Source organism: Globicephala melas, chromosome 16 (genome assembly GCF_963455315.2).
Source record: "Globicephala melas chromosome 16, mGloMel1.2, whole genome shotgun sequence".
Classification (NCBI taxonomy): domain Eukaryota; kingdom Metazoa; phylum Chordata; class Mammalia; order Artiodactyla; family Delphinidae; genus Globicephala; species Globicephala melas.
In genome coordinates, this window is record NC_083329.1 from 27009698 (window position 1) to 27074945 (window position 65248).

The window sequence follows — 65248 nt, forward strand, 5'->3', positions numbered from 1 at the left end:
CACCAGTTGTCCAGAGTACCTGGGAGACCTCGCCCTTGCTGGCCCAGCCTAGGGTGGCAGAGGTCACAGCCGCCTAGTGGCCCACTAAGACTGTCAGGGTGCTCTTCTCATCAAAACCCAACAACCCAGGGATGTCCTAACTTTCCCCTGCCCTCACAGCTGCCCGCCTGCCTGATGTTTGCAGTGCTTCCCACTCACCTCTCTTGCTTATGAGTCAACTTTTATCCCAATCTAGTTCTGAGGTGCTGGCCTCCCCACAACTAGAGTTTTTGAGTCCACTTTAACCTCAGCCTTTGTTTCCCGCTAGGATAGCTGCTGAGAGGCCAGGGTTACTCTCTCAGTCCCATCTCTGCCTAGGAAGATGAGACAAAAGGGTGAGGATTCATTGGGCTCTGCCCCCTCACCTCCCCGGAAGCAGTGTTACCTGAGCACAGTGCTGCAGGTTGGGAAGTTTTCTGAAATGGGGGAGGAGACTCACACAGAGCTTATAGTCAGTGCAGCTTCCGTGGAGGTGTTTCCACAGCGCTTTTTCATGCTTTGCAGAGTAGCCCTGTTAGGAAAGAGGCGGGGCGGGAAAGAAAGCAGGACCCACAAAGCACAAGTGATGTCCTAGGCACCTTCAGTCACAGGAATTATCTCATTTCATCTTCCAATAATCCTGTGATGTGGCTTTCGTTATCACCATTTTACAGATGAGAAAACTGACTCACGGAAACCCGGAAACGGACAGAAACTGGCTCAAATGCTGCTTTTCCGACTCCACTCATTACAAGCTGCTTCCTCAACACCAAACTTGGCAGTCGTGGTTCTTGCCTTGCAGGAGTATCCTGCGCACATCTAGGTGAGTTTGAGCCCTGAGGCCACCTGGTAACACCATCCCAACCCCAACGCCATCCCAGCCCCCTCCCCTTGCCTGCAGGATAAAGAAGTACCTCCAATTAAAAGGGGAGCAGCTGGGGCTGAGGCTGGGGCAGGGGGAAGAGAAAAGGGAGGGCTCAGCCACAGGGGGAGGCCTCTTTGGATCCCACCCGGCTCCCTCTCCGCTCTGGGAGAGACCCCTGGGCCAGGGGTTGTCCTTTAGCTTAGGGGTGTTTGTGGTAACTTAATTACTTTTTGTTTGTGGGACTGTGCCTCCATGAGGGGAAAGCTGCATGTGAAAGTGCATGACAGTGAGGGTAGCTGTGCAGACATACCGGGCATGTCTTTGAGGACTGATTTTGTTAATTTACCCAACAAGTATGTATTAAGTGTCTATGATGTATCATCAGTGTTAGACTGTTGGGATAGTACTGTGTTAGGCTATTGGGATATAACTGCAAGCAAAACACATGTCAGTAAGGGTGCTGGGAGAGAGGAAGGGAGTCTCGGTCATTTTTACAAACTGGATTTGTCTGCGTGAGGACGTATGTCAGTGAGAATGCAAGTGAATGTGTGTTTTCCGTAAGAGGATAAGAGTGTTTCTGTAACTGTTCCTCTGTAATGGGCACATACTATAGGGCGAGAGAATCCTTCAGCTACTGTGTGACGGTGTGAGTGTAATAATGATGTGTGCTGCTGATGGTTTGTGTGCATCTGTGGGAGGAGCTTCTTATTTTCTAGGGTAATTGTCGGGGAAATAGCCATGTGTGGACCTGTGGGTGCGGGCAGCGGGAGACAGGGTATGCCCTAAAGGCATTTTGAAGGGAAAGGATGGAACAGGCTGAGAAATATGTAAGGGGACATGTAACACAAAGCAGAGCAGGAGGGCCATTGGGGTCTGGATTCCCAGTACCAAAGGTACCCCTTCTGCCTTGCTTACCTGCCTCAGGAAAGGGGCAGAAAAATGTCCCCGTCCATGGAGGAGGCAGGTGAAGCTGGTGACTCAGGGACTTAGAAACCCAGTAAAGGGCACTTTACCTCTGAGGAACCTGGGGGTGAGGTGGTGGGAGAGATGACATTGTCTCTGGGAACCTAGGATGGAGGAGGAGGGAGTGAGCAGGTCAGGCTGAGTCCAGCCACACAATTCAGTGATCCTTCAGGGCAGGCAGTGGGGGTTGTCCAGGGCCAGCGCCAGGATGGCGCTTACAGAGCAAGGCTTGAGGATCTCTCCAACGTGGAAGGACAGGCACACATTTTCCCATCAGTGGAAGGACCACAAATGGGTCAAAGACAGAGGGACAGGGGACAGACCTTCCCTGATGTAGGGCACATCTCAGCTGTCACCTGACTTAGGGGCCAGCACCTTTCTCCTCCTCCTACCCCCACAACCCAAAGCCTGCTTGAGCAATGGGGTCCTTATGTGCAGGCGCTCCCTTCTAGGCCTCCCCCTCAGCTTCTGACCCAAAGGAAGCTCTTGGCCCCATCACCTCTGGGCACTGAGCTAGGGCCTCAGCTCTCTCTGACCAACTCCTTCCCTCAGATCTCATCATCCAGCGCTGGTGCCCTTGACTGGGTGTGTCTTCCATGTTAGGTCTCCTCTCAGGAGCAAAGGGTGGAGTGGAGTAGGGTGGCGTAAGGCGGACAGGGGTGAGGTGGGGCGGGGGGTGAGCTGAGAGAAAGTTCAGGGCAAGATAGATCTTTATGGCCCTGCCATCCCCCGACAGGGGGGCTCCACAGGCACAGCCCAGGAGGGCTTCCCACTAGTGGGTCCCAGTAACTAGGACCCAGGGCCCCAGGAACATGCCAGCCTCCCCCACCCTTGTCCTCTACCCTTGGCCGTATTCAACGACCAGGTGTCCTGCTGGATCTGCGGAATTTCCTGTGGCGGAGGGCACCCCCTTAGCCAGGCCCTCAGCCGAGGTGCCTGGGAGGGAGCGGGAGCAGAGAGAGCACTAGCCTGATGCAGGTCAGCCCTCTGAGGACCGCCACCGCCTTCTAGGAACCTCCTCCCTGCGGCATGGGGCTGGCAGGCTCCCTTGGGGATCCACGGGTGCGCCGGTCTCTCGCTCCGTCTCCGCAGGGAATCGGAGAATGAGGCCAGCTTTCCTGCTGGGCCACGAAGCTGCTGCAGCAGCCAGATCTACCCAGACTTCTCGCCTCAATTCCTCGCCCCTCCAGGAGCAGAGATTTGGCCTCAGAGGAAGGGCGGATGGAGACCTCCAAGCCCAGGAAACCCAGACTCCCAGGGGGCTCAATCCCAGGCTGTGGCCGGGAAGCCAGGTTGAAGGTCTCGCGGTCGCCCCTAGGAGCTCAGGCTGCCTTCGCATGGACAGGTCTGGTAATTTTGAGAGCGCTCAGGGCACGTAGGAAGCTGCAGGCGTCCGCGGAGCCGCAACGGCGATGTTCCTGGCGAAGGAAAACCTAGCCGGCTCAAACCCCGCCGCCAATGAGAGGGTCTGGCCGCCCTGCCACAGTCTCTGCGCCAGCCTGGTGGGTTCGGGAAGTTTCCTCCGAATAAATGAGTTGAGCTGGAGTTCCGGTTTGAAATTAACTCGCCAAGCTCCTCCTCCATCAGAAAAACAAGGGGCGGGGTGAGGGGCCTTGAATTCGGCCTGGGAGCAGCTAGGGTTAGCTGCTGCTGCTCGCGGTGGTCGTGGTGCTGGCGGGGGTAATGCGTTTCACACTGTCCTGCCTGCACCCGGACCCCTGCATATACACCAGTGGTCACCTACAGACACCGAACGCCCGAGGCTTTCCAGATACAGCCTTGGAGTAGATACAACACCCTCTGACGCCCAGACTCACAGACCCACACTCACTCTTGCACACAAAACGCAGACACTCCTATGTGCAATCCCCACAGATGCTCGCAAAGCCTCCTTTGCGCATTCGTACACAGGTGCCCACAGACACACTCAACCACACTCAGACATCCTCCACACAGATTCAAAGCCAAACCAAACCTCTCCCTTCGCACACACTCAGGTTTGCACAGAGGCTACAACCCTACAGGTACACTCTCTTCCTCGCAGACCCTCCTGCTCAGGTAAAACCCACCTCGCTCCCTTCACGCACCGCTGCTGACGGCCACTTTGGGCCCACCAGCAGCCAACTGTTTCCCAACTTTTCTGGGGAGGCCGAGGTCTCCTTCTCTCAGGGCGGGCGGGGTACGGAGCCGCAGGTGCCAGAAAGGGGGGGGGTGTCAAAGGCGGAGGGACTGTATCCATATGCATGGGCTCCAAGCACAAAGAGCAGCTGCCCGAAGCTGAGCCCCAGCCGGCCCAGAGTTGCGGGGAGGGGGCGGCGACCCAGCTAATTGAATTAGGCCGGCCACGCCCTGCCACCCGCGCCACCCGTGTCCGCTCTGTCACCCGCCCCGGCCGCCGCAGGCGCTGGTTGGGTGCCGAGGGACGGATTGAGGAAAGGAGGCACTGCCGCCTGAGCCCCTGCCCGAGGCAGCCTCTCCCCCCGGAAATAATCCCATTGTCCCGCGGGCTATGTGGGGCACTGGGCGCCGGAGATCCCCAACTGGACTGTGAAGCTCTGATTAATGGGATAGCGGCGAGGGAGCTGACACAGGGAGGGGCCGCGGCCCTCCTCTGCCCACCCTTCTCCCTGGTTCTCAGCTGCCTTCCGTTCGGTGCCCCTTCGGCCCTGAAGTGAGGGCAGGAGGGGGAGGGAGGTGAACCTGCCACTGGAAATGAGACCCGTTGGATGTCTTAGTGAGAGAGGTGTGTGTAGTCTGTGAGTGTGGGGTGAGTGAGTGTGCAAGAGCAGGGAGAGCTGTGAGCCACCCACAGTGAGTGCAGTGCTGGCCATGTGTGTGTGAACGTGGTTGAAGGGTAGAGTGTGGGGCTGTGTGAGAGTGAGGTGTGAATGGGGTTTGTAAGGACACCCAGTTCCCACTTCCGGGGGCCACACTGACCCCAAGGCCAGCAGCTGGAAGCGCCTGCCTAGGGACCTGCCTTCCTCTCATCCTGGATTTCCACAGCAGCCTCACCGGGGGTCAGACACCGCCACTGGAATCCTCACCACCAGCAATTGACAGTGTGGTTCCTGAACCTGCCCTTCTGCTCCCCTCCCCATCCCCCGTCTTTCTGGACAATGGTTTCCAAGCACAGGCATCTTTTCGTTCTGTTCTTCTCCTACCCTGACATGCTCTGCATCTCGGCCGATCCAGTGCTCACACACTGCTTTTTGAGGTCCGACTCACAGCGCCCTGACCACAAGAAGCTCCCCCGAGGTGTAGCTGGGAAATGACTCCTCTGCCCTAGGCCTGGGACTCCCACGGCCAGGCCCAAAGCACAGCTCTGTGTCTCCTGCATGTGCAGGAGGTGGGGGGTGGGAGGGGGTGGCCCACCAGAGTCCCAGCTCACCCCTCAGCACACATACACACCCACCAGCTGGTGCTCCAGCACACCAGCAAGACTTCCTTGTCTTGTGAGCTCCACCCAAGAGCTGTGGGGACTGGGTGTTTAGGGGTGGGGGGCACACAGCCATGCTTCTGAGTGCCTCCTCCACCCAGAAACAGAAGGCCTGGGACTGGTTGGGGGGCGGGTGTCCTAGGGACTGAGCCATGGGGATCCTAGGAGAGCAGAAGAGAGCCACCACCCTGGGAACCTAGGGCTGCAGCCCTTGTTGGGTATCATCCGGTGGCCAGCACTGCCACGGAGACCCTGCCCCAGCCAGGACCCCTGCTCCAGCCAGGACTCCCACCTGCTGCTGCCTTCCACTGCTGCCTGCTGAGCTTTGACAGATCACCCAGCTTATGCAACAAAGGTAAGGTCCCTGGATATCCAGCTACAGGTGGGAGTGAGCCAAATCTGGGAGCCTTGCGCCCAGCAGAAGGGCTCAGTGCATCCGGCAGGGCAGTAACCAGGACCTTCTGGAGGAGTATGGTAAGGGGAGCAGTGGCTGCCTGAGGCCAGGGAGAGATGGTGGGGGTGGGAGGCTCCGCGCTGGGGGCAGGCTTGGTGGGCCACCCCGAGAGACCTAGGCACCCATGCTGCCCACTCCCACAAGCCCGGGCCAGGCCTCGGCCGCCCGCACCATACATCCCAGGACTTTTACTGCGGCACCAAGATGAGCAGTGACATCCCCTTCTCCCCTTTCATAAATATTGCATCTTCCCAATGCAATTACAGGAGACGGAGCGGCATGAGCACTTACTAAATAAGATTATGGGGTAATGCTAATGCAGTTTATGTCTGCGCTCTGACACCAGACAAACTCCCTATTAATAACCTCTCAATGAGGCTTGAGGCTCAGAACGCGGGGGCTGCCAGCCGCGCTCGGCAAGAGTGGCCACAGCATGGCCGCCTTGTGCTTGGGGGCTCTGCCAGCCTGTGCCCTCTTCCCGGGATATGAGGACCACCCTCCTCTCCAGGCTTCCTGGCTTGGAGCTCTTCTTCTCTGGAGGCAGCCTCGCATCCACCCCCAAGCCAGGAGCCTCATCGGACACCCTCATTTCTTCCACTTAATTTCTTTAGCAGCAACAGTTTGATCCCAGCTGCCGCCCCACTCCTCTCCTCTGAATCCATACTGTTGGCGGGGCCAGTTCTCATCCCCTAAAGAGTGTCCAGGGCATGTTCTTCTCTGGCTTAGAAACCTCTTGCTGTTGTCCATGGGAAAATCAAAACCGCTCATCCCACCATTCAAGGCCCTTAACTTACTTTCCACTTCATCTGTGGTACCCTCCCCCAGTTGCTGGCTACCATTAACCATTTTAATAAATATTAAGAGAGATAAATACTCTTTCACCTTCCCATTTGCACCCAACTGGTGGGTGCAATGCTCTGACAACACCCATCCCCCCACCGCAAAAAATAATAATAATAAAAGGAACAGAAATTCCCACTCCTACTTCAAAACCCAGCTCAAAGTTCTGCCCCCGCCCCCGACATTCTCCAGGCATAATTTATGAGGCCCTCAAGGGGCCAACAGCACACACATTTTAAAAATTACCTTTTTTGTTGGTGGTTGATTTGGAGTCACAGAGACATGGATTGGAGTCCCACCCACACTGCTTTATAAATGCGATTTGGAACAGATTCATGAACTTCTTTGGCCCATGCTTTTTTTTGTTTATAAAACAGGCACAGTGGACTCTGCCTTCTATTTCATCAAGCTATTGTCAGAACCCATATAAAGGTGAAACAGTGTAAGTTTCCTAATTCATCAGGTGCATCTCTGCTTTACCATCTTTCTTACTGCAGTGATATTTATGAGCAATGTTTGTCATCCCTGCGGGTCTGGGAGTCATTGAAACTGAATGTTGTCCAGCCCTCAGTTTCCCAGATCCAGTAGGTGAGCTCCTCAGACATACTAGATGCTTTCTCCTTGCCGCCCTAACTTCTCTCCTCTTGAGGCCTCTTCAGGGTCCAACTGAGAGGACAGGACTAAGGCAGTAGAGACAAGTTCTGAAAAAACAGGACATCAGTACAGCCGAAAAGTGCCAACAGGATTTCAAGGTAAAGAGAGGCAGCCTCCTGTTTCAGGCCTTGCCCTGGTGCAGGCTGGTCATTAACACAGCCCTGGGTTCTTCTTGGCCTTCAGTTAAAAAGACATTTCATGCCCAAGGACCTCAGTAATGAGGAACCAGGGAGGGGCTGGGTAGCCTGCAGGCTCAGCAGAAGTTTCCCCTCTCAGAGGCCTCCCCTCCTTTCTCCCTCCTCCTCCATCCCTCTGAAGTCAGCGAAACCTTTGAGCGGTTTCTGGAAGAGGGAGCCTCCTTGGCCTTTGGAGGAGGCACAGGGGTCAAAGGCACTGGCAAGGCCTCCTTCTAGGCCTCCTGGAGCCTCTCTCCTCTACCCCCACCTCTCTACCAAGGCCAAACTGTCTTCACCTCAGAGAGGCCATTGGGTCTGTGGGCCCAGGGCGTGAAGGATGGAGGAGGGAGGCCATGCTTTACTGTATTATCCAGTCCCTTGTCCCTTAAAACTGGGGTTACACCTGGTCAGGCCAGCATACCTACCACCAACTCTGACCTGCCATTCCTGCCCTGGGCTACAGGTGACTTTGCTGAATTCTGCAAACCTGTCTGAATCTGTCTGGGGCACTTCGGACTTACCACAGCATCCTTTCACTTGTTTACGAAGCATTAGACTCGACTGTCTTTCCTCTTTTCCCTTTCTCTCCACCCTGCCTCTCCTGTCCAGTCTCCCTGCTATGTCTTTTCTTAGTGTTCTTGGTACAGGAAATCTTTCCCACCAGCCCTTTTACCCCATTTGTACATGTGTGCACACAAACACACACACAAATTCAGGGGTACATGTAGACCCTCACTCTCAAAACACAAACCTTTGGGCATAACACATCAGGCTGTCATTGAAGCCCTGGGTTCACCTATGCAGACGTGCATCTCTGCTATCTTCCACCAAAAAGCACACACACAGAGAAGTAGGCTCTAAAGGGGCATGGACTTCAAAACAGGACAGGAAGGAGCTACTGGGACCTCTAAGTTCCAAAAAGCACAAGGCAAAAGTGGCACTTTTCTTGGGAGTGGCTACTTGGGCCCTGATGAAGCCAGGCCTGACTGTGGCCAGGAAGAGCAGCACAGCTACACCAAAAGGGTTGGTTTCCATCGCAGTGTATTTCAAGAACATCAATCATGGCAAAAAGAAATGGACTAGGGTAAAAGGTGGGGCTTTGAGGAGCCAAGTATAATGCAAAGATGAAAGGCATTGATTCAAATTCTCCTTCTGCCACTCTAGTAGCTGTGTGGCCTTGGGCAACATACTTAACCTCTCTGATCCTTAGTTTCCTCCTCTATTAAATAAAGGTATGCTACCTTTCTTGTGTGACTGTAGTGAGAATTAAAAGAAATGAAAAGACCTAAAATGCTTAGCCCAATGGCTGGCGCATGGCAGGATCCAATAGATGGTGGCCGTACATGAGAAGGAAGTAATTAGAAGGTCAGTGTAAGAAGGCCTGAAACCCAGACAGGAAGATTTAGGGTCTTCCTTTCCTGCAGGGCCCAGAAAAAGAAGGGCAGCTATAAGCTGAAGTGCCTGTTCCTGGTCAAGGGTGCAGTGCACAGTGGTTAAGAATCTGATGCCAGATTGCCTGAGTTCAAATCCTACTATGTGACCTAAAAGCAAATTTCTCTGTGACTTGGTTTCCTCCTCTGTAAAATAGACATGATAATAATATTGAATATGATCTGTCTCATGAGCTTATTATGAGAAGTAAATGAGTTAATATTTGTAACGTGTTTAGAGTACTACCTGACATATGCTAAGTAAATAAAGATAAGCCAGACTCATATGCTGATGGGGAATCTGGGTCTGAGAAGGATTCAGAGACAGCAGGACAGCTACGGGCCGGGGTAGCCTGCTTCTTTAGCTGTAGGATCAGCTCCCTTCAGTATCCTGTGCTCTCAGACTCCCTCTTTTGTCCTCCAGTAGCTGTGGTTTGTTTACCTTAGTAACAAGTTACCCTTTTAAGTGTTCAAGCTGCTCAAGGTTTTGTTAAGGGAAAAGCAGGCATTTCTTCATATGTTGCTGGTGGCTCTGTAAATTGGTCCCATCCTTCCTGGGTTATGTAACAAAAACCACGATACTTCTCATATCCTTTGATCAGATAATCCCACTTTTGGGATCATATCCCAAGGAAATAAAAAAGCAATTTGTACAAAGATGTTTATAGCAGCACTATTCATAGTAGCTCAACCTTGGAAGCAATCCAAATACCCAACACTAGGGAAATGGTTAAGCCAGCTAGGGAACATCAGCTCAAAGGGATAGTACACAGCCATTCAAACTGCTAACTATGACACAGGCAAGCAGTAGAACATGTCACATTCCTAGATGAAGATACTAAGCAGTGTAAAACTATCAATATTCCCCAAGAAAAATTTACAGTGATGCGCTACTAATCAAAATCACACTTAAACTCAGAAAAATGTCTTGAACTCAGAAAAAAATGATTCCAAGTTTCACATGAAAGAGTAAATAGGTGAATATATCAAATAATTTTCTAAACAAGAGCAAGTCTGACCAGATGTTAAAACATTTTGTTATAGGGCAACTAGATGGAAACAGCGTGGTGTGGGACCAAAATCAGTGGGACAGAAGAGAGCCCAGAAATAGACCCAATCACACCTAAGAATTTAATATAAATGTTAGAAAACAAGGGAGAAAGGAACATAACTCAATAAATGGGGTTGAGAAAAGGTTTTCCACTTGAAAAATTAGTTTATTTTACATCATAAAATTAAACATGAGACGGATTAAATAATTTAAATGATGAGTAAGACGATGCAGGGAAATATAGGTACAATGCAATGTTAAACTTTAAAAGTTCACAAAAGATTGTACGTTCTTACTGACTACAGCTTCGAAAAAGGACAGGTCTTAACCTTGATAAGGATCAAGGGATGACACTTACAGTTGCCATAAATATTTGGTGTTTCAAACTGATGGAGTCTTTAGTTGTTGAGAAGGTAGGAGTTCCGTAAAATAGGGAAAGAAAAGGGTGTAAGTCATCCCGCCTTTCCATCAACACAGAGGAGAAGTTGGTGCTGCTTGTAGAAGGGCTAGGACTACATCTGCCCTAGGTCAGATGGGGGGACTCTGGCAGCAGAGATCTAGGACAGCTAACAGGATACTCACTACCTTCTGGTTTGACTCTTGAATGTGGCCCTGAACCTGGGCTTCCCTGTCCCCAAGCCAGCTCCTACAAGCTGGTTATACTCACCAGCTCCTTAGAGGCTAGACTGCGTGGGTTCCAATTTCAGTCATCCATCTAAAAACCGGGTGACCTTAGACCAGTAACTTAACCTCTCTGGATCTCAATTTTGTCATCTATAAAATGGGGATAATAATAACATCTATTCCTAGAATTATTGTGAAGATGAAATCAGTTAATTCATGTAAATCCACATAATAGCGTGTGGCCCAGAGTAACTTCTCAGTAAAAGTCGGTCGTGATTTGAGGGAATTTGAGGTTGAGGGAATTCTAAGGGAAGAGGCAGAAAGCAGTGTTTGATTTCTGTGATACCTATTTCTTCTGGATCTCTGGCTGGTTTTGGAGCTGAGCCCACCTGGCTCTCTCCCTCATATCAGCTGACGAGGCCAGAGAGACTTGGCCAAGAGGGGCCCTCTGGTGCAGACCAAGAATCCAGCGCTGACACACAGGGCTCAGCTGCCTCAGATTCCTCCTCCCCGCCATGGGGTTCAGCCTCCCCTCCCCCGCAGGGACAAAGACCAAGCCAAGTTGCCATCAGGAATTTGGGGGAAAATAGGCTTTGTGCCTGAGGTATAAAGAGGGGCCAGGTCCTGGGCACTTGGCTGCGGGCCATGTCTCACTGGACAGAGGCAGCTTCCCCAGCCAAGGACTGGCCTCCCAGGCGAGCTCTGTCCTGCTTGGAGTGTTCTTGTCTGGCTTCCTCCAATGATCCCTCCCTCCAGTTCAACTCCAGCCACAAGTCTCCAGGTTTACAGGAAAATGGAGAAGCTTTTCTTGTTCTGTCTTCCCCTATTCCTCTTGCTAAGTCAGACACAGATGGGATGGCAGGGGTGGAGGTGTAATGGTCTGTTTCCTATCATCTTTCCCTATATGTCCCTCACACATAAACCTGGGAGTATCCTTATCTTTCGATGAAAACTTCTGTGTTATTGCTATATGTCATTGTTATTATCACTCTCATTATAACTAGCCAAGGCAGGACTTCCCAGGACCTACTTAGTGTCTCCCAGAAGGGGCAAAGGGAGTGGACTACTGGGTCCATGCATGGACTACTGGGTCCATGCAGGATGGAGAGACCTGCAGGGCAGGGCTCTTTGAGAGCCAGATTGCAAAGCACTTTCTTCTCCTGGGGACCGGAACCGGGGGAACCTCTAGGAGCCAAGGTGGCTACAGAATAAAGTGAACGTCAACCCTGGGAAGAGGGGGTGTCCAGAGGGTCGGCTGCAGAGAGAAGAGAAGGAGGAGGTCTGGAAAGGGCTGAGGGTCCTTCCTGACTCCACAGTGAGGCCATCCCCACATATGTGTTGGAAGACTTCTTTTTTTTTTTTTTTGCGGTACGCGGGCCTCTCACTATTGTGGCCTCTCACTATTGTGTTGCGGAGCACAGGCTCCGGACACGCAGGCTCAGCAGCCATGGCTCACGGGCCCAGCCGCTCCGCGGCACGTGGGATCCTTCCGGAGTGGGGCACAAACCCGTGTCCCCTGCATCAGCAGGCGGACCCTCAACCACTGCGCCACCAGGGAAGCCCTGTTGGAAGACTTTTGAACCCAGACCCATGGAATGAAACCTTCTTTCGTTCATACACCCATTCATTTATTCACTTATTTATCCCTGCAGCCAACTCTGTGCTCTGTGCAGACAAACACATATAAGGACAGCAAGCTGGGATGACGACCGTTTCAACGCCACTGCCCCAGACAGAGTTTTCTTCAAACCAGGGACTGTGCCTGCTGGGGGCTGAGCTGGACAGACCTCCTGGGAGGGAGTTCAGCAGGGGCTCACGGTCGGGGCGGGGGCAGGTCCAGCAACACTCTCATTTCTGTCAAAGCCGGAATCAGCCACTTCTCAACCTTTTTGGAATTCCTGGTGACTTTGTAGTTTGCCTGTGTTTGTTATTTTTGCTAACCCCTGTTTGCCTGTAGTTCCTGGTGATTAGAAATACAAGCAAAGCAAGCCTTAAACATGAGAAGGGAGACATATGCTTGTTTCGGAGCCCAGGAGCAGAAGAGACCTGGGGAGGTGCAGAGACAGAGAGAGAGTCAGAAGCCAGAGCCCTCCTTCCTGTCTCCACCCCTCCCCCATGAATGTCCCCAACCTCCTCCCCCTACTCCCTTTCAATGTCCCCTAGCATCATACAGCGTCTAAGGTCCCCACCCCATCCCCCTCCCCCTGGGAGTCTGGCCTTGAGCCTGGGGTGCTGGAGAACTTGGGCTGGGCCTGAGCACCCCCCTCCCTAATGAGCATTCGTTCTGTGGTGAGCCCTGCCCTCCAGGGGTCAAAGGTGGCAGCTTTATTTACTCACAGCCGTGCTCTCACTGCTCTGGTCCTTTCATCATTTTTTATAATAGAAACAGCCCAATGGCCACAGGCGCCCTGGGAGACCACCCCACCACCTCTCTTCTCCCCGCAGCCTCCAGACACACAGACACTTGTATCCCTCCAATAAGGGCTCAGATTTCTCAACAAAGTACAGCTTTGCTCTCAGGACAGTTTTCAGCTGTCGATTTGATCACATTCCTCTGTCTGTTTAGAGCCTGAGCCAAAGAGGCTGGGGGTTGGCCTCAGCGTGTGAGAGTGGGCACGGGTGTGTGAGAAACGGGCACTGCACACGAGCCGGATGGGGCATGGTGTGAGGGTGTGCATTTGTGTGGGAAAACCAACGTGAGTATAGCACACCTGTCTTGAGAACGTGTTTGTGTGTGTGAGAACCCACGTGAGTGTGTATAACCATGAGCATCTGGGTGGGAATATTTATATATACATATATATGTGTGCATGATAGTCACACGTGTGAGCGTAATGAGAATGTGCACACGTGCATGAGAACTTGGGTGTGCGCTTGTGCTTGTGTGTGAGTTTATGTGCATACTTATGGCAGAACCCTATACGCATGACCCTGCCTGTGTGTGAGCTCTTATAAGTGTGTGTGCATCTCCAGGTACGGAGAGTGTTTAAGGCTGTGTCAGCACAACAGCCCGGAAAGATCTCAGAACTGTAATGTTAAAGGGAAGCAAGTTAACATGCTCTGCGGTTCCATTTACATGAAGGATAAAAATAGGTAAAACTAATCTATGGTATGAGAAGTCAGGATAGGGTATTGTGCCTGGAAAGGGGGCATGAGGGGGTCCCTGGGATACTGATAATATTCTACTTTTTGATCAGATACTGTCTACATGGGTGTGTCTATCTTGTGGAAATTCATTGAGCTCTACACTCATATAGAGTAATAAACCATAAAGTGCACAATTTATGTATTGTCCGAATGTATGTTATAATTCAATAAAAGTATTTACCTCCAAAAATGAACATGAAGACGGTCTCCTGAAGCGGCCCCCCATTGTCACCTCCACCAGCTTGCCCTGCATTCTCTTCCTCCCTCCCACTCCTCATGCTCCCTGAAGGTGAGGGTGTCTGGGTGTGTAAGAGGCTTATGTATCAGGGTTGCTGAGTCTGGGGTTCTCCCCAGCCCCACGGCCCTCCTGCCCACCTCCATCTCACCTTCCTTGGCCTCCCCTTGAAATTCGGCGACCCCATCTAAGGCAGTTCTCCTGCACGCAGAACTCAGATGGGGGAAGGTTTGGCGCCCCCCTCCAGGAGCCCTCAAGCCCAAGTTCTGGACTGGGCCCAACCTCAGGTGTGTACGCTGATGCGACAGTGCTAGAAGGACAGCCACCCTACAGAGGGACAAAATGCACATGGGAAGGAGTGGGTGCTACAGGGCATTGGTTAAGGGTGGCTTTTTAGGAGAGAAAAATCTCAAGAGGGTCTCTCTTTGGAAACCCCCAAAGGCAGACCTTGACCACACTATTTAAACTCCCGGTACCTGGTTTCTTAATCTTACGGTGAGAGAAAGCATTCCGGGTTCCTGTGCTGTCCCTGTGATTATCTGTGTATCTGTGTCTATGTGATTGCATACACGTGCCCGCGGGTAATGTGTGACCTTGCGTGTGCTTGTGCCTGTATGTTGGGACGTACACATGAGCCCCTACGTGTGATTCCAGGGGTATGAGTGCTCGTGCTACGTGGGAGAGGTAGAATAAGTACATCTCATTCCAAATTACTTTGCCCTGTGATTCCCACAAACACTTGCCTACCACATGTCCCAGTTGGGGGTTCAGAACCTCAGATTTCTGTAGGTCTCCAGGACATAGGGTCTACACTGGGAAAGGGGCTGTGTCTCCAGGGCAGGAAGGGCCAGCCTGGCTCAGCTCTTCCATCCTCCTCCAAGCGGGCTCATTCACGCCCCTCCTGCCCTGGCACCATGAGGAACCCGGCTCTGTCAGCTCCATCCCAGGTCCCGGTAACTCCCCGAATCAGGGTCCCTCCCACCATCTCCCAAACCTGCTCAACCGGCTTGGCAGCCCAGCATCTCCCAGAGGTGCCTCCTGCACCCCTCTTCAAGGGAACAGGCATCACACCAGAACCAGGAGAGCAAGAGCTGGGAGTGGGGTAGGTGGGAAGGCAGGCTGACCCCTTCAGAAGGGGTGGGGAGATTAGGCTTGCCACTGCCAGAAGCTGCTCTGATTCTTTTCTCAGAGCTTAGCTTATAGCCCCCCCTCCCCTATTGCCCGGGTCTCTCTTTCCAGCCAGCAGGAGCTCTGAACTGGGACAGCGACCTCCTTCTTCCCACCCCTACCCTCAGTGGCTCATTCCACCCTGTGGGCTCAGCTGACATTATATCTGAGTGACCCAGAGGAGCAACTGGGGCTTACCACCCCCAGGAATGTCCTGGAAGCCTGGAAGGGATGAGAGATAGCTGTGAGTCACCATACCCCTCCCCAGGGCTCCCTTTGAGGATGGGGCCCTGGCTCTGGACTCTTGGAAAAAGGGTGACCCTAGTGTCCTCAAGCACCTTAGGCCCCCTCAGTAGGCATCCACAAAGGACAGACAGACCCACCCAGCCATCTCCCCCTCCTCGATGGAAGACGGGCAGAGACGATGTTCCTCCTTTTAAGGGGATGAGAAATACTAACTTGTGTACACAGATACACAGAATAAAGAACATTTCTTGAATGCTTACTATGTGCCAGGGGCTGTTCTAAGAGTTTTATATAACTTAGCTCATTTAACTTCACAGCAATCCTATGACGAAGGTATATTCATTATCCCCATTTTATTTATTTTTTAATATCTTTATTGGAGTATAATTGTTTTACAATGTTGTGTTAGTTTCTGCTGTACAACAAAGTGAATCAGCTATATGTATACATTATCCCCATTTTAAAGATAGGAAGACTGAGGCACAGAAAGGTTAAGTAACTTTGTCAAGATCATATCTCCAGTAAATAGGGGGCTCAGGATTCAAACCCAAGCAACACAACCTTTGCTCTTAACCACCATCCTATGACATTTGCATAATTACCCTTAAGGATACACACACCTACTCAAGCCATCTCACATACATAGCATAGAAACACATCCTTACCCAGATGTTAATCATGCCTAACACTCATACAGCAATTTATTTACGAATCACTTTCACGCCTAGACACAACGTCCACTGAAGGAGGGATTGTTACTGTTACCCTGTAAACAGACAGCAATTAAGGCTGCCATTTACTGACTCAACTGAGGCTCAACTATTTCCTGGAAGTGGTTCATCTTCTCTTTCCTTCCTGTCTTTAAATAAAGGTAAAGTATGCTTAGCAGTAGAATTAAAACAGTACAAATGAGAATAAAGTGAAAAGTAGAAGTCCCCCTCCTTCCTCCTGTTATTCCCACTTCCAGAGGTGACCACTGCTACCCTTCCAGAAATTGTCAATGCACACAGAAAAAAACAGTATTAGAGATTATATGTGCCTTCTAATCCTTGTATCAAAATCCTTGCAAAGAAGCTCTGGTTCTCTTTTTTACAGATGAAAACACTCTTAAACCTGGGGCAGCTCTCCAATGTCACTCAGATGTGAAGTGGGGGAAGTCTGGTTGCTAACCTAAGTCTACCTGACCTGGAAACTGTGCTCTCACTCCCGCTGCCCCTGGGCCCATTGCCTCCTCCATTACTTGCTGGCACTGTGACAACCCAGCAGAGGTGAGAGGCTCCACCACCCCCATAAGCCGGCCACACCCCTGCTGATCCATGCTCTTAGAGCAGTGTGAGGGGCTGTGCTGGAGAAGGCCATCCCCTCCGGCAACTCAATCCATCATCGGATGAATGGATAAAGAAGATGTGGCACATATATACAATGGAATATTACTCAGCCATAAAAAGAAATGAAATTGAGCTATTTGTAATGAGGTGGATAGACCTAGAGTCTGTCATACAGAGTGAAGTAAGTCAGAAAGGGAAAGACAAATACTGTATGCTAACACATATATATGGAATTTAAGAAAAAAAATGTCATGAAGAACCTAGGGGTAAGACAGGAATAAAGACACAGACCTACTGGAGAATGGACTTGAGGATATGGGGAGGGGGAAGGGTGAGCTGTGACAGGGCGAGGGAGAGGCATGGACATATATACACTAACAAACGTAAGGTAGATAGCTAGTGCGAAGCAGCCGCATGGCACAGGGATATGGGCTCGGTGCTTTGTGACCGCCTGGAGGGGTGGGATAGGGAGGGTGAGAGGGAGGGAGGGAGACGCAAGAGGGAAGAGATATGGGAACATATGTATATGTATAACTGATTCACTTTGTTATAAAGCAGAAACTAACACACCATTGTAAAACAATTATACCCCAATAAAGATGTTAAAAAAATCCAGGGGAGAAGTTGCCGGGGCTGATCCCTGATAAGGAAAGGGCAGGGAGCAGGCCTGGGATCCTGACCGAGATCACTGCAGGGTCCACGTCACCCGATGGATGTGTCCAAGGATGCCCCTCTCGAGTCTGCATCAGGTTCCACTGAGGCCTTAGGGTTAGGGAGAGCTGCAGGCAGACAGGACTCAGTCTTCACAGTACCTCCCAGGCAGGGACACAGGATCAGGGAGGGGGTGTGAGTCTGGGGCTCACAGGAAGAAGAGGGGCCTTTAATTAAGAATTCCAGCCCTCCACTTCTGCCTCTGGGAGGGGCTGAGCAGGGATAAGGCAAGTACTACTCCTAGCTCCTGGGGGCGAGTGGAGACTCTGGAAGGCCTCCAGGTAAGCTTTCTGTGACTACTCCTGGGTAAACTTTCAGAAGGACCCTCCCACCCCTGCCCCCAGACCTGTCCTCAACCTCTCTTCCTACAGAGTCTGCAGGGGTGGGACCTGGGGAGGTGTGAGTTGCCAAGGTTCAGCCGCACCCCAGCTGCTGAGGGTTCCGAGACTCCCAAATGGCTGGACGCAGTGGGTGTTCTGACCCAGGTGGCCTGTGCTGTCCCTGCTGGGTCCTGCGTGTCTCAGGCCTGCAACCCAGTGCCTACATTTCCTATCCTCATACAGAATTTAGAGAATGGGCCAGGGCCAGGATAGCCTTTCCCCAGTCCTCAGGAGAGACTCTTTGGCACAGAACCCTCAACAAGATGCCCCCTTCCTATCTGAACAAGAGGGAGTTTCCATCAGGAATCCCTGAGGTCAGTACTCATTGGAGGAAGAGAAAGTCAAGGCGAGGCTTGAGAGGACTGAGGAGGAACTGAGGCTTTACCCATTTCTCAATAATTTCTGGGCCAAGCTGACTCCATGGGACAAGGTAGACCTCCTCAAGAGCTCACCCTCTCCCTTCTTTGCACATAGCAGAGCCTCCCCAGGTCCCCGTCACCTCCAGGATCATGTCCACACATCTTAATGTGAACTTACTACTTTTGAAACCTCACAGCTCTGTTGAGTACAGGGTGGGCGTTTGTGGGACACCCCATTTCTATCTGTTGATAGCAATAGCACGAGACTGGGAGTCCAAGGACACGGGTCTCTTTCCAGCTTGGCTTTTAATCAACTGAAGGATCTTGGACTAGTAACTTCCCCACTCTGAGCCTCAATTTGCCCATGGGTAAAATATAAGAGTTGGACTGAATTTGGAATAATGGGAATCTGGGAATGAGCTGGGTGAGTGAGGCTGGAATGGCTGTTCTGCTTGTTGAACTGAGCAGGATCTCTCTCTAGAGGAATACTGTGGAAGGTAGGGACCCCTGAAAAGATATTATTGGCCAAGAAGAAAAGGATGCATGTGTGTTTGTTATGAGTGTATATGTGACATGTACATACGTACGGGGGGCATGGAAACATGTGTAGGGCACGCGTGCGTGTGTGTGTGTGTGTGTGTGTGTGTGTGTGTGTGTAGCAGCTAATTGATCCCTCCCTCCCAGTTGGGGTGGGGGAAGGGGCCAAGAAGGCAGTCACTCATTAGGAGGCAGCTAATGGGCCCAAATGGCCGTGTCAGCAAAGGCTGAGCTCAGATGAGCTTCCTCCCAGAGCGGGGAGGGGGAGAGATCTAAACTAGGAAGATATGGGGGAAAGAGAGCAAAAAAGAGCGGGAGGAAGAAGGGGAAAGAATGGCTTTCCCAGGAGAAACTAGAAGATTTGCCATGTCTTGATCTCCATTAATAAACCTTCCCACCCACGAGGTGAAAAAGCTCCCTGACCAGAGAAGTAGAGGTGGAAAAACCTGTGGCGGAGGGAAGAGAGGCACACGTGGGCTTCTGCCACAGACATGGGTAGACCAGCCTGCACTCACAGGCCATAGGGACTCGAGGACACACACTGCAGTCTCAACCTGTATCCATGCACATAGGGGGCCACGTGCTCACCCAGGGACACGCCCCTAGGGCACCTGTGAGCAGGAGAATGTATGTGTGTATTCACCCTAGGATGCCAGCTCTGTGGCAGGTGCAGGGGAGATAAAAATGAAGAGTCCCTGCCCCTGGGGGTTGACATTTTAGTGCGGACGGTGCTAAGGAAACAGACCATTCATGTGGTATAACACGTGCTGTACCCATAGACTCGCCTGTCAGGACCATCAGGGGATCACCTACAGTTCTCTTTGCCTGGAGCCATGTTCATACTGAAGGGGGGAAAGGGAGAGCCAAGGCCAGGATCCTATACTTATCTTCACCCAGCTGAGCCCTGTGAGGGGACCTCTCACATCCCACCCACCTCCAGGCCCACCCTACCTTCCCCACACCAGATACCTGCCATTGCTTACAAGGTCTCTCACTTCCAAACTGTGAAAACACTAACGGGCAAGCCTTGATATTAGCAAGTCAGATTCCTAGTCCAGGTACCTGGTGATGGTGGCGGAGGTCTCCAAACTTTACAAAACGATTACGATATTTCTATCTTGCACCACTCACAAAGTAGATTCCAGAGGAAATAAATGACCCTAAAGATGTTAGAAGACAAGTTAAAATTAAATAATTTTGGATTAAAGAAGGCTGTTTAAAATAAGACACAAACTATAAGAGCCATAAAGAAAAATATTGACAAATATACTACATCTAAATTTAAAACTGATGTGTGATAAAAGGTCAGAAATGACATAGAAAGACAAGCAACCAAAGCATAACAAATATTAACATCCAGAGTAAAGAATTCTAACACACTGAGAAAGAGATTTTAAAAAACACATTTGGTGAGAATTCCCTGGTGGTCTAGTGGTTAGGATTTGGTGCTTTAACTGCCGTGGCCCAGGTTAAATCCCTGGTCAGGGAACTGAGGTAAGGCACATGGTGTAGCCAAAAAAAAAAAAAAAAAAAAAAAGCATTAAAAAATGGGCAAAGCAACAAACACATGAAAGAATGCTCAACATCACTAATCATTAGAGAAATGCAAATCAAAACTACAATGAGATATCATCTCACACCGGTCAGAATGGCTATCATCAAAAAATCTAGAAACAATAAATGCTGGAGAGGGTGTGGAGAAAAAGGAACCCTCTTACACTGTTGGTGGGAATGTAAATTGATACAGCCACTGTGGAGAACAGTATGGAGGTTCCTTAAAAAACTACAAATAGAACTACCATATGACCCAGCAATCCCACTACTGGGCATATACCCTGAGAAAACCATAATTCAAAAAGAGTCAGGTACCAAAATGTTCATTGCAGCACTGTTTACAATAGCCAGGAGGTGGAAACAACCTAAGTGTCCATCATCGGATGAATGGATAAAGAAGATGTGGCACATATATACAATGGAATATTACTCAGCCATAAAAAGAAACGAAATTGAGCTATTTGTAATGAGGTGGATAGACCTAGAGTCTGTCATACAGAGTGAAGTAAGTCAGAAAGAGAGAGACAAACACCGTATGCTAACACATATATATGGAATTTAAGAAAAAAAAATGTCATGAAGAACCTAGGGGTGAAACAGGAATAAAGACACAGACTTACTAGAGAATGGACTTGAGGATATGGGGAGGGGGAAGGGTAAACTGTGACAGGGCGAGAGAGAGGCATGGACATATATACACTAACAAACGTAAGGTAGATAGCTAGTGGGAAGCAGCCGCATAGCACAGGGAGATCAGCTCAGTGCTTTGTGACCGCCTGGAGGGAGGGTGGGAAGGAGGGAGACGCAAGCGGGAAGAGATTTGGGAACATAATGTATATATATAACTGATTCATTTTGTTGTGAAGCTGAAACTAATATACCATTGTAAAGCAATTATACTCCAATAAAGATGTTAAAATGAAAAAAAAATGGGCAAAGTATAGGAACAGGCAATTTATAGAAACAGAAATACAAAATGTCCAATAAACTTAAGAAAATATGCTCAGCATTAGAGAAGTGCGATTCCTAATTATAGAAGTGCAAATTAAAACAAACATAAGATTCCTTTTTGCTTCATCCAATAGATTAGCAAAAATTCAGAAAACTGATAGTATCCAACATTGGAGAGAGTATGTAAGTGGGTTGCCTCATCAGTAATTGGAAATGCTGTAAATTGATCCAGTCTTCTTGGAGAGTACTTTGGCAGTCTATTAAAATTAACACTGTGCATCTTTGTCTTAGCAACTCCATTTCTAGATATCCATTATCCTAACGAAATATTCACATCTGCTCACAGAACCACATACCAGAGAGTTTACTAAGCATTGTTTATAACGATGAAATATTAGAAGCAACTTAACAGTCCACTGTGGGGGGTGATACCCCATGTTACGGAATATTTAATATGTAGCAGTTAAAAATAATGAGGTAAATCTCTATGTATTGATTCAGGAAAATCTCCAAGCCATATTTTTTTAAATTAATTAATTAATTAATTTTGGCTGCATTAGGTCTTCATTGCTGCGCACCAGCTTTCTCTAGTTGTGGTGAGCTGGGGCTACTCTTCATTGCGGTACACGGGCTTCTCATTGTGGTGGCTTCTCTTGTTGTGGAGCACAGGCTCAGTAGTTGTGGCGCACGGGCTTAGTCGCTCCGCAGCATGTGGGATCTTCCCAGACCAGGGCTCGAACCCGTGTCCCCTGCATTGGCAGGCGAATTCTCAACCACTGCACCACCAGGGAAGCCCTTGGGGTTTTTTTTAAAAAAAAAAATGTAATGTACTATCAAGCATGAGCTCTCAAGCCATGAAAAGACATGGAGGAAACGTAAGTGCGTATTCCAGGCTGCTTCTGTTGCCTCTCCTCACCCTAGTCCCACAGGAGCCTAAGGCCAAACAGTTACCAGATCCTGGGGCAGCAGGTGTGGAAGGAAGTGTCCTAACCCAGCCGAGGTAGGGCTCACCCCTCTTCACTAGTTGCCAAGTCAGCAGCCAACGCAGGGGCCACTCTTAAGCCTCCTTTACCCTCCACCTCACCCCACATCCAACTGATCACTAAGCCCTCCCCAAGATTACTAAGTTCTCTCTCCCTCCTCCCCACCTCCTTAGCCTAGGCCAACAACTTCCACCTGGACCAAGATTACAACTTCCTGACGGGCGTCTAATTCTCTGACCCATCCCCCACGTGGCCACAAGAATAATCTTTCTAAAATATGTATCTGAACAAGCTACTCCTCTGTTAAAAACCCTCTGTGGTTCCTCATTGCCTTGGAGGTCAAATTCAAGTTCAAGATCTTTGTCAGGTTTTGCAAGGTCCCTGCTTTCTCTTTGGTCTCATCTCTTATCGTTTACCATCTCATAGTTTATGCTGTGGCTGGACAAAACTACTTAGAGTTCCTCAGGCTCTGTTCTCAGAACTTCTGAACCAGAATCTGCATTTTAACAAGACTCCTAGATGAGTCTTATGCACATTAAAGTTTGAGAAGCACAGCTCTAGGCTAGTTCTCCAAAATTCCCTGATAATTAGAATCGTCTGGGATATTTATTAAAATGCTCATTCCTGGGCCCCATCCTAGCTCCACCAAATCAGAATTTCCAGGGGAGGGGCCTGGGAAGCTGTGTATTTACCAAGCAGCTCAAGTGATTCTTTTCACCAGGGAAGTTTGGGAATCATTATCAGTGGTTTTCAATTTTGGCTGCACATTAGAATCACCTGGGGGAGCTTTAAAACTATTTTCATGATTAGAGAAGCTGGTCCGGGGTACAGCCTGGCATCAGGATTGTTCAAATCATCCCCGGGTGATTCCTGTGTGATGTGTAGCTAGGGTTGAGAACCACCACACTCAGTAGATGGTTTCCAAATGCAGGTGCATGGACCAATAGCACCAGAATCACCTGAGAAGCTCAGTGAAGGCTGGACAAGGGCTGCCACAAGCCTAGGACCCTGGGACCTTAGTGGGGAATGGTCTGCAGAAAGTCAGAAGGGCGACATGGAGAGAGAGCCTCTACCCGGGGGCCTTCACCTCCATAGAGGAAGGCGGCAGTAGTCTCCAGAATGTGGTAGGTTGTGGTGAGATGGAGGGGGGTCCCCTGGAGTGGAGCAGAGCAGAGCAGTGGGGTGCGGATGGGAGCCTGAGTCCAGCATGCGGAGCCAATGTGGCAGCTATGCCTGCTCACTCTCCCACCTCTAACCAGCCCTCCTGAGCCTGGGCCCCAGAGCCTCACTGGGTGGGCTGCAGCTCTGGCATGCCATCCCACCCCAGATTGGAACTTGGCATGAGCATGTCTTGGAGGTGGGAGTCGAGGGAGGAAGGCAGAAGATGGAGAGATCTCACTGACTTCCCAAGAACCTACAGTTGACAGATCACAAAACGCTCTCAGCCCCATAACTGCATTTGGTCCTCATGGTTACCCTGTGAGAGGCTTTCTCCACATTTGCAGGTGTGGAGACTTAGAGAAGTAACATGCCCAAGCCACAGAGCTGGTCAATAGCAGAGCAGAGATTGAACTCTGGATCTCCTGGGATTTTTCCTCTAAGATACACCAACAGGAGCTCTCCTTTCCACTCGTGTTTGTGCTCCCACACCCCTGCACCATCATTTACACTCAGTAGCACCCATACCCCACATGGTTACATGCTCACATACCTAGTCACACTTGCTCCTTCAAAGACCCACACGTTCACACTCTCACGCTGGTGAACACACAGCCTCACAGGCACACAACTGAATGCAGTCAGAGACACATACACTCTCAGTGTTCTGCATACAACACACAGGCACAAGTGCACCCACACTCACCCTCATTAAGCCCCTGGTGGCTCTCCCTCCTTCCCAGAGGCCAAGGGTCTAATCTTAACCTTGACCCCACTCTAAGTGTGTGTTGGGGAGGAAGGTGAGTCCAGGCCTCTGAGGAGTGGCTGGGAAGCAAGGTGTCTGGCTGCAACAGCACACCTCTCATCCCTCCACCTGCCACATTGTGGCTCCAGCCCCGGGGCAGAGGCTGCCTCTGTTCGTGCAGCGGTGAGGGTTGAATGAGCAAGAGAGGCCAGAACAGAGATCAGAAATGGAAACCCACCGTCATCTGGGCCCTCCTCAGGCCACTCTGAGCCTGGTACAAAAACCCTGGGCTCAGAAATCAGACTTAATTGGGTTTGAACCCAGTTTTCCCACTTCCTAGTGATGCGGTTTTGGACAATTTACTTAACCTCTCTAAGTCTCCATTTCCTCATCTGTAGAGCGGGGCTGCTATATCTGCCTGCCTGGCAGGACTGATATGAAGATTAAATTGCAAAAACATCTGGCACAACACATGGAACATGTTCAGTAAATGGGCGTTGGTTTTTGTTACCCTTGCTATTACGACAGTTATTTTAAAATGCTCGCAGGTGTGGCCCATTGTAGAGATCGGCCAATGAGCAGATGGGCCGAGGTGGCCTTTCCTGGGCATAGCAGAAGGGCAAGGGTGGGGGTAAAAGCAGGCATTGGGGTGAGAAGTCAGAGAGCGCAGCAGTGAGTGAGGGGCTCCTCCCAGCTGGGGGCTGGCAGAGCTTGGGGCAGGCACAGCTGGACGGCGGTGCTGAGCATGGCCTCTGCCCTGTCCCCTGGTTTGGAGGGCAGTTCCTGTCCTGTCACAGAGGCAGATGGGAACCGGGGGCCTATCCCTAGTGTTGGCTACCTCGCATCCCATCCCTCTGAAGCTCTAGATAGAAATCAGGGCCCACCCATCAGCAGTGCCCAAGATTGTCCTCTTTATCTCTGGCCCCAGTGCCCCAGCAGGCACGGCTTCCTGCTCACCACTACTCTTCGAGAAGCTTCACTGCATTCTCCGGGCACCCCAGGGAGGCTTGGAGGATCAGGAAAAGTCTCACTCATGGACAGTCAGACTGGGAAACATTTCCTGCTAACTGACCCTGAGATAGGAAAATGAGGTACAGGATCGCAGCCCAAGTCAGAGAATGAGTCCAGCAGAGCTGGGGCTAGAATCCCGACTGTTACCTCCAACCCCAGACACTGAGCACCAGGTCTGAGACGGGCTGGCCTGGGCTGAGGAGTCAAGATCTGCGTCTTCTGGAGGTGAGGCCAGTTTTAGCCAGTGGCTGGGGAGAGACAAGACTTTTCCAAGGCACTCCCAGGCCTCTATTAGATGAGAATGAAGGGAAGCTGGAGGTGGGAGGGCGGGGCACGTAGACCAAGACTGCCCCTTCTCTGGCCTGGGCCTTGCCATGAGCTCCTGCTCCCCAGGGCCCCATTACTAGGAGCAGCTCTCATCACCTCCAAGCCCAAGTGGATCCCCCTTTATCAACCCCCCTGGCACCAGCCTGTCTGAGCCTCCCCCATCTCTGTCGCCTAAGACGTTTGTTTTGGTATCTGTGGTGACTGTGGTCAGAGCATAATTGGGGTTGAAATACCCACTCGGACCCTCTGAAGGATAAACAAGCTGGGCTGGGGCAGCCCTGGAACCAATGCGAAGACAGACATGAAGACAGCGGTTCCGGGGAAGCTGGGCAAGCTGGGCGCGGAGGGCTGGCTGGGAAGGGAGGGGGACCGTGAGGAGGCCGGCAGTGTGCCTGCTTCCAGGGCAGCTGCGGCAGGAAAGTCAGCCCTTGAGGCCAACTAGGAAGACCTCCCCACCCACCTGCCCTGGTCTGTGGCTGCCTTCAGGAAGCTTCAGTTCTAATAGGGCTTTCCTCTGGCTCCAGGGAAGTCTCTTGTGCAGACTTTAGGAAGCTTGGTGACAGTTCCATTCCCTGGACCCCATCCTCACAGCCTGCTCAATAGGCCCAGGAGTCACACATGGAGAAACACATCTTCATTGATGGGGACGTCTTGACCTTGCCTCCAAGTAGCCTAAGAGCAGGAGACAGGGCCCTGCCTGGGGCTGGAAGTTCCCATTAGGACACAAAGCCCTGGTGGGAGCCAGGAGGGGCACCCTGGGATCCCAGATAACACCTGCTGAGAGCCGGGCTTAGGGGTTTACAGCACAGACACCTAGACAAGAACTGCCAAGGAGATGGATGTTCCAGTTGTTTTCCTAGAACTCCAGTTGAGGCAGCTGGGCCTAAAGGAGGCCTGGCTGTCCTTTAGAGCCTGGTTCTGCCAGCTCCACCCTCAGGGCTCAGGATATTTAAAGGGCCAGAGCCCAGCATCTCCGGTGGAGGCATTTCATTGGCTAGGTAGTCATGCAACGCCACACACGCTATGCCCACACCGTGGTCCACACACACCATCATGCTACAGTGTCTGCCCAGCCCCAGTAGATGGCATACGACCATACCCCCAAGGCACATGTGGAGGCTGATGGGTTTGGAGAAGGGTTACGCTGGGGATCTCTGGAAAGCCCAGTGTTGAAGCCACAAGTCTCCTGAATCTTAGGACCCATTTGTGTCTCTGAGCAGCTTACCACTCTACTTGGAGAAGGGAGGAAAGTGTGGGTCTGTGGGGGGAGAGAGGTCCTTGAGTGGAATGGATCCAAGCAACTCACAGGCCTGTGGGTGTGAATGATCAGTCTGCAGGCTCAGTGGGTGCCCCAGATGCTGAGAGCTGGGCTTTGCTGGACCCCCACTGACCATATTACACCAGTAGATCCTGTTTTGGCTGCTTCCAAGGGTCTCCCAGCCAAGAGAGAAGGAGCAGGAACCGATGGACTTGAGCCTGGGAAGGAGAGCCTTGACAGGCGGGTTGCATTTCAGGGGAGTTGGACCAGGGCCAGTGACGTCAGGACTAGCTGCACCCTTCCCCGCAGGGGTCGCACTGCCTACACACACACACACACACACACACACACACACACACACACACACACGTCCTGGGCTCCCAGCTCCTCCTGAGATGACCTCATTGGAAGATGGCACCATGTGTGGTTTGGATGTGTGAGACGGGCCCTGTCCTTTGGTTCCACTGAGGCTAAGGGCTCTTTCCCTCAGAAGACTCTACCTTCTCCACTTATTCTCCATCACTCTCCTCAGGGGCTACCTACCTTTCCAAAGGCACTTCCTCACACAAGTGCTGTTTCCCGCCTCCTGGAGCTGCTGTCCTGGTTTTTAGGTCTGCCATCTGGTGGACATTGCTATAACTACTGCCACCACCTTCTGAGGCCATGGCCAGAGAGCAGCACAGACCCCAGGGTAGGAAGGAGCGGTGGGGGAGGCAGGTCTCCAAGTCCTGTGGACATGCCCACATCCTGCTTTCTGGGACCGGGAACTCCCAAGAGCTGGGCTTGATTGGCAGTGGAAACTCAGGTGTTGATCAGGAACCTCCACGTAAAGTCTCACACTGCTCTACCCAGCCCAGTCTCAGAAGCCCAGGGGCCACCAACAGGCCCCGTTCTAAACGCCGCTTCTTCTGTCCAAAACTGCAGAGGTGCCCGAGGGCTTAGCTCTATTTCCTGGAGCTGAAAACTTCCCATGTGTGCTCTTGGGTGGGACAGATGCTCGTGAATGGGGCCCCCTCTCCCTACCATCTCCCTCAATCCCCTTGCCTGGGGCTCCATGTCTGGACCAAACTAGTGAATTGCACAGCTGCCATGCGGACCCAGAGGTCTGAAGATCCACCTCAGAGAAGGAAGGATGGAAGCCCTCATTACAGGATTCCTCCACACGGGCCCCGCAATGGTGAATAATTTATGTACAAGGCGGAGAAGACAATAAATCAGCTGCAATGATTAACATGAGCTATTTTATGTGTGAGAAAGATCTATGGCAGGAGGCTGCCAGGTTGCTGGTGATTAATGCTGCTGTTTGCATTGGCTTCTGGGCCTTTATATTCAATTATGGTCCTGGAGTATGTGGGGGGTCCTAGGGATGGCATGGGGCAGACAGGGAGCCCAGGGAGGGAACGGGTGATGCCTAGGACCAAGGTGAGGTGACAACAGGTGGCAGCCTAGCCCTGTGGGCACCTGACTGATGAGAAGTTTAAGTTAGTGGGATGGAGTAGTGGCTATTTGTGTAATGGAAGTCACACTGCCTCTGGGGTGACCTCTAAATACTAGTCAAGGGGGTGCCTTGGGAAGGGGGCACAGACGGAAGGAGGCATGCTTGGGAAAATCTGACTCTTCCACTGTCGAATGCTGGGTTTCTGAGCCCCCTACCTGCCCCCCCTCCACAATCCCTGCTGCCACTGCCACCATGCTAGGAGTGGAGCCAGCCAGCTAGCCCGGGGCGGGATAGTGGTTAATGCTGGAAAAAGTTCCCTGTCATCAGCACCAGAGCTCGGGAGCCAGGTCCTGTCTCCACATCCTACACAGCAATGGTGGCAGCCAGGCAGGCTGCGGAAGAAGGCTCTGGTGCCCTCCTCCCAGCTGACCCAGGAAGCCCTGGGAGGCCCCCTCCCTGGATTCCCACACTTGGGCCTCTCGTCCTCAGCTAGCTCCAGCTGGCCCCCATCAGTGCTGGGGGTTCCAAAGACCAGTGGCGGCTCTGGGGTTAAGTGATTTCCCCCAGCCCTGCCCCTCCCAGCCCTGGCTCCTATCAGCTCCTTCCTCCTCTTCCTCCCCTCCGGTGACCTCTGAGCAGTGTGGACATGCCTCCCCCTCAGAACCCAAGGGTTGGTAAGGAGGCACAGGGTGGGTGTGGGGGCTCTTCTGGGAGCTGAGCTGACAGCTGGGCACAGGGACCCTCTGGGGGACTGTGGGCCGTGGAGGAAGAACTTTCTCTCCCCCAGCCTGGCTGGGAGCCTGCTCTAAGTCACTCTACCCACAGGCCAACGCTTCAGAATTTCAGTCCTGGGGCAGGAGGAGGTGCTGAAAGAAAAGGAAAAGGGAACATCATCCCCCTGGTGGGGGTGGGATGGGCATCAAGGGAGGCTGGAAGGGGCAGGGCAGGGTTTATGGCTGGAGAGAGAATCTCTGGTTCATCTCCCCCAAGTCCCCACCCTAGCATAGCCCGCGGCTTCGTGGGAAGCAGTTCTGAGTCATAATGACGTGTGAGCCTGTGTGGGTATGAAATCCATGTGTCTGCTGAGTATGTGGCTCCAAGGCTGCGTGTGTCTGTGTGTCCAAGCACCTGCTGTGTCTCTGAGCGTCTGCACGGTGAATGTGCAAGCACACACTTGAAGCTGATCCCCACCTGGGGCCCCACTCACAGTCGTGTCTAACCCATTGTTCCCCAACAACAGTCTTCCTTGGCCCCTAATCCCCTGTTTGCCTGGCTCATCCTCTGGACTCCTTGGGACTCCATTAATGAGCCCTGGACGCCCCAGGACAAGCTCCAAATTAACCCCACTGCTGACCCCGACATGGACACCTGTAATTAGGCCAGGAGCGGCTGACGCAGAGAAGGCCCTGGGGCTCAGTGGGGTGAGGGCAAGACTGGGCTGGGACAGGGAGCCTAATGCCCAGGAATGCTCTAAAAGCTGTGCCTGGCTCCAGGGCCCGCCGCCTGGCTCACCTCTAATAGCCTCCCAGACGGGGCTCCAGGGGGATTACCCCGTGGAGGGGCCCTGGAGTCAGGCAGGGCTGCTCAGCGGGCCCGCCCTGCCAGCTCTGGGCTGGGAGGCCTTATGGAAGGGGAGAGCTGCCCCATGGCCTCAGAGCCCAGCAGCCAGCCACAAGGTCCTTAGCAGCCCGGAACCCGTGCCCATGACAGCAGTTGCCCAGGAAAGAGCTGAGTCCAAGCTAGCTGGCGCCCCCCACCAGGGCCAGCCCCTCCCTCAGCCCAACTTGTTTTGTTTGCTCTGCGCAGCGTGTCCAGTAGCTCCATCTGCATTAACCCCTGACCCCGACTGTAACTCTTCCTCCCCTCTGACAACTGTGTTTACCCAGTGACTTTCTTGGGCACAGAGGGGAGGGCTTATGCCTTTCTTTTCTTGCCCACTCTCCTGGGGAAAGCTGCACTCTCCTTGGACTCCCTGATCCCAGGAGCTGCCAGCAGAACCTGTTGCCCATGAGTGTGCCTGAGCGCAGCCGATGTGGCTGCAGCTAAGGGCCTGGGAGTCAGCAGCTACACCGGGTTGGGGTGGGGCTAGATTGGTACAATCATCTCGATGTGCGATCTGGCAAGTTTTTTACACAACTCTCACTGGACATCTCATTTGACCCAGCAATTCTACTTCTAGGAATTTGTCTGCATATGTCCTCACTTGTTCTCAGAGGAATATATCAAGAGAACTTATTGCAGCATTTAAGAGCTAAAGACTAGGAACCTTCTAGGTGTCCACCTAGAGAACTAGCTAAATAATGAAGCCACAGCCATACAGTGGAATACTATGCAGCCATTCAAGAGAATAATCTGCATGTTCCCATCGAGAATGATCTTCAGGGTATAAGGATAGTGGGACTTCCCTCGTGGTCCAGCGGTTAAGACTCCACACTCCCAATGCAGGGGGACCCGGTTCGATCCCTGGTCGGGGAACTAGATCCCACATGCATGCTGCAGCTAAAGATCCTGCGTGCCGCAAGGAAGATCCCGCGTGCTGCAACTAAGACCCGGCGCAGCCAAATAAACACAATAAATAAATATTTCTTTTAAAAAAGATATAAGGATAGCAAGGTGCAGAGCAGAATATAGAAGATGTCACTATTTGGGGAGGCAGGGAAGAAGGGAAATACACAAGCAAACATTCACATATCTTTGAAAAAATCCTCAAGAAGTAACAGTAGTGGCTGTGGGAAGAGGAGTGGAGAGCAGGAGCGGGAGGGAGACAAAATTTTTACTTATACTTTTCATACTTTATGATTTTTTTGAACTTTGTATGCATTTTACCTTTCAAAAATAAATCTATTATACACACAAATATAAATAAAATGCATATATCCCGGGGCCCAACTATTCAACTTCCAGAAGTCTAGCCCACACAAATAAATAAGTACACAAAAATTAAACAAGTATGATCTATTGCTTAAATGTCATATATTGGAAACAAATGCCCATCAATAGGTAATTGTTTAAATAAATGGTGGTACATCCAAACTATAGAATATTGAATGACCATGCAAAAATGAAGTAGATCTACATGTACTGGCACGGAAACATTACAAAGACAAATGTAAGGGAAAAAAGCAAACTGCAAAACAATACAGAAATATCATTCCATTTACATAAAAAATAAAAGAAAGAAGAGAAAACCATATGTTTCTCTGTGTACCTGTATATTACATAAATGTATCCCCAAAACTCTATCTCCCAAAATAAACACCATTGATGACAGGGGGAAAATGAGATGGGGAGGTTCACATATATGCTTCTGTATATACAACAAGACTTCAAGTATTTCTTGCATAATTACAAAATAAAATAAATAAAAGCTTGTAAAAAGAAAAACAGCACCACAGTCACTCTTCTAGTTTCCTCCCACATCAGCTTCCAGAACTCTCATGACCATGAAATTATTATTCTCATGTTACAAATGGACAACTGAGGCTGAGAGAAGTTATGCATCTCCCCCAAGGTCACACAGCAGACACAAGCCAGAGTCAGGCCCCAAAGTTCATAGCTCGTCCATACCATCACTCCTCAGAGGTGATATTTCTTCCACGTTCTGAGCCTCTTCAAGGGTGTGGACATTGAGCCTGGGTTAATAATGTCCCCTGGGCTCCTACCTACTGCACAGAGTGAACCCTCTTTCCCTCCTGTCTACCTCACCCCCTCCAGCCCCCAGAGGACCTGCTGGCGAGCCCAGATGGGCGTGGGCTCCAAAGGCTGGTGCAGCTTCCTGCCTTGGCATGGCTGCCAGCCTCCCCGTCACCTGCTCCTGTTCTGGCTTCTTCTACCAGGGAGAGCTCAGTACCCATTCCCCGCCAACAACACCCCCCCCCACAGAGCACCCCCTTAATTACACTTAATGGCAAAGACCATAAGAGCTTTATTAACTTTATTACGGACCCAATTAGCAGCTAATGCCCCGTGACTACTGTCCCCCCCAATAATCCCATTAAACATAATGAAGCAGCCAACCCCCTCCCCTGCTGGGTGGGGGCCGAGGAGACAGGGAAATCCATCTTCCTGGGCCTGATTCTGCTCCCTCAGGCCCATTGGACACCAGCTCAGGCCCAGAGCTTCCCAGGGACCATGGCTGGGTGTGGGAAGACAGAGATTAATCAGCAAGTATTTTGATGCCAGCCATTGAGCACACGTGCACAAGTGTGCATGCACACACACACACACATACTCACATATACACACAGCCTGGCTGATGTCCAAACAACTCCTTTCTCAAAACAGAGATGTGGAAACACATACAGCCCTCAAGCACAACCCCGTCTGGCAGACGTTCTCCCAGCCTTGTCCAAGAGCTCTTCAGAGTGGGATGTCCAAGTCAAGGGCCTCTGCCTGGGCTTGTCACAGAGTGAGGGGTGGGAGAGCCAGGAATCAAGGAAGACAGAGAGTCTCCCCCATGAAGCCACACCTTCACCACACCTCGGGCCCTTCCCCTGCTTTGGCTGATGGTTTTAAATATTTATTCAGCACCCACAATGTGCCAGACACAGTACGAGGCCCTCTTTGCCATCTCTCTCTTTTATATATATATTCTTTACCGTTACGGTTTACTACAGGATATTGAATATAGTTCCCTGTGCTATACAGTAGGACCTTGTTTTTTGCTTTTTGTTTGGCTGCGTTGGGTCTTAGTTGCAACACGCAGGCTCCTCGTGTGGCACACAGGCTGCAGTGCATGGGCTGTCTAGTTGCTGTGAGTGGGCTCATTAGTTGTGGTGCACGGGCTTAGTTGCCCCACAGCATGTGGGATCTTAGTTCCCCGACCAGGGATTGAACCCGTGTCCCCTGCATTGGAAGGCAGATCCTCAACCACTGGACCACCAGGGAAGTCCCTCTGCCATCTCTCTTGAGCATCACCCCAAACCAAGGAAGTAGACATTATTTCTCCCATCTTACAGATGAAGAAACGGAGGCCCAGAAAGATGGCCAGTGTTTGAAACAGATCTTCTACGTGATCTGCCTTAAGAGATCTCTCCTCTCTCCTTCCCCAGCAACCCACCTTTCTCCAGCCTAAAGCAGAAGAAGCAGAGACCATGGAGATAATTCTCTATTACCTTCGGATGGGGAACTACAGCATAGAGAATGTTGCAGCGACCATCGTGGTGATCACAGTAAGACAGCCCTTGGGGATCTGATTCCACGTCAACCTTGATGGGGTTGAGAGAATTAGAAATCAGAGAACATTCCTGTTCCCTACTGCCACAAGAGGTCCCTGAATTACTAGACCCCAGACCCCCGAACCAGGGTCTGGCATGAATGCAAAGGCTGGTAGGGGTGGGGGAGCAAAGGGTATTTGAGAGCAATCACAAGTAAATCCCCAGCCCCCCCCAGTGATCAAAACCTTAAGACTTGGGGATTCCGGCCTCTGAGGGTCTGTGCTAGGGGTCTCCATCCACCCCTACCCCAAGCACAAGAACCGCCTCAAGATGGGGTGGGTGGCACATAAAGTCTCCATGGCCTTAGGTCCCTCCACTGGGCCTTGGCCCCGGAAAAGGAGTAGGGAGTAAATACCGCCAAGACTGACAGGATGGAATCAACAGCTGCCCTGAGCAAGGGGGCGGGGGCTCAGGAAGGGAGACCCTTGAACCTTTGCTTGGAAACAGACTCCCTGTTCCCTTTCCCCCTCCCCCGGGCTGGCCGAGCCTGGAAGCAGCCACTTGAAATGGGTCCCAGGGAGCCTGGGAGAGGCGCTGGCCTGGCTCCAGCCTCCAACTCCTGACACCTCAGCCAGGCCCCCTTCCCCGGCCCCCACTCGGGCCCAGCCCCAGCTGGGGTCAGGAGGTGAGAGGGAGAGCTTTGTGTCTAGACCCATCCAAGTCCCCCTAACCACCACCACACACCCAGCATGGTGCCCCTCCAATTGTTCCATCCCTGGGGAGGGCGGGTGATGCAGGCAAGTCAGCACCCTCTCCTTTCCCAAGAGGCCATGGGAACTGGGGAGGGGGTGAATTCTCCTCCCTGGGGTGATTCCAGGGCAAGGCACTGGGGAGCCTCCCCGGATGGGGTCCCTATTCTTCCCTTTGCCCTGGATGGGTGTTCTCTGACACCAAGCCCCCATCTCCACCCTCTGAACGAACAGTAGCACCACCCTCACCACCCTCCTCATATCCAGAGGGATCTGGTGCCCAGGGAGCCTCAGCTGGAGATATCCAGAATCAGCCAACAGGAACACTAGGAGACCTTGGTGGAGGCCAAGGGAAACCTGGGTGCCTTGGGGGAAAGATAGCCTGCGCTGAGGCTCTGGGTAGGGTACAGGTATTGGCTTTATAGTGTCCTGACTGTGTGAGCTTCAGCAAGTCTCCCAACCTCTCTGAACCTCAATTTTTCATCTGTAAAATGGGGCTGAAAATAGAACCTACTTCACAGTGCTTTTTGTGAGCATTAAAGTTGTAACATACATAAAATGCTTAGATATTTCAAATCTAATGAATGAGAGTTGCATTGTTGTTGTCAGGGATGAGGTGGTACCTAGATTGGTAATAATAGCAATAATAATAGATACTGTTAGAGCATTATAGGGACCAGGGCCCCCTCAACTAACCCTGTGCCTGATTCTTACTGAGAAAGGAGGAGCAGGCTTGTGTCTCCTCACCTCGGCCCTCCAAGGCCTCCACTTCCTATAGCCCACACTGGCATGAGAACTTCAGAGGGCTGACTTAGTCCTGGCTCACTTCCAGTAAGCCCTAAAGGTGCCCCCCATCACATCTTCTTGCACACACACACACACACACACACACACACACACACAACGCGCGAAATGTTCCTTCCTTTCCCTGAAGCAAGGAGGAAGAAAGAGACGTGAGGGTTTGAAGGATGAAAATTAACTGGAGCTGAGAGAGGTGTCAACTTCAAGGCAGCACACCCACTCCCACCCCTTCTCTGTCCAAGGGATGGTGTTTCCACAAGTCTCTGCAGGGAGACCCCAACCGCCCCCCCCCCCCCAGGTGTGGACTGACGCTGTCAGATGAGGAGAGCAAGCAGGGGAGGAGGCGGCTTGTCAGGGAGAGCAGCTCTGCCCAGCCCAGGGGCCTGTTTTAGGGGTGGGGCCACCACACAACCCACCCAGGATGCAGATTTGTGGCCAGGGCCCGAAGAGGCCAGAGGGTGGCTAAGTCTGACCTTCTGGATCCCAGCTTCCTTGGCCAGAGCCAAAAGTGCCAGGGGCTGAGCCAGCTGGTTGGGGGGCAACTCTTTTCCCAGGAGGCAAGAGCGATCTAGGACAATGATCTCCAAGGGCCTTCCCAGCCCCACCTCTGGCCTGTCTGAAGGTCTAGTTGGAGCTCCTGCCTCCATTTCCCCACCTCTCAAAGAGGGCCAAGAGCTGTCACTTGCTCTGCTTCCTGGGAACGGTCAAACTGAGCGAGGGGTGGGAGGTCCGGGACAGAAGGGCCCGGCAGAGGAGCTAGTCCCCTCATCCTGTCTCTGTCATTGTTAACAGCCACAATTATTATTATTTGGAGAGACGGGCCAGACGTGGTCAGGGACGTGGTTGGGGTGAATGAAATGAAAGTCCTCGGTATGTGCCGTCTAGCCAGGTTAATACTCCTGCCTGTCGGCCTGACAGCAGCAAGATTGATTACCCAGGCCTCCCGCTCTTTATAACTCGATCAGTCGAATTAATCTCTGGCTGTCGGCCCATCTGATGCCTGAATCACAGATTTAATTTGGAGGTGTACAGCTCCTCCCCCATCCTGTCTCCTGCCTTCCAGCCTCCTCTCTCTCCTCTTTCTGCCACTTCTCCATCGTCTCCTGTTCTCCTGCTTCTGCTTCCATCACTGCCTCTCAGGCCCCTCAAGGGGGCAGTGGTGGAGGAGGGAGAGGGGAGTGGGTGGCCCTGAGTCAGCAGCCTCTCTGCCCAGGCCAGACGAGGGGTCATGTTCCCCCACCCACTGGGCAAGGCGCCCACCCCGCCATGCTCCACCCCAAATGGAGAAAGAGGCTTAGCTGACACTAAGTAAGACATATTAATGTACTAAAGACTTAATGAAGTTGAGGGGGGGTGAGGGGTGGAAAGTGCTTGCTTTATTAGTTTATGGCCGATTAATGGGGACGCCATTACTGTGATGGAGATGGATTGCTGCTGTCAGCAGCCTGGGCTGAGGGCCGGCCACTCCTTCCTCGGGTGGTGGGTGCCACGAATGGAATCAGAGAGAACTTCATTAGAAGCGCCTATGGGGTCCCACCTGGGGAGGCCCTGAGGCCAGCCTGGAGGGGCGGGGGTGGGGCAGGGGCTCAGCTCTAGGCTTTGGGAGGGAATTCCAAGGAGTCAGAGCTGGGAGCTCATATCAGCTGGAAACTCCAAAGGCAACAGGGCAGAGAGGTGGCCTGGCTCTGGATCTGAACACATCAGGGGCTCCATAATATCACCTGGAGGAAAGAGAGGGAGGAAGCTGATAGGACCGAATAACCAGGACTCACTTGATTTGCCTGAGAGCCTTCCCAGGATGAAGGAAGTGAAGAGTAAGGAAACAGAGCCCTATTCCTTTCATCCTCCCTCAGAGGGGCACGGTGCCCTCCAAACCGGAGGACTGGCCCACCCACACCGGGCTGCAGTCTGCCCTGACGCTAGAATCCCCGGCACCGGAGCCAGACACCTCGCCCTACACTCTGCAGATGGAGTGGAGGAGAAAGCCACACTGCCTCAACTACCTGGCAGCTGCTGACCTCCCAGGCAGCCAGTGGGGAGCAATGAGACGGAGAGCAGACGGGGTGGACTTAGGGGAGAGCAGTGGGGGCTGGGAGGACAACACTACCCAACCACTAGGTTTCTCAGGCCTGGGGGACAGGGGGTCCCAGTCACTGGACAGGCTGACCAGATACACCCTTGGTGGCTTCTCCCTCCTCTCAGCAACTTCTCACCTCCATGACCCCAGCCCCACCTTGCTTTCTTTGAAGAGGGAGGGGTAAATGCTGGATGTAACACAGTTCCACTCCAAGAGGCCACCTTCTACTGAAGTATCTCTCAGGAGTACATGACATTTCGACATGACCATTTTGATGCAGAAACATTAAAGTTTCACAATTATTATTATTATTATTATTATTTATTTATTTATTTTTTGGCGGTACGCGGGCCTCACACTGTTGTGGCCTCTCCCGTTGCGGAGCACAGGCTCCGGACACGCAGGCTCAGCGGCCATGGCTCACGGGCCCAGCCGCCCCGCGGCATGTGGGATCTTCCTGGACCAGGGCACGAACCCGTGTCCCCTGCATCAGCAGGCGGACTCTCAACCACTGCGCCACCAGGGAAGCCCCACAATTATTTTTAATTATTATCAACTGGTGTTCAAAACAGACACTCCATAGCCCCTCCCTAACTCCCACTCTGTCCTGAGCCTCTCCCAACTCCAACCCCATCCATGAGAAGAACCAGCGGTGAGAAGAGATTCTAGAATGGGCTCAGAACCACAGTCTGTTGGTCAAAATACATGGTACTAAAAAATATTTTATATTTTGATACAAGTTAGGCCAAACAACTATGGCAAAACGAGCCCAAAATGCCCTATTTGGTTCCTTGGCACTTCTTCCCACCATATGTGTGATTCTGCGGGGACGAGTGTGCCTAGCTCCATGGGCTACCACACGTCTGAGCTCCAGCCCCGAGTCTGAGTGTGCCATGTGTCCGAGTGTTCTGCGAGGGCTGGCATCTGTGCGTGTTGGGTATCTGTCTGCCTTGCACTGTGGACACTCCCTCCTGGGGCACTGAGCTTGCCACTCATGTCTGTTCAGGCCAAGGGCCAACCATTAGTTCAGGGGTCACCACCCAGGCATGCTCCCCAAGGTAGAAGCTACCTGCTCAGCCTAACTGGGAAATAAATACCCTGTTTCTGAGAGTAATTTAATTATTGGCTCCTGCGGACTAGTGGGTAATTAAATTCCGTAGCTCCCAAAGTAATTAATTGCTATGCAAATAGTAATGCCCTCTGCTTTGGAGAGGAGGATCTCAGCCTGAGTTTGTCCTGCAATTAGAAGCTAATAATTACCCTGTCAGTTCCTCACTTCTGCCGGGTAATTACCTGCTGAAGCCCCACCGGTCACTGAAGATGTTCCCATCACCTGCTACTGTGCCTCTGGCTCTGGTGGTCCCAACAGCCAGGGCAGGGCATCCCCATAGTGCTGGTTGATCTTGAGATCTTCCCCATGCTGAACCATATCCACAAACCCCAAGAGCCCTGAAGAGATGCCCTTCTTTCTGACCAAGGACAACAAAGGACGGACCTCTTTAGCCTCCCTTTACTGAGGGAAGAGGGGCACCAGCTCCCCAGTGTGTAAATTCCTGTTAGGTTGGTTTGACTAACCTACAGTGAGTTCCCAACAGCTAGGGCTGTTGGGAACTTTCACAAAGAGTATCTAACAGTTAATCTTCATGAAAATCATTTTCACCATGTGACGGATTTTTGATGTGGCAACTAGGTTAAGCTATAAGAATGGAAGAAAGGGGGCTTCCCTGGTGGTGCAGTGGTTAAGAATCCGCCTGCCAATGCAGGGGACACGGGTTCGAGCCCTGGTCTGGGAAGATCCCACATGCCGCAGAGCAACTAAGCCCATGCACCACAACTACTGAGCCTGCACCCCACAAATACTGAGCCCACGTGCCACAACTACTGAAGCCCACACGCCTAGAGCCCGTGCTCCGCAACAACAGAAGCCACTGCAATGAGAAGCCCTCGCACCGCAATGAAGAGTAGCCCCCTCTTGCCCTAACTAGAGAAAGCCCGCGCACAGTAATGAAGACCCAACGCAGCCAAAAATAAATAAATTAAATAAATAAATTTATTTTAAAAAAGAATGGAAGAAAGGGAAGAAGGCACATTGCAGCAAATACACGCCTTCCCCCAGTTATTCAATCAAACACTAATCTAGGGCCTGCTGAAAAGGGATTTTGAAGATGTAATTAAAGTCCCTAAACAGTTGCCTTTAAACCAGAGAGATTATCCTTTGTGGGCCTGACCTAATCAGGTGAGCCCTTAAGAGGAACTGAGCTATTCTTGATGAAGGAGACTGCAAATGCCATCTGCGCCTACAACTGCTCGCTGTACAATTGCTAGATCTTCCTTACTGCCTGGGGACAACAGCTTTGTCAGTGCCCAGGGCATCCAGCTTGTTCCTGATCTTTCCTTCCTGACTGCCTGACCTACAGATTTTGGGTTTTCCCCTCTCAGCCCCACGTCCTTAGGAAGGAGTCAGAGCATCAAGAACCCAGGATACCAACCCCACAATCGCATCAGTCAATCGGTCCTTGGCCTGACTGACGTGCCTCTCTTTAGAGGTTGGGAAACAGGAATCAGATACAAAACAGTGGCTGATCAAAGATTTGATAGTTGGGAAAATAAGGTTTGGAGTTGGACCCCCAATTATGTTACCATTTTCCATTTGGCAGCTGGACCTGGCCCTACGTCCCAAGTCTCAGGTAGGTTATACCTGTGCCTACGTGGGAAGGTATTTTTGGCTCCCCATACTTCATAACTCTGAAGTATCACTGTGTTTCAGCTGATTTTTCATTTCTTATCTGGATCTTGTCCTCTCCATCAGCTCCAGGCCCTTCTGTCCCAGGTTCTTGATGCCCTCTCTGATTCCCTCCTGAACACATGGGCCTGAGAGTGGCATCACTTACGTATCTTCGAGGCTCTGGTCATTCTCTTTGAGGAACATCCAGACTCCACCCCCTCTGTGCCCTCCTCCTCAAGGTCCAAAATCTTTCAACTGAATCCCTGCGGGATAGTGTCCTGGCATAGTCCCAGAGTTGGGAGATCCCTGGGGAGGCTGGATAGAGTGTGGGTAGGGGAGGATAACTTTTGGAGACTGGACTGAAGGGCACTGAGCCAAGAATGGGTCCCAGGAGCCTGGGAAATAAGAGGTGAAGGGAGCAGAAGTGACCAAAAAGGGTGAGAATCCTTGCTGTCCCCACACCTGGGTGCCTCCCACTTCCCTTCAGGTCTCAGCTTCAGTGTACTTCCTCCAGGAAATTCTTCCTCACCCCTAGTGGAGGGTAGGCCTCATGCCCCATGTTTTCTCTCTCCCATACTTCTGTTCTGGGCCAGGTGAGCAGATGGGCAGAGGACCCAGGCAGAGGAGACAAGTTTTGCAGGGCACCAGCTCTCTTCAGCCCACAGGACCATGTCTAGGACTGAAGGTGGTAGGAAGCACTACAGGCTTTGAGACCAAAGTCTAGCCCTGTGAATGCCTTGCCTTTGGGTCAGAAGTACCCTGGGATGAGTGTGTGCCACCTAAGACAAGACCCCCTCCACCACCACCAGGGAGGATGAAAGAAAAATGGCAGGCAGAGGGTGGCATCAGGAAAGCCAGAGGTGATAAACAAACATGTTTCCCAAACTTCACATGGGAATGTGAGAAAGAACTATGGGGAAATGCTCAAGATTCTCAATACCAGCAGGTGAAGGTCTTTTGATATCAGTGAGGGTCTCTTCTATGTGGGAGAAGCCAACCTTGGAGAAACCCCTTAACCCCTCCTCCTCGCTTCACTTGCTTCAACACCCCACGACAGAAGGAATGTAATGGTGTCCCTTGGTCTGGAGTCTGTACCCTGCCTTCTATACCCAACTTCTCTTTCTGATTTGCTGTAGGAACTGGTAGGAGTTGTATCCCTACCTGTGCCTTCATGAGGTGGCAATTTCTTGCCTCTTGCTAGAAACTCTAGGACAGAGATATGTGATCACTTACAAGTTAGCACTCTTCAGAGAGCTCAGAGAGCAGTCCAGAGGGTAGGAGCCATGTCTCTCCCATCAGACTGGAGATTCCCTAAAAGCAGGGTACCATGTATCTCCCCTCTAAATATGGACTCCCAAGGGCAGTTGACATTTCTATTCTATCTTCTTCCTCAGTACCTGGCCCCAAAGTCTATAAACAGTGATTCTAAAAAAAAAAAAAAAAAAAAAAAAAAAGTACCTATGACATAGCCTGGCAAGACCAGGTGTCTCAGAACCTGGCCAGGGACTTCCAGGCACCCTCCACACAATCTGGCCTCCTGTCTTGGCTGGTGCAGTTACTGCTCCACTGACAGCTCTTTAGAATCCATTCAGAGTTTTGGCCTCAATATAATCTCTGGGTGATGAATATTTTCCCTAATGAACTGATGGGAATTGGATTAGGTTGGAATGCCCATGTGCTTAGACTCTAGCTGATTAAACCCCCATCTGTGCAAGGCCCGCTTATGAACAGCTCGTTACATATAATTTTTTGAAGGAGGGGGAAAAAATGATGTTGGTATTCGAATTCTGTAAAGGAGCAGGAAAGAAAGTGAAAGCAAAATGTCTGTCCAGACTTTTGGCAACTGCTTTTAATCTGACCAGGCCAGCACTCCCTCCCCCCAGGGCACCCTCACTTTCCCCCACTTAGGCTAGGGGTCTCCCAGGACTCAGTTGCCTGCATCCTTACCCAGGAGTCCTGCACAGGGTTCTCTGAGCCCACATCTATCTGTCCGCTGCAAGGAGCACTGACTGCATAGGGAGTTGCTTTGGGGAAAGGCAGGAGAGGGAGAAGGGGTTAGAGGGGGAGAAGTTAGACCTGTGGATTCAGTTCTCACCAGATGAGGCTCAAGCTCTTTATTCTTACTCCAAAATTATCCAGTCACCTTCAAAAGAAATTTCAGGGAGTTTGGAGCCCCATCCAGGACAGGGACTCTGGACAATTCCTGGGCCCTTTATCGGTCAGGACCAAGGATAGCACCTCAGCCATTTCAAGGATCTCTAAACTTCCAGGCCCCTCCAATCTCCCCTCTTTCTTCCCTGCCATTTCTCCATTCTTTAACATTTTCTTTCCTTTTCCTTCTCCTCCCCTTCTTCCTTTCCCTTCTTCTCTTCTTCTTCCTCCTCTTCTCACTCCTTTTCCTTATTAATCCCAGGGACAGAACCTGGCTTCTGGTTCTCTACCACCAAGTACTTTGTCCCAGAAATCCCTCAAGAATAGTTATTTTGGGGGCTTCCCTGGTGGCACAGTGGTTAAGAATCTGCTTGCCAATGCAGGGGACATGGGTTCAATCCCTGGTCCTGGAAGATCCCACATGACGCAGAGCAACTAAGCCCACGAGCCACAACCACTGAGGTCGTGTGCTGCAACTACTGAAGCCCACACACCTAGACCCCGTGCTCCACAACAAGAGAAGCCACCACAATGAGAAACCCGCACACCACAATGAAGAGTAGCCCCCACTTGCCACAACTAGAGAAAGCCCACGTGCAGCAACGAAGACCCAATGCAGCCAAAAACAAAATAAAAAATTTAAAAAAAGAATAGTTATTTAAGCATCTCAAGAAGCCCATCCTACATAACCTCTTTTAAAGACCTTATCCACATGATTGACTCTCACCCACTCCATCCAAGAATACACACACAAGCTGAAATCTGGTGTCTAGCAGGGAGAAAGATCAGAGTGATTGTGTTTGAAAGACTGGCCAACTCTCCCCCTCCCCGGTGGAGCCAGGGATCAGCCCACCTGATTTAAGTACTCCCAGCATGACTATGGCTCTAACCCCACAGCCCTCCCCTCCCCCTCCCTCCTTCCATCCTTTCCCTCCCCCTCCCTTCCCCTTTGCTCCTCTCCTCTGTGTCTCTATGAAAAGTGGCAGCAGCTGCTGGAAAAGGCATACCCTTCAATGAACATCAGCAATTGTCATGACTGAGTGTCCCAGCCTTCTTTCCCAGTTAATCTAACTTGGGAAGAGTTGAGGTGTGCTCTGGCTCTACTGCCCATAAAAGGGAGAGAATAAATAACAAGCCAGAGGCATAAACAGATGTGCAAATATATGCAGCTGGCGCTTTCCTGCCAAATTACTCTGGACGGAATGCTGGCAGGGGGCCAGGATGCCTCCCCCTCTGATTGGAGTTCGGCCACCAGGACCCATCCAAGATCACCATCCATTTGGCAACATCTAAGTGAGGGGAGGGGATGCCAGGGAAGGGACTGGAGAGGCTGCAGGTGCCCTTAAGTTTGGTGAAGCACGCCAGAGGTTTATCCCAGAGACTCAGGTGGGTGGGGGTTAACATGATGGGGGAGGAATACGGCATCCTGTCCAGACCCGCCCTGAAGGTTCCTGAGAGTCCTCTCTCCAGGGTGGGGCTTACAGTGGCTTGAGGGTCGATTCTAACAACACTACCTATATACATCATGAGCTCTATGTTGCCACCCTCCCTCTCACTCAAGGACTGGAAGTTCCTGTGATGTTTGATTATATATGACACTGCTCAGAGCTGGCATGGAGTGCAGTGGGCGGGTGGCAACTGGATAAGAGCCAAATATAAAATATCCCTGAAGACTCCAGCCCTGGAACAAGAGATGGAGGGAAAACTGGTTGGAATCTTTGTGGCACCAGGTGAGCAGGAAGAGAAAGAGTGCCTTAGGGGGCCTCTCTGGACAACCCAGATCTGAATTCAGAGAGACGCCAAGCTACCTTCTAGGCTTCATTCAGATCACAAGGAGTCTTTCTCTTCATTAGTTTGGGGGAGCATGGAACAGTTTTTCCAGTGCCCAATTCCTGCCCCTTCTCCAGTTAAGGTGATACAGATTCCTGACCTATGGGGATGGGAAGTCTGTGCTCTGGTGAACTATGGCCTTATGATAGATTGCGAGTGGACTCAGTCTTATGAGTCTGTACTCAGGCACAGTAGCATAGAAATGTCAGCTGCCCTTCGGAGTCCATATTTAGAGGGGAGATACATGGTCCCCTGCTTTTAGGGAATCTCCAGGCAACGGGAAGCAAGAGAGTTCTGTGATAAAAGAAGGGCCTAAAAAGATAAGATGGGCAGTGGAGTAGAAGGATGGGTTGAAGGGAGGAGAGATGCAGAGCTGGGGGCTAGTTAGGAGCCTGTTTTCATTCAAGCCTGATGATGGGATCCAAAGTCACACAATGGGAAAGGAATACAGGGAAGAATGAAGGGAGAGGTGGTGGGACTTGGCGATGGATTGAACAGAAATCAGAGATGAAGAGGAACAGAGTGGCAATATAATTTATTGCCCAATCCAGAACAATTTTGAGTACAAACAAAGTGCTATCAATCATTTCCCCAGGACAGTACACATACACTGGACAATCCTGGGCAAATCTGGACACACAGACACCTTGGTAAAGATGACCCAAGTTTGGGACTTCCCTGGTCGTGCAGTGGTTAAGAATCCACCTGCCAATGCAGGGGACACGGGTTCAAGCCCTGGCCCGGGAAGATCCCACATGCCACGGAGCAGTTAAGCCTATGTGCCACAGCTACTGAGCCTGCACTCTAGAGCCCACAAGCCACAACTACTGAGCCCACGTGCCACAAGTACTGAAGCTCGTGTGCCTAGAGCCTGTGCTCCACAGCAAGAGAAGCCACCGCAATGAGAAGCCTGCGCACCACAATGAAGAGTAGCCCCCGCAGGGAGGGGGAAGGGTAAGCTGTGATGAAGTGAGAGAGTGGCATGGACATATATACACTACCAAATGTAAGATAGCTAGCTAGTGGGAAGCAGCCGCATAGCACAGGAGATCAGCTCGGTGCTTTGTGACCACCTAAAGGGGTGGGATAGGGAAGGTGGGAGGGAGACGCAAGAGGGAGGAGATATGGGGATATATGTATACATGTAGCTGATTCACTTTGTTATACAGCAGCAACTAACACAACATTGTAAAGCAATTATACTTCAGTAAACATGTTAAAAAACAAAAACAAAACAAAACAAAGAGTAGCCCCTGCTCACTGCAACTAGAGAAAGCCCGTGTGCAGCAACGAAGACCCAACGCAGCCTAAATAAATAAATAAATAAACTGAAAAAAAAAATGACCCAAGGTGTGGTGCTTGGGCAACAGCATGTATAGGGTGATGTTGACCAAAGCAAGGAGGCTGGGAGGCAGGGGGAGGGATGGAAGAAGAGGGGTAAGGAGCTTGGTATTGGACTTTTTGCATTTGAAGTGTCTGGAGACATTCACCTGGAAAAAATCAGCAGGCCACCCCCTTCTAAGCATCTGTGGGCTCTTGCTTCGAAATGTGCGTTTCAAGCTTGAAAGAGAAGTCAGGGTTAGATATACATACACTACATATCTCTTGACCCAACAGTACCACTTTTAGAAATCTGAATCTCAGAAATACTCATTCTTGTGCAAAATGACATGTGTTTAAGGAGGTTCACTGTGGCATTGTTTGTAAGAGCAAAAACTTCGAAACAATGTTAAAGCCCACCCCTAAGGAACTGGTTAAATCTATTATGGAGTACCACGTGAAATTATCTAATGTAATGAGGTACATCCTTATGTGCTGACCCGGCAAATATCTCTGATATTTTTAAAGTGAAAAGAGCAAATACTAAAATAGTAGTATGACATGATAAATATATACAATAATTGTTTTAAAATCTAATTTGTGTGTGTGTGTAGTGACTATGTAAAAGACCTAGAAGAATACATACCATATTGTTACCTCCAGTAACTTACAGAGAAGAGAGTAGAATTGGAAGGAGGAAAGAGGAGCCTTTGCTTCTTGCTCTACACATTTCTGGATTGTTTGAAACTGTTCGAAATTTTTATAAGCATATATTCATGTATTATATTTTAAAAGTAAAGAACAATGAAAAGAATCCTTTAAAGACAGACTAGGGAGTTATGAAGGTGATGAGTGGAGCTCTGGAAGTGGGAGAAAGTGGGGATTGGGGCTGGAATTTGAGACCTATTCCCACAGAAGGGGAGGTGGGAGAAAGGAGACAGGGCCAGAGAAGAAACCCCAGAATATTCCCAAAGTGACTTAAACTCATTTCTGACCTCCAAAACTCATTTCTGACCTCCAAGGCTAAGAGAGAGATAGACTCTCCACTCCACAAGTAAGGCTGCCCGAACCATTCTCTCCAAACTCCAAGCTTCCCCTTCAACAGAGCTGAGCCTATACAAGAGCCCAGCTTTGTTCCAGGGCCCCTGATGGGTCCTAGGTGACCCACCGCTGCTCCAGACTCCACGCTGTTAGAGAAAACCCCACTTCTTTCTTAAGTGCCACGCTTGCCTAGGAGACCAGCTCCATCCTAGGCACTGCATTGCTCTGGTTGATGCAGAGCCTTCCTAGGAGGCCCCAGCCCAGGCAGTCTCGACTTCTTCCTGCTTCTCTCCTCTCCCCTGATGCTGCCAAAATGCACAGCATTTCTCCAGGTGAAGGAAATAACAGCCAGAAAGGAACTCCCTCTTCTGGAGCAGGGCTGTGTGTTTAGGAGGAAGGGGTGGAATCAAGGGGACAGACAGCAGCGTGACTCACAGGGGCTCCTCCCCTGGGGAGATGGAGCCTGACAGGCTGGGGTGTGGGACACTTTGAGGTGATTTCCTGACAAGGCTGTCAGCGTTTCACTCCTCACTCTCAGCGTGAGTCCCCTGCAGCTAAGCTAAGCCTTCTCCGTCTTTCTCTCTCCTCACCTCTCCAGGGCTCTCTTTCCTCTCCCAATGGTCCCTCTCCCCACTTGCAAGCCCTTTCTGGTGCTAACTTTCTGCCTCAGTGCTCCAGTCTCCAGCTCTGATAGGCATTTTCCTTTTTTTTTTTTTTTTTTTGCTGTACGCGGGCCTCTCACTGTTGTGGCCTCTCCCGTTGTGGAGCACAGGCTCCAGACGTGCAGGCTCAGTGGCCATGGCTCATGGGCCCAGCCGCTCCGCGGCATGTGAGGTCTTCCCGGACCGGGGCACGAACCAGTGTCCCCTGCACCGGCAGGCGGACTCTCAACCACTGCGCCACCAGGGAAGCCCTCCTTTTTCTTTTAACAGAAATACATAGAGTCAGCTTTTCTGTTGGGGTGCCCTGGTCCTGGGCTCCTTCCCAACCACAGCAAATTTCGTAAATGATTGGGAGTCCAGGGATGCACAATACAAGGGGCAAGGAGGCAGTGAGTGTGTGTGTGTGTGTGTGTGTGTGTGTGTGTGTGTGTGTGAGAGAGAGAGAGAGAGAGAGAGAGGAAGAGAACATGCACCCTTTGGGGTTGTGTATGTGCTGATCAGGGATGGGAGGGGTTCAGAGAATGTGTAAGGGGCGCAGTGGGGGGCACAGCTGAGCCTGCTAAGGTTCCTCAGATCTTAGAAAATTATAGGACGTGAGTATCAACAGTGTCTTTAGAGTTTGTCTCAACAGTCTCCCCCAACCTCCACCCCTGCCACTTTATAAATGATAAAGCTGAAGTCCAGAGAGGTTAAATGACTCATCTTCTGCCACACAGCTAGCTAGTGGCAAAACCAGCGTGAGAACCAGGGATCCTGACTTGTGGACTACACTGTGTCCACAACTCAATCAGGGACCTTAGAGAAAGGTCCTATTTCTCAGACACGGTAGACGACAGATTTGACTAACAACTTCTCAAAGAGATGGGAAAAGCTAGAATCTCTTGGCCTTCAGGCTGCCCAGGGGACAGGCAGGGTCCTTTCCCTCTGCACCCCCCAGAGCCCAGCAGTGACAGCAACCCCTCTTCTTATGGTCCGGGCTGCTTCCCTCCTCGTCCTGGGCAAACCCCAGGGCGTAGCAGTCTGACTGCTGGGAATACTCTATATTCACGTTTGTCTCCTTGGCTGCAGGTGATTCTTGCCTGACCCTGAGTCCCACCTGCCTCATCCAAGGACCTAGCCCAAGACAAATTTGTCTTCTTCCTGTGCAAGCTCTGAGTCCAGCCACCCTGCCCCCCAGGGCCTTACTTTACTTTTTAGAAGCATCCTCTGTCTACCACCCCAAATCTGGAGTCCTTGTCATCCACAGCCCCTTGGCATTGGGCTCACTTGCCTTCTGCGGGAATAAGGTGAAACCCCTCCCCCTTTAGTGATTGGAAGAGTAATTAATCCTTAACACAAGCTTTAGTCATTTGCCATCCATGCAAAACGCCAGCATGGCGTCCCCCACCCCCTCTACACCACCCAACACTCTCTTCCTCCTGCTTGTCCCTGTGCAAAGCTCGTACACGAAAGACTCTCCCTCACACCACTGTTCTCCCAAATCAGCCCCCAGGCCTTCAAGAGGGGCCTGAACTCCTGAGATAGGAGGGGGAAGTGGTGAGTCTGTGAGTGCACTTGGCTTTCTCCCGTCCCTCTAATCACCTCTCCCAACTCCCAGCCATTCCCCAGGAAGAGAGTGGAAAGAAGGGTGCAGAAAAAAGTTGGCAGGGCAATAAAAATGTCAGGGCCTTTCCTCCCTTTCCTCTCAGCGCCCTTCTCTAGTTTCTCCCGCTTTCTCCCTTCGCCCCTCCCCCTCCCTCCCCCTTTCTTCTCTCTGGCAGATCCTGCAGCGAGTGCGGCCGGCCGGCCAGGAGAGGCAGCCGCATTCGGGGTGTGAGGCGGGAGAGGTTAATTATTGCTCCCCCGCCCCCCACTCCCCCCTCACCCCCGCACAAGATGTATCTGACTGTCAGAAGCGGTGACAGATGAAGACAAAGTACAGGTACGGCTCCCGCGAACCCGGCCCTCGACGTACCAGCCAGGGGTGGGAGTGGAGGGGGGCACGCTACCGAAGTTTTAACCCCTCTAACGCCGGGCCACACAGCAGGGGAGAGAGGGGGCGGGGGAGGTAGGGAAATCCGAATTAGAACCCGGTCCCCTCCAGGGCAGCTGAGCCTAGGAGACCTGTTGGCCTTCTCCCGCCTGGGGTGGGGAACGGGTGGGAGGCAGGGAGGACTCCGTCCCAGAGGCTGCGGAATCAAGGTCGGGAGAGAGACCGTTCCGAGGATGTTACAGGTACAGAGAAATGGGCTCATGGAGTAGCCTGGGGGGTAGGTCGATTTGGGGACCCAGGGACCCCAATGAGAGGGAGAGTTCTACCCCTCCTCCTTCTCCATGATAACATTCAGCCTCACCCCCAGCTTCATTGCTAGGCTCCTTGTCAGGGTGCGCTTGTGTGTTTGTTTTGTTGGTTGGTTGGTTGGTTTGGCCACGCCTCCCGCCTTGCGGGATCTCAGTTTCCTGACCAAGGATTGAACCCAGGCCAAGGCAATGAAAGCCCAGAATCCTAATCACTAGGCCACCAAGGAACTCCTGCACTTGTGTGTTTAAGAATGAGAATTGTGTGTCTGAACATGTATGTACTGGTGATGATACAACTCGACAGACTTGATAAAGTCTAAATATGTTGGGGGGGGCATGCATTCACACCTCCAATGCTTGGAAGGGCTGTGTGTGGGTACCTGTGAGGGGGCCTATACTGTGAGCACAATGTGTTGCGAGTGTTTGTGTAGGAGAGAGAGCTTTTGCCTGTAGGTATGGCTGTGGTACAGGAGTGTATCTTCAGGTGGGTGGATGCTCTGAGCTTGCAAGTACTGAGGAGTCTGCATTTGGGAGGGTGTGGATGAGGTGTGTCTTTCTGTGGGTGCACAGTGTGTGCCAGCGTGAGGGGCTCTGTGTGGTGACTCATGCTGCTGTGAGTGTGAACCTGATTGTGTGTGCCTGTCTGTAGGGCCTGTGCATGTGCATGCACGCATGTGCCAGCCCAAAGCTGCAAGCCTCTTCCCTCACTGGCATCCCTCCCTTTCCTGACTCTCCTCTCACCATAAGCAAACGAGGTGAAATAATTACTTTTCCATTTAAATGCCCCATGTTCAAGCCAGAATGAAAACAAAGTGTTTTAATAAAATTGTCTTTAAAAGGAAAAAGAGGAAAATAAACGTCTGCTCTGCTTCTCTCCCTGGCGTTCAGGGAGGCCCCAAGCCCTTCAAAGTTAATTAAAACAGGAACTAAAATCGCAGAATCACTTACTAACCTTTCCCCCATCTTCGTCTTAAAGGTAAGGCAGCCCCCAGAAGCCTTGCCTCTGGCCTGGACCTTGAGGTCCCCCTGTTCTCAGGCTCAAGTTCTCCCTGGGACCAACCTTCATGCTTGGCAGGTACCCTGGCTTTCCGGCAGCCACATCTGGGGATGGGGGGGAGCTCTGCCCCTTCCCTCCTCCCAAAGAGTCATTAAAGGCCTCCTCCGGCCATTTGAAGCCCTTGATGGACATCATCCCCGTCAGAAGCTTCCGGCCCTCGCCTCCTCTCAGGACACAGCCCGCCCTCAGCCCCTGCTGCCCCTCCCCACGGGTCTCCTGAGTCCCCAGCTGCTCTGAGCTTTATCTGTCTTCACTGACCCCCTGGCCTGGTCCTCAGCTCCAGCTCAGCACAGTTCCGGCTGCTTCCGCCTGGTCTGTATCTGTTCCCCATCAGAGGCCCCATTGGAGCTCCAGCCCTTCAGCAGCCCAGATAAAAGAGATGGATGGAAGTGAGTTTCGAGGATGCCCCTCCCTCCAAGCCCAGAGCTAGAGCCCTGGGTTCTGACAGGGGCTCCCTGAGGAGGGCGGGGGTTGGGGGTGTGTGAGGGTGAAGGCTGCCAAGCTCTCTGGAAGCCCAGCCCCTACCCATCCCCACCTTGCCATAGCCCTTCCCCTCCTCCTAACACCCAATTTCTCAGGCCTCCTTCAGGCAGGCACAAGACTGTAATTACCCACACACTTCAGCAGGAAGCTCTGTGCTAGGTACCCTGCCCCATCTCCATGTAGCTCACCCACCTAGAAATAGTGACAGTGAAATTGACCATTTGTTGAATACCTATTGTGTTTCAGACACATTACTTATAAGATCTCTAATCTCATCACAACCGTTACAGAGGAAGTTTTATCACTGTTTTGCAGAGGAGGACACAGAAGAAGGAAAGCTTAGAAACTTGCCCAAGGTATGCACTTACAAAGCAGTACCACAAAAGCTCATGTCCCCTCTCCAGCCTGTCCTTGACCACAACCCCCAGTTCTGTTCCCAAAGACCTAGCTTTACCCTTCAGAGACCAACTTCCCCTAGAGATCCCCAGGAGTTAAAACCTGGGCCCCTGTGGGCCCTGAGTCCCGAAGACCTGTGGGTCCTTCTCCCCGCTTTAGTGATCTGGGGTTGGGATGGGGGGACAGAGGGGAGGCAGGAAGTAATTGTCCCTAGAGCCCTCAACACTCATCCTGGAAGACCCCATCACTTCTCATGACCCCATTTCAGTACCCTAAAGTCCATCCTGCCTCCCATGGTGCTGCCCACCAAGGGGACAGGGTGAAACTTGATTGTGGGGTAACATTTGTCACCAAAACTGATTTTCATAACTCTTCACCCTCTTCAGAGAGCTTTCAGTTGCCCAGATAGCAGAGAAAATATAGAAAATAAAGGCAGGCCAGGAACCAGCCTGTATCTTCAGCCCACCCCCCTTCCCTCAACCAGTGTGGTCACAGTCCAGGGACCTAAGATCTCAACCCTGGGAAGAAAAGGACTGAAGAAGGGGAGGAGAGGCAATGAAAGGACAGAAACCCTGGTTTTAGGATGATGTAGTCCAGCACAGGAGGCTGAGAAGGAAGGGGACAGGAATGAGGTGTTACCACAGACCAAGAGTGAGGATGGCACCTGAAGACTTCTGGCCTTGACTGTGTCTGGAGAACATCTAGCAAAAGGAGGTAAGGAATGATCCAGAAGCACCTTTTTCCCAGTTCAGTCCCAGGAATGTGTGTGTGGTGAGGGGAGGGTATGTTCTGTGATCTTTTCCAGGTCACCATTGTTTGAACCCCCTGGGCTGAGCCCAAATTGAAACCTGGTAATGGCAGCTGGGCAGGCAATGAGCCAGGTGGCTGGGATGGGGTTTCATGGGACCGTGGTGCTGAGAGTTCTGCCTCACCTCGCCCACCAATGAGTCACCTAAGCCAGGCCAAGGTCTGGAGCCTAAGCTCTTCTCCTCTGCCCCCCACACATCTGGGACCCAGCTTGAGGAGAGAGGACTAGAGAAGAACATTAGGGGCCCCTGCATGGAGAAGGGAGGGGTGGGAGAAAGGGAGGGATGACTCCATCTGAGATGGCCTCCAAATTCCACCCCAAGATTGGTTTTCCTTGCCACCAGAGGCTCTACCTCCATACCCTCCCAACTCCATCCCTGATCCTGGCCTCATTACTCCCCTCAGGCCCCATCTCTATCCACCAGCTCATCCTTCCCCCAAGAGTTCTCAAATCACCCCCATTATCTGCAACTGAGTCCCAGAGCTTCCATCACTACCTCCCAGACTGGATCTCTTCCAGTCTCTAAATGCACCACTGCCCTCCGAGTAACTATTCCTACCCCCAGCCTCCCAGACTCCATTCCCACCCATCCCCAACCCATCATCCTTCCTCCTAAGGTGCTCTGCTTTGAGCAGAGAGGTGAGAATTGATCTTCATTAACATTCCATCACTCTAAGTGGACTTACCTAGCTGTTCCCTGTTTAGAAAGAACCTAGTCATTCAGAGGGCTGAGGAAATAACCAAAACATATCCTAGGAGGTAATCAGCCTATGTCTCCAGCCTCTTTCCCTCTGCCCTCAGCTGCCTACACACTTAGAAATAGAGTCCTAGGTGACAGGACCTGAGCTTTTAAACAAAAAAACAGGGAATCTCCAAGCCCACCAGAGTATTTAAGCCTGTCTATTCCTCACATATATATATGTAAACAGAGTTATACATATATACATGCACACACAATCCTGTAAACATACATGTATATAATTAATTCACATGCACATCTTAGAATAGAATGTAAGGGGACTTCCCTGGTGGCACAGTGGTTAGGAATCCACCTGCCAATGCAGGGGACACGGGTTCGAGCCCTGGTCCAGGAAGAACTCACATGCCGTGGAGCAACTAAGCCCGTGCGCCACAACTACTGAGCCTGCGCTCTAGAGCTCACGAGCCACAACTACTGAGCCCACGTGCCACAACCACTGAAGCCCGCGTGCCTAGAGCCTGTGCTCCACAACAAAAGAAGCCACTGCAATGAGAAGCCCGTGCACCACAACGAAGAGTATCCCCCGCTCGCCACAACTAGAGAAAGCCTGCGTGCAGCAACGAAGACCCAACGCAGCCAAAAATAACATAAATAAAATAAATTAAAAGAAAAAAAAAAAGAGGGCTTGCCTGATGGCACAGTGGTTGAGAGTCCGCCTGCCGATGCAGGGGACACGGGTTTGTGCCCGGTCCGGGAGGATGCCACATGTCGCAGAGCGGCTGGGCCCGTGAGGCATGGCCACTGAGCCTGCGCATCCGGAGCCTGTGCTCCGCAACCGGAGAGGCTACAACAGCGAGAGGCCCGCGTACCGCATAAAAAAAAAAAAATTTGTTGAAAGAAAGGCAAATAATAGAACATGTACTTGCAAATAAATGTATACATACAGCTATATACACATATAACAACACATCCATATATACAGTGCTTATGTACACACATACATATATGCACCTACATGGTTATCTACATACATATATCTGCATTTAGATAATCTACATACATAACATTGTGATGTACCTACATATACATACATGTACACAGTGCATGTAAACACATATACACACATAAATAGTATGAACATATTATAGATATCACATATATACTACATATACATGTGCACCTTCACATATGTATATGAATACAAATCAAGCACTTTTTTTTTTTTTTTTGCGGTACGCGGGCCTCTCACTACTGTGGCCTCTCCCGTTGCAGAGCACAGGCTCGGGACGCGCAGGCTCAGCGGCCATGGCTCACGGGCCTAGCCGCTCCGCGGCATGTGGGATCTTCCCGGACCGGGGCACGAACCCGTGTTCCCTGCATCGGCAGGCGGACTCTCAACCACTGCGCCACCAGGGAAGCCCTCAAGCACCTTTTTACTCAAATTTTTCCAGTCAATTTAACTGTCTCAAGACCCTAGGCCCAGGTTTGGCTGCTACAACCAGAAATAACCACCAGATGGCACTCTTTCACCACTTCCTGTACTCCCAAGTGTTGCCAGAGGTGTCGCCAGACGTGTCTCTCTCCGCCTAGGCCCAAAGCTTGCAGAGCCGGCGTACCCCAGGCACTGCCCTGTCCCCTACCTACAAGACTGATGCGCTTGTCCTTGGTGCCCAAAGCCTGCAATCTCTGCCCTCTCTCAAATCAGATTCATCCTCTTGGGCCTCCAGGCTTCTGTTGGAGAAGTGGACTCCCCTTTGGGGCTCCAGATCTGCTCAGCCCTCAGATCCACACACACATACACACACCCTGTTCACCAAAGAGCTAGCGGTTGGACTTCACCTGGACTCCCTCGACTCAGACCAGCGCGGCTCAAGGACCCTTCCTTGAAGCCTTCGAACTAACAAGCAACCGGCTTCAGTGGCCCTATTCCCCAAAATGGCCCAAGGAGTGAGTCGAGGACATTTGGACACTTGTAGCACCTACACACCGGTACACACAGCCCCCTTTGGCGGCTTACTCCCCACATCCTGCCTGGGACGCCCAGCCGGGTCAGCCAAAAGCTGGGAGGAGAGTGGCTAGGCCCTGGGACTTAGTACCCTCAGCCTGGGAGCGGCTGGTCCCGGTTTAACCCTTCCTGCCCCGGTCCAGTCTTGACTTCAGACCTCTGGTTCAGAGCTGGAAGGAAGCGCATTTGCTCATCTTAGGCAAACTACTTAAAATCCCAGAGATGGGGGAAGTAGGATGGGGCAGAGCCTCTCCTGCCTCCAGACCTAGACCACTGCGAGTCAGCTCCCCTGGAACCTCATACGTAGGGTGTGAGCAACCTAGGACGAAAAACGCGAGGAAGGCTTGGAAACCCGTGGGGAGGCGAAGTCGGGAGTACTGGCAGCAGCTCGGCTTCCCCCTCCACCTCCCCTCTCCTCCCCCGGGAGCTGCGGGAAATTATTTATTAAAACGCCGCCCGCGTTCTCATTTATTTGCGGAGAATAATCCTCGGCATTGCAGCGCGTTTATTAAACCTTTCCCGTCCCAGCAATTCTTTAATAATAAATCGCGTGTCACTTTCCAGCGACGTTATTAAAGCCAGTCCGCTGGAGCAGGTGGGGGGGGGGGTATGCGCAGCAGGGGTTCCTCCTATTCAAGGCTGTGGGGCCTGAACCTGTAGCACCGCGGAGGGGGAAACTGAGGCTATAAGGAGGCTGCACCTGAACATCCTGTAATATCTGCAAAAGTGATGGAGTTGTACGGGTTCTGGAGATGCGTGTGACCCTCTAGGATCGTGCGGAGCCTCTGCTCTGCAAGTGGGCGCGGTAGGATCGATGGGCCCACCAGGGGGCGCCTTCGAGCCCAGCTGGCCGGGAGTCGCCGGCGAAGAACAAGTCAGTGGCGGATTCCCTGGCTGCTGGGGGACGCAGACCCCAGTCCCCTCTTTCAGCGCGGAGCAGACCTCCTTCTGGGCCGGACGCTGAACGGCCTGACCCTCCTGCCCCCACCATACTGCTCACATCCCTATCCCTACTTTCGCGGTCAACTTAAAATTCGCCCCAAGTATCCAACCCGCTCGAGCTGTTGAGTGCTGCTGGAAACGCCGGACTCCAGCCAGGACTCGGCAACGAGAGCTGTCCTCTGACTTAGCCTCTGGACGAGTCCTGAGGTTCTGCGGGAGGGGCAGCCAAGCCCTTAGGTTGGGGTCCGGGCCACGCCCCTCCCAAGAGGCCGGGCTCCCTGCGTTGGGCCCCAGAGGACAAGCTCAGACACCGAGTCAACTACGACCTCTCCCGTTGTGTGGCGCCAGGCTTCGGGTGGAACCCAGGCGCGTAGGAGGCCTTCGACACCCACACACGGGGGTCTTGGCCTCGCCAACTTAAGCTTTCATTTTCTCCTTTAGTCAGTCAATAAACAGTTCGCCTCACCAGTGTCCCTGGGCGAGGTAAGGGGAGTGTGGAGAGAGATTTCGGGAGCAAAAGAGTACGGCTCTGTGAGGCACCTCCAGCCAGAGAAGACAAGTCACAGTTGGGGCAGACGAGAAAAAAAGCTTACCATGATTTTGTCTGGGTTCGGCTGGGAAATGGGCGGCTTCGTAGGGAAATCCTAGGGTGTGGCCCATACATGTGACCAAACTTCTCCCCTCCTCCATCCAGTTTATGCTTTCATACTGGGTCCTACCCACATAGATCTGGTTTCCCATTCTGCCTGGGGAGGGGACAGAGAGGCAGGCAATCTATCTCTAGACCAGCCCCAATGGAGTGCAGACTGGGGGGATACCCTCCCTCCCAACCAGATGGCTCCAACCTTCCTGCCTGGGGCGGGGGGAGGCCCCAGCTCAAGCTTCCTCTACATCTGGCAGGCATGTGCTTAAAGAGCAGGACCTACAGCTTCTGGAAGCCAGAGTCCTACTACCCTGGGAGGCCTCCCAGAGAAAGGCGGTCTCTGTGTGCAAATCTGCATGAACCATCTGTCTCAGTTTGTTCATAAATCTTTATTGCGTGCCTACTGTGCCTAGTCTTGTGCTAGGCATCGTCCAGTACAAAGTGGTATAATATATGGTACTGCCCTCATGGAGTTCCCAGAACGACAGGAAAATCAGACATGCCCAAATGCCCATCTTACTGCACTGAGCTAAACCACGCTCCATCGTGCCTTCCTGGACAGCAGATGGCAAACAGCAAAGAGGATTGCAGTTAGTATGTGCAATTGGGACTTAGAGAGAGGGAAATTTTCTAGAAGGTGAGTTTCAAGAAAGGGTAGACTGAGGTTAGGCAAAGACTGGGGACTAGGAAAATAACAGCAGGAGCTGTGCAGAAGGGCAGTCAGAAGACTGGCTGAGCAGAGCTGGAGGGAGGGCTGCTGGAAAGAAGTAAAGGATCCTGTTGTCTGCACCCCTTTGTGTCAGCTCCACTCCTCCCCACCCCTACCCCCACCCCCCCCACTCAGCCTAGAGACCAGCAGGCAGCTATTGCCTAATGCCTGGTTGGTCCACACAGGAGACTGTCCTGGCCAGAGCACCTCCTGCATGGGCCCCTCTGCATCCCACCTCCCCTAGTCGCTGCCTCTCTCCTTACCCTCCAACTTTTGTCTCTCCCACCACCATCACATCTCCCCTACTAAGGGCATTAAAGCGATCTGTGAAGGGGCCCTGCTCCCCCTTTCTAGATCTTTTCAAGAGCAGGGTTGAAAACTATCCCCACTCACCCACCCCCATGGGCCACGGCTCTGGACCTAGTAGTAATCCTCGGCCTCTTCACTCTCAGCCTCCTTCTCAGGAAAAAGGTGCAGGAATGACAGCTGGGGGATGCCTGTGGAGTTCAGCTGGTCTGCAAACACATGGGGACAAAGGAGAGGGAACAGGAAAGAGGGCTGTCAGTGCCCATGTATCCCAGTCTGTGAGAAAGCCATGCTTGTGTGTGTACCCACATGCATATACACACATGGACACACATTCAAAGGCATGAATCCACCACCTTCCCCCAGCCCCCAGAGCTCAGGGCTCTCCCTTACCCAGTGTGAGCACTGTCAGGCTAGCTGGGGCCTCAACCTGGCCGAGGGCATTGCGGGCCAGGCAGCGGTAGATGCCCTCATCGCTAGGACGCACAGCCTGGATCTGCAGCCAGCCCGTCACCTCAAACCTCTGGGGTCCACCCCTAAACTGGAGCCAGGAGGAGTCAGCAGCATCGTTCTAGAGGAACGGTGGGCTGCCCCGGGGAGGCCTCTGCTCCCTGTCCCTACCTGCACAGAGATGTGGGGGTCATCCCCTGGCAGCTGAATGTCCAAGCCGTCCTTTCTCCACTCAATGGAAGCCATGGGGTAGGCAAACACTTCACAGCCAAAGATCACATCCTGCCCCGTCACGTTCCAAATGTCATATGGATGCGACACAATCTGGGGCTCTGGGGGTGGAGATAGGAGGCCTAAGAACAGGATGGCACATCCAGCCCAGCAAGGACCCCATATACAAACCATTTTGAATGTGTTTGTGAGGGAATACATATATGCTGAAGTAAATACACATCCATAAACATGACATGACACATACACAAATGTAGCTGCAGGTACACACAAGGGTGGGAACACAGCGGTGGAAATGCACAGGCAGACAAAATGCGCAAACAAGCACAGAGACCCACACCTCAGCTTGGCAACCACACTCTGTCCCTGATTGCTCCCCTGTCCTCATTCCACCCTCTAGGCCCCTACCCTGCTGGACTTGTAAGCAACACCTCCCTCCCCCACACCCTCCCCGTTCTCTAACCAGGTCCTGCTGCCAAAGTCCCGAAGATCAGCCCTTCCCCCACCCCACCCTGGTGGCGGGGCAGTCCACGTGGCAAAGGCAAGGACACTGAAATCAATCTGGGCAGCAGGCAGAAAGCCTGGGGTCGTGGGGGGACCCTCCAGCAGCGCGTTTACTTTCCCAGCAGCCCCAGCCAAGCCAGACCCCTCAAAGGGGCTCAGGAAGTGAAGGTTACTAGAGCTGCCAAAGAAAACTTGAGGCTTGAATAGCCCTCAGCCCGCTGGGATGGGGGAGGAGGAGCTAGAAGAGTCCCCCTGCTCCACTAAGCCCTAAACGCAGAGGAAAGGGGAGCGCAGGCAGAGGTCCGGAGACTAGGTTAACTAAGCACTGGCTCTACGGAGCCGCCCAAACGAAACCGGATTGCATCTCACAGGAACCCAAGTTTCCCTGCCTGAATTCTAGTGGTCTGGGCAAAGTCTGAGAGTCTCTCTTCACTCTCTCAATTTTGAGGCCAAGCGTTGGCTATGTGCCTGCTCTCTCAGAGGGTTGGTCTCTGCCAGCCAGGTCTGGAGCTTTCACGCGCCCCAGCGCACGCTGCTTATTGACAAAGCTCCGGACCCGCACCTTCAGGCGGTGGCTTCTGCGGACCGGCCCCGAGAGCAAACTCTTATAATGGACTCGAGCCCTCCCTGGCGTCAACTTTTTCGCTCCGTTGGCCAGAGACCAATGCCGTCGGGGACCGGGGAGCAACGCCTTTTGTAAACCCAAGTGGCGGGGGTGGGGGTCGTGGGCCGTGCGTACCCGATTCGCAGGGCCCGGGGTGCGCCACGGTGAGGTTGGCGTCCGGCCGAGCGCGGGCCGCCTCCTGCAGGCGGCAGATCTGAGCGTAGGTGCGGCCGTCGGAACCGCAGAGAGGGCGCTGCGAGCGGCAGGCACACAGCGGCTCGGGCACCTCTCCGCGGCTCAGGTCGCCACCAGCGTCCAACTGGCACTCAAGCTGCTCGCCGCAACGCCCGTAGAAGTGGGCACTGGGGTCCAGGTCGCAGAGCTGGCCCTCGAGATTGGCGCATTCCCAGCAGCAGCCGCACGCGTCGCGCACCCGGCCGGCCAGGCAGCCCCGCGGCGAGGCGCACTCTTCTGGCCGGCAGGAAGCGCAGCCCTCGCCCTCCGCCAGCAGCCGTAGCCAGCCGCGCCGCAGGTAATCGGGGCCTAGGGATGGCCGCGCGCCAGCCGGGGACGGCGTCCGCACCACCAGGAGTAGCAGCAGCAGCACGGGCAGCGACAAGGCAGCTGCGGGCGGCTGGGGCATGATTAGCTGGAAGCCTCGAGAGCACTAGGGGCTTCAGCGCGTGCGTGGCACCCTGCCGGGGATGGAAACCAGGTCAGGAGGTCGGAAGCAACCTCCTTGTTACTCGTACCAACTTGGACCCTAGCACTGCCCCCTCCCCTGCTACCCTGGAGTCAAGTGTCGAAGGGTCATAGGAGGGGTCATCCAGTTACGCTGGGTGGTAATTGATTGGGCTGTTCTTGGGGGTTGGGGAGAGGTGAGAGGAGGGAGTGATAAAGCTCAAGCACACACGCGCACCACCTCTACCACCACCACCACAAACCATCCAACTTCGAAGCTTCCTGCCCTAGAGGTGGGTGGGAATGGCTGGTCCCAGGAGGAAGGAGTTGTTAATAAGGGTGGAAAGGGGGTGGAGCGGGGGAGGTTGTGTGAGTTAGGGTGGGGGTGGGGTGATGCCCTGGGGCCCAGAGCGCTCACCTGGTGTCCGGGACTATGCCCCTCAGAGCAGCCGTGACTCCTGTCCGAAAAAGCAGGCAGTGGAAAGGAATCGGGTGGGCCCGCCAGCCACCTCTGCTCCGACTTGAGAATCTCTGACAGAGTCCACGGACTTGCACTCACAGAGCAGCTCCTCCGCCCCCTCTCCCCGCCCCTCGACGTTGCATACCCCACCCCCTCCCCTAGTTCTGAAGCTGCCAATTTCATGCAGCCGTACGGGACCCTCCTGGGCCACTTCCCCCTAGCCTGGTCCAAACTCACAGTAGTAACCGGACACCCAAGCTGGGAAAGGACTAGAGATGGGGTGGAGTGCGGGTTCGGAGTAGGGGATGGGAGGGTGTGGGGTAGCTGGGAAGTTAGAGTTGGTTGAAAGGCTAGGCCCTGTCCCATCTGACTTTACAGTCCAATCCGCTAGAGCAGCTGCAAAAATGACACGGAGGTAGGAATTCTTGTGCCAAGTCGGGCGCTCCTGCAGGGCAAAGCCAACCAACGTCGTCTCCCCGCAGCCCAGGGGCGATTGCAGGTTTGTCCACCCCACTTCCCCACCAAATCGCGGACCAGAGACTCGGCGTTTACTTCTGCCTCCTCACATCTGGCCTCCTCCTCCCTCCCCACATCCGGCAGGTGCTCCAACCCGAGGAGGAGCCGGGTGATTATAGAGGTCCCAGCCGACCGGCGGCCGCTGGGAGAGGTGGGCGGGGCGCCTCCCCAGTGGGCAGCGCTCCGGGTCAGAATTACAGGTTATGGTTGCTAGGCCGGCAGGGCCAGAGGCATTCGGTCTCGCGGCCGCCACCGGCGCCACCGTGGCACTTCGGGCTGGGGGCGGGGAGGAGAACATTCCTGGAGGCCCGACCTCCGTACCGGGGGTCTGCCAGGCCCCGCCCCGGCCTGCCCCCAGCGGCTTACAGAAACCGCGCTGCAGTCCAGTTTGTAGGGGGCGGAGAGTGAGCTTTGCAGCCAGGGAGGGGACGTTATTCAGTCAGGCTCCTTCCGGAAGGACCTGGCCCGGGGTGGACACCGGCCTCTCCATCAACCGCGAAGCTAGCGGCTGGGCCTCGGCCTCTGGACCGCCCAGGAGGACTGGCTCCGCATGCGCACTGGGTGCCGGGGAGTCGAGCTCTCGGAAGCGGTCAGAGACTCTCTCTCCTGACCTGAACGCAGCCAAGCCCCTTCATTTAGGGGTTCCCTCGAATGGCTCTACTGAGGTGGCCGTAGCCAGATACACAGTCACCCTAGTCTCTAAAACGCAGACGAGTGAAGGGACGCAAACTTCACGCGATGTCTCGTAACTGTCGCGAGAATCAAAACAGGAAGGAAGTCTAGGAATTCAGAACAGGAAAAGCCCGCGGGTTTTAAACCGTAAAAAGAATGGGTGGAGCCCGGTAAGGCTGATAGTTGTGGGTAATTCCTTGTCCTTGGCCCTGGGGGGCAACTGAGAGTGTCGACCTGGGGCAGAAGTGAACTGTAAGAGAACTGCGGGAAGCCCTGAAAAAAAAGGGGGATGGGGGACTTGAAATTGCGGAGCTGACTAATGGAGCCACCCAAGGACACGTCTCTGGCTCTGGTTTACAAAGTACCATGAGGGCTGAGATCGATGTCCGGGTTACAGAGCGGAAGCAATCCGGGATCTCTTAATGAATTGTTACCGGCTTCTAAAACCAGGAGCCAATATTTAAATAACAAACTCCACAGATCTAGAAACTCTTCACTTACCCACCTTGTTGTAGCCGGTTGTTTACTTTCAGTCTCTGCTGTGCTCTTTACGTCTGGTATTAGGAATTGTGACTAACTCACCACTGTATCTTGTGAACCTAGCCCCTCTCCTGGCAGCCCAATAAATTGTCGGTAAATATTTGTGGATTAAATGTGGAAGACTTTTCCTGAGTGTGAAAGTCAAGTTTAACGTGGATTTTCGGAGTCGCTGACGAAGGCTGGATAGACAGGGAACGAGCGCCCTCTGGTGGTCTTGCGGTTGGTGACGAGAACAGGACCATGCATACAGTAGGCACCAAAGTTGTTGACTCTACAGGACATCTTTTTTTATTAAGTAAAGATTTGTTTCAGGAAAACTCAACATAAAATACGTTTAGAAGGGAATTTTTTGCATAAGACACAATTTGAAAGTTTAGATACTTTCCCAGATCCCCATCATCTGACACTTGATCCACTAAGGCTCCAAAACACATTCAGTAACATCTATTCGCATCGTAAATAGTAAATAAATAAATAAATTTAATAAATTTGCATACTTACACTTTGAAAATGTTGACTCAGTTTGACCGGATCATGCAAAATTGTTGGGCCACAGGAAAAGGATTCTCTTAATTCAGATGATGTGACTACTGCAAGGAAAGAAGCCAGGTGGCAGCATCCTTTGCATCGGCATGAGGGAGACTAGATTCAGGTGAGGAGGGTGAAGTTAAAATTTGTTGAAGAACAGATAATCCTGCCTCTTTCCTCTCCTTACTCTTTCCTATAGATGCTTGTACTGAAGAAGGAATGGGGTATAGAATATAGTTTGCTTTCCACTGTGAGCCATAGCCTGGAGTTCACGGTTATCATACATTTACTTTCTTTCAGCCACTGACCCATGAGATAATTGTTAAATATAATGACAGAATGAAATGGGTCCTAGACAAATGAACAACCTAAGATGAAACACAGCATAAAGGATCAGTTTGGTAAGAAATTACTTGGGAGGACCCACACATTCTAACCTGTCACTTCTTGAACCCTATTTTGACACAACTAGTGAAAATTATAGGGTTGCAACTTTGGAAAAAGCAGAAGTGAAATAGATGGTCCAGATTGACCCGTTAGAAATGGATACAGAGAAATTGTGCTTCCAGTGAACATTAGAATCAGTTAAGTCAAAAAAATCTCAACATAAATAATTAAGACGGAATACCTTGTAGCTACCTACTACGACAAACTGGTGAACTCGGTCAAAATGAAAAATACATGTTGGAAAATAGAGTTAAGTGAAGAGAAGTATATGAATACTGATCACAGCTGTGTAAATATTATATATATCATCAATAAACACCCTAAGAGAGTGGAACAAGGCAAATGGTTGAGTATAATGCTCACAATCCTTTATTTTGTAAAATTATTTTTCATAATAAAAAAGTAGAGGCTACTTTTATAGGTAAATTAGGATGTTGAGATAAATGTAGAACGTTGGGCTAACCAGGTGGGAAGATAAGCATTATAATTCAGCAACAAAAAGCATTACGAAATGAAAGCTGGAACACCCAGCAGACTAGCTCTCTGGAATACCAAAACATTAAGGCAACTTGAATGAGCTTTGTGACATGCAGAAAGAAATCAGGTGAAAATTTTCTTCAGCTTACTTTTCTTATGTCACAGGAGGCAACTCCTTCCCCCAGGATCCCAGTTTCCCATCCATCTTTTTTTTAAAAAAATTAATTAATTAATTAATTTATGGCTGCATCAGGTCTTCTTCGTTGCTGCGCGCGGGCTTTCTCTAGTTGCGGTGAGCGGGGGCTGCTCTTCATTGCTGTGCACAGGCTTCTGACTGTGGTGGCTTCTCTTGTTGCGGAGCACAGGCTATAGGCACATGGGCTTTGGTAGCTGTGGCTCGTGGACTGTAGAGCACAGGCTCAGTAGTTGTGGCGCACAGGCTTAGTTGCTCTGTGGCATGTGGGATCTTCCCAGACCAGGGCTCGAACCTGTGTCCCCTGCATTGGCAGACAGATTCTTAACCACTGCGCCACCAGGGAAGTCCCCCATCCACCTTTGAGATGGAAATCATAGCTCCATCTGACCTAACAATGTGGCCACATTTTGTATTGATAAACTTAGAAGTGATGTAAAATCATTGACTCTTTCTATATTTCTGTTCTCTTTGTTTTTAACCTTTTTTTAAAAAATTTTGAAATATAACAGACAAGCAGAAAAGTGCACAAAGTAGATATAGAGTTTGATTAATTATTACAAAATAAACACTCATGTGATCATCATCCAGGTCAAGAAATACAACATTGTTAACACCCCCAGAAGCCCCCATCATGATTAATCCCTCCTTTTCCCCCTGGATAACCACGTCTAAGCTCTATATTTTTGACTTTTATATAAGTTAGGATACACCTAGGAATGGAATTACTGCTTCTCATGATATGCATGCATTCAACAGTAGTTACTACCAAACCATTTTTCCAAATTTTTTCCCCATTATGCCACATCCTTGCCAACACTTGGTATTGTCCGTCTTTTTAGTTTTAGCCATTAAATAAATATTTTAGAGCCTAAGATTCTAACATGACCCATCCCACAAGGATTTCCTCCCCTGGATTTTCAAAAAGCTTTATTTTGAAATAATTTTTAGACTTGTATAGAAATTACAAAAATAGCACAGAAGGTTCCCATGTACCCTTCACTCACCCTGACCCAATGATAATATTTTATTTAACCATAGTATAATTATCAGAAGCAGGACATTGGCATTGCTACAATACTATTAATTAAACTATGGGCATTAATTCAGATTTCACCTGTTTTTACATGTATTCGTGTGTGTGTGTGTGTGTGTGTGTGTTTATAATTGAAAATTTATCACATACATAGGTTTATGTAACCATGAGGTGAGTTAATGAGTCTTCTGGCGTATGAGAAGCTAAAGCTCATGCCAAGGGAAAAGCCAGTAGAATCTGCAATACTAGATAAAATGTCATTTAATATATAAGTTGCCTTTTCAATTATTACCCAGAGTCACTGAAGGGAAGGGAGGCTAGTTGTCAGGATAGCTAATACTCTTACACTTTCCACTCTACATCTACCTGTTGGGGCGGCTGTGGGCATGGGGAGAGTCCCAGGTTCACTGGTTGAAGTCTACTTGTTGTTATGGCACACCTGGAAGGGAAGGTTTGGTGATGACAAGTGGTGTTCTCCAAAGCAGAAGGCTCTTCAGTCCCACCTGACTTTTTACTTGACAATTTTGTGTGAGGCCAATGAGATACCCTCCTGCTGACACCTCTACAGTGACTCCTCATTCCTTCCACCATTATTTTATATAATGTCCAGATGATTACCAAACTTCTATCTCTGGCACAGACCTTTATCCTGAAAGTCACACCAATATATCCAAACTGATGAATCTCCTAATGTTTTCTTCTAAGCAGCCAAGGAAGAAGGCCATAAGCAGCTCCAGCCTACGTTATACTCATGGCTCCCAGAAAAAGCATCAGTACATAAAATTGCAGGGAAATATGTTATTGACTCTACTGGGGTGATGTGCTCAACAGGAATTAATCACATGGCTGAGGCCTGACCAGCCTGGAGCTCGTCTCCCCTGCAGCAGGTGTAGTCGATGCCCCGCCCCGCAAAGGTTACTTGCAGACAGTTCCTGTACAATCTCATGGGTCTCTCTACCTGAAGGAGTCCTCTGGCCCCTAGAGTGAGCTCAGCTAGCAGGGCAGTCTAAAAATGCCACAGA

The 65248-nt window shown here is 51.6% G+C and overlaps 1 protein-coding gene across 3 annotated transcripts; it reads right to left on the bottom strand.

Annotated features, from left to right (window-relative positions):
• Positions 1-33191: 33191 nt before the first annotated feature.
• On the bottom strand, positions 33192-59935 carry KAZALD1 (Kazal type serine peptidase inhibitor domain 1). 3 transcript variants are annotated; one of them, XM_060286221.1, is made up of 6 exons: positions 59776-59935; positions 58812-59371; positions 57509-57669; positions 57281-57428; positions 56979-57096; positions 33192-33253 (listed from the first exon to the last, which is right to left on the bottom strand). In XM_060286221.1, the coding sequence occupies exons 2-5, from the start codon at positions 59317-59319 to the stop codon at positions 57002-57004; spliced, it is 912 nt and encodes a 303-aa protein (XP_060142204.1). In that variant the 5' UTR covers positions 59320-59371; positions 59776-59935; the 3' UTR covers positions 33192-33253; positions 56979-57001. The 3 variants fall into 3 exon arrangements, with proteins under 3 accessions (XP_060142204.1, XP_060142203.1, XP_030721233.1); XM_060286220.1 differs by lacking the exon at positions 33192-33253 and adding an exon at positions 55784-55975; XM_030865373.2 differs by lacking the exon at positions 33192-33253 and having other exon boundaries at positions 56718-57096.
• Between the last annotated feature and the right edge of the window lie 5313 nt (positions 59936-65248).

Excerpts from the sequence above, each read along its gene's own strand:
- KAZALD1 (XM_060286221.1), bottom strand. The coding sequence starts at position 59,319 with ATGCCCCAGCCGCCCGCAGCTGCCTTGTCGCTGCCCGTGCTGCTGCTG. Across the intron at positions 57,670-58,811 it reads CCCCGGGCCCTGCGAATCGG|AGCCCCAGATTGTGTCGCAT; the intron begins GTACGCACGGCC and ends CTCCACCCCCAG. Across the intron at positions 57,429-57,508 it reads ACCCCCACATCTCTGTGCAG|TTTAGGGGTGGACCCCAGAG; the intron begins GTAGGGACAGGG and ends TCCTGGCTCCAG.